This window comes from Vitis riparia, chromosome 4 (genome assembly GCF_004353265.1).
Source record: "Vitis riparia cultivar Riparia Gloire de Montpellier isolate 1030 chromosome 4, EGFV_Vit.rip_1.0, whole genome shotgun sequence".
In the NCBI taxonomy this organism is placed as follows: domain Eukaryota; kingdom Viridiplantae; phylum Streptophyta; class Magnoliopsida; order Vitales; family Vitaceae; genus Vitis; species Vitis riparia.
In genome coordinates, this window is record NC_048434.1 from 11,355,559 (window position 1) to 11,427,647 (window position 72,089).

Below are 72,089 nucleotides of genomic sequence, written 5' to 3' on the forward strand. Positions count from 1 at the left end.
CCTTGTGTGTACTTGATTCTCTGATCGAGCTAGTGGTTAGGTTTAGGGTCTAACGATGGCCTATATCAATGTTTGGGAGCATTATGGTGGAGGTGGACATACTAATGTTGATTGGAGTCCGATCTTTGAAGACCTGTATAGCCTAGAGCTAGGTTTCATGGATATTTGTGTGACCAATACGTTTCTTTTTCTACTTTAGCTTCATAGGTTTGTCAGATGCACCCACACCACTCATTGTGTACTTTAGTTGACTAATGAGTGCTGAGAGTTGCGAAAGCTTTCACCATAGGAAACCCTCTGGGATGTCAAGGTAGTGCATGTCTGGAGGTGATGACCACCTTGCCTGTCTCTTCTGAGGCATGCAGTGGATTGCCTACCATCGGAGAGTACAATCGCTTCTACTATGGATATTTTAAAGTCCCATTCCCATTTTAGAGTCACCTTGATCTTGTAGGTTAAGCCTTAGATATCTCTACTAGGACTTGTTTCCTACACGTGGGTGCATTTAAGGGCCTTTAGAGCCTCTTTAGTTATAGTTCGAATCTAGTGCTTTCTCATTTGGTCTCCAGTTGAGAGTGCTTAGAGATCAACACGAGTTTAAGTTATAGTTAGACCATCTTTCCACTTTGTGTTGACTTGTTTTTTCTAGTTTAGATTAACATTTTTTCCGTGTTTTCCCCATGCCATACCTTATCTCATGCTTCATGCTTTGTAGGGTTAGTTCTTCGTTCTTAGTCTAGATTCACCATCTTGGGTCAGAGTAGATGGTAGATTGGTTCGTACTTTCGTGAGATCAGACATGGATCAATAGTCCATTACAGTTGACCAGTTCACAGCCGCCATGGCTTCCATTTGGGAGGCCTTGACCAATCTCAGACAAGAGATGGGTAGTCAATAGTGCAGACAGTCTATAGCTCAAGACAAGGTACCTCATGATTCACTGCAGTCTCCACCACCACCACCACCACTCGATCAGATAGTGCCACAAACCTCGTCTTATCTATTACACGGTCAGTCTGAGGTCATCCCACCTACAACAGTACACACCATAGTCCCTGAGGACACTCACACACGCATAGATAGTATTAAGCAACATATCAGGCAGTTGAGGCTATTTGACAGTTCAACTATTTGGGATGATCTTGAGGGTATACTAGTTGTTAGTTTACTGACCAAGTTTAGGATGCCTGACATTGAGAGGTACACAAGTGTTGGTTGTCCTCGCATTCACCTTCGACTTTATAGTACAGTGATAAGGGCCCATGGGTTAGACGAGTCACAGATGATCACCATGTTCCCTTTATCTCTGAGTGGCATAGACTAGCGTTGGTTCGCATATTTGGAGTCCTCATGACGTAGGACATGGGATGACCTAGCTAAGGAGTTTTTGCAATAAGAGAGAGTTAGAGGCTTTGTGACAGAGATTAGATGAGTCAATTTCTTCTTTCATCTCCCGTTGGCGGGGAAAAATAGCAAAGATTGTTGATAGACCATCAGAGAGAGATCAGATACAGATGATTTTGAGGAGTTTACAACCCAGGATTGCTAGACATGTGGTCGGAGTACCTTTTATAGACTTTGAATATCTGATTTTAGCACTATATGATGTGGAGAATGGCATTTCGAGAGAGTTATGGTCTGATTCTTCCCCTGTTGATGTTAAGGAGAAGAAACCAGTTGGAAGACAGAGATCAAATGTGGACACTATTACTTCTACTAGTCAGAGGCCTCTTAGGCGTCATTAGCCAGTTCCACAGGGAATTACTCTTCTTATTTAGCTCACTAGTATAGTCTCCGCCATATGATTAGGCTTACTTGCCTTCTACACTAGCATTGTCTTGTTACACTGCACAGGGTGTAGAGAGACCTCTGGCTTCCTATCCTATCCTAGTACAACCATGCTATGCAGCATAGGTTACAGTGAGACCTCCAGCTTCATAGCCTAGACCTAAAGCTCCACAGGCATTTGTTCCTTTTGTTTTGAGGACACTTAGACAATTTTCATAATTGGGTATGCCATTAAGCCAGACTTTTCGAAGGCTCACAGATGCCGGATTATTGACACTTCTTGCTTCTAGGTCATTGCTTTAGCCTATTCCACCACCGTTTAGGATGGATCTACACTGTGCATATCATCAGGGGCCAGGACATGAAACCGATCGTTGTATTGCTTTGAGACACGCCATCCAGGACTTGATAGATCAGGGTTTGGTTCACTTGGGCTAGCCAAGTGTAACCATTAACCCTCTACCAGCTCATACTTCACATGTAGTCCCTTTGCCAACTGGAGGCATACATTTCATGGATTTCACTAAGCTTGATGATCACATTCACATGTTGAGTTGAGATGATTTTGAGCTAAAGCCTATAGTAGTGGATGAGAGCTATGAGGTTGATGAAGTGATCTCATATCCATAGGCATCCGCACTATTTAGATTGGTTCCTTACACACTACCAGTGCAGTTGACTATGGTTGGGTCGTTGATTCGCCCATGCTATAACATTCAGTCTCCGTTTATATTGAGTCGAGATCTTGATGAGAAATTACTCAAGATGTTCAGTATGTCATCCGTGGAGGTAGGGTAGTACGATAGCAATCTCCCAAAGTTGTTAGGTCTTTAGAGAGTGATGCCTCTTGAGAAGATATCAGATGAGAGAACGATGAGATTTTGAGGCAGCTCTAGAGCACTCAAACCCATATCTCCATTTGGAGTCTTTTGGCTTCATCTACATCTCATCGGGAGGCACTGGTCAAGGCGTTGAGTCAGATACGAGTTGAGACATCTACCTCTCCTGAGGGATTGATCCATATGTTGATAGCTGAAAGGGCCACATGCATTGTCTTTTCTATTGATGATTTACCCCCTAGGGGTTCTGACCATACTATACACCTCTACATTTTTGTTGGTTGTTCTGGGCATCGAGTTTCATATATCCTTTTGGACAATGGCTCTGCCTACGTTTGGCTGCTAGCTACAACAGTTGCTCTTGGCTTCAGACCTTCACACTTTGAGCCATCTTCTTAGATAGTTTGAGCCTATAATACACGTAGAGAGGTTTTGGGTATGTTGACATTGGACTTGCAGATAGGCCCAGTCACATTCCCTAATTTATTTCAGGTTTTGAGGATTTCCACATCCTTTGACCTGTTACTAGGTTGGCCTTGGATCCATATAGCAGAAACTATACCTTCTTCCCTTCATTAAAGATGAAGTTTATACATGAGGGTAGAGTCATTACTATATAGTTTTCTGGAGACATTTATTCTACTTTAGAGCCAGTATTGGAGATTAGTCATGGCGACAACAAACTATTTCTGACTAGCTTTACCTTTGATGAGATATAGACTGTGGAGGTTGAGTAGTTCTGTAGAGATCATGTGACACTTCCCTTTGATAAGCATGGTAGTATAGTGGTTTTAGACATGATGAGATCTATGTCTTTCTTACTTGGCTTGGGTTTAGGGCGTCGTTAGCATGGATCTGGAGAGTTCATTGCCACAATTGATCATGATACTCATTTCGGTCTTGGTTTTGTTCCTATAGAGGCTGATTATAGATACATGGTGCTTCTACGCAATGAGAGACTCAGAGCTCGTTTCCTCCATATTCCAATTGACTATCTTGTTCACCCATATAGGTTGAGCTTAGCAGATTATTTTGTGAGGGCACCAAAGGTATAGATGCATTTGGAGAGGATCACTAGTGGACTTAATGTTGATCAGGAGACTGAGCTTCAGTGTCTAGTTCATCAATTGCAATTGAGTGACAAAGCTCCTGGAACTTCCACTTCTATTTTGGTTATTCCTCTATCTTTAGACTGTACGAGCCTATTGACACTTTATTTTCTAGAGGAGACTGATAAGTATGGGACATCTATTGAGATTACAGATATGATAGATGATGTTATTCCACGTGACGAGTATAGTGATGAGATGCTCATGGTAGACATGAGTCAGATTATCGATGATGTTCATCTAGAGACTGCTTCTCCACTCGATCTATTTGGGGTACTTGCTATCGAGATGATTGAGGATGTTTAGCTTGTCCCTACTCCTGGGCTGCTTACTACTGTTGCTCATGATGATGATGTATGTGAGGGCATTATTAGCCTAATTATGGTAGAGTCCGAGTATATGGACCCACTACTTTCTTTTGATGTATTGTCGGGATTTTTCTCCTATTATGATAATGTACTAGCTCTTTCTTCCTATATGGATATGAGTCTTTTTTAGTATTTGCTTGTCTTTTGTGACATCACTTTATCTGCACCTTATTCACTTACAACATAGATATTTGATATAGATGATGAGATTGTACAGTATGATTCAGATGAGGACTTTTCTTTAGCTTCTGATTTGAGTCCCATTTTGATCAGAGAGTTTCACCTACCATAGGAGACATTGTGATAAGTGATTTCGGTACAATAGACTAGCCTAAGGAGCTAAGGATTGGATTAGAATTGTCTACAAATGAGAGAGATAACCTCGCTCAGTTACTCAGATCATATTTGGATGTTTTTGCATGGTCTTATGAGGATATGTCGGGCCATGAACCATCCATAGTCTAACATCACTTGCCACTTCTGCCTCATGTTAGACTGGTTAAGCAGAAGTTGAGACGGTTATATCCTCGTTGGAGTTTGCAAGTGAAAGAGAAGATTCAAAAGCAGCTCAGTATGAGATTCTTATCAGTGGTTGAGTATCCTGAGTGGTTGGCCAATGTCATCATTGTTCTTAAAAAGGACGACAAGGTAAGAGTCTATGTTGATTTTCGAGATCTCAACAAGGCCAGTCCCAAGGATGATTTTCATTTTCCTCACATCGACATGCTAGTTGATAGTACAATAGGTCATTCGATGTTGTCCTTTATAGATGGGTTTTCCAGGTATAATCACATTTTGATGGCTATAGAGGACATGGAGAAAACGCCTTTCATTACTGAGTGGGGTACTTATTATTATAGAGTCATGCTATTCGGGTTGAAGAATGTATGAGCCACTTATCAGATAGCAATGACTACCCTTTTCCATGACATGATGCATCAAGATGTCGAGGTTATTTAGATGATATGATAATGAAATCTCGAGATAGAGCATACCACCTGGTAGCTTTGGAGAGATTCTTTGAGAGGATTAGACAGTTTAGATTGAGATTGAATCTCAAGAAGTGCACTTTTGGACTGACTTTTGGGAAACTATTGGGATACATGGTTAGTGAGAGAGACATAGAGATAGATCCAAATAAGATCAAAACCATCCTTGACATGATTGTACTGAGGACTCAGAAAGAGATAAGAGGTTTCTTAGGTAGACTTCAATACATCAGTAGATTCATTGCCAGATTGAAAAATATTTATGAGCCCATTTTTTTACTCTTGAGGAAGAGTCAGCCTATTGTTTGGGATAATCAGTGCCAATGCCCATTTCGAGAGGATTAGAGAGTATTTGTTGTCGCTTCTAGTTCTGGTACTTCCTACACCAGGTCGTCTTTTACTCATATACCTGTTAGTCTCAAACATAGCCTTGGGATGCATGTTAGCTCAACTCGATGATTTGGGAAATGAGCAAGTTATTTGTTATTTGAGTAAGAGGATGCTTGATTATGAGATGAGATATGTCATGATTGAGCGTTTCTGCTTAGCAATGGTTTAGGCTACTCAGAGATTGAGACATTACATGACAAAGTATTCAGTTCACTTGATATCCCGTCTATATCTCCTGAGATATTTATTTGACAGGTCTACTTTGATTGGTCAACTCATGAGATGGTTGGTACTCTTGACTAACTTTGATATTCATTATGTTACTCAGAAGTCTATTAGATGGAGCGTTGTTGTGGATTACTTAGCATCATTACCAGTTTCTGATGGTAGAGCGATTAATGATGACTTTCCATATAAGGATATCGCTGTAGTGACTAGTTTTTTAGGTTGGCACATGTACTTTGATGGTACGACCAACCATTCTAGATACGAGATAGGTGTTTTGTTTATATCCCCTCATAGTGACCACTTTCCTAGATCTGTTCGTTTGGGGTTCTCTGATTGGCATCTTGCCATGAACAATATTGTTGAGTATGAGGCTTGTATTTTGGGATTGAAGACAACTCTTGAGCTCAAGATTAGATAGATGGAGGTGTTTGGTGAATTCAATCTGGTATTGAGACAGATTCAGGGCGAGCAAAAGACTAGAGATGTAGAGCTTAGGCCTTATCATGCATACTTGGAGCTACTGGTTAGGAGATTTGATGATTTGAGATATACACATCTACCTAGAGTGCAGAACCATTTTGCTGATGCCTTAGCTATTCTAGCTTCCATGATTGATATTCCTGCTAATACCATTGTTGAGTCGAGATTAGTTCCTACTTATTGTTGTTTGATTGATGAGGCAGAGTTGGATGATGGCTTGCCTTGGTACCATGACATATACCAGTTTCTAAGATTTGACACATATCCTGAGGTCACCACGACCAAGGATAAGAGAGCATTGAGATAGTTAGCCACCCAGTTTGTGATATGTGGGGAGACATTGTATAGACGATCCGCTGATGGGATGTTACTATTGTGCTTAGACCACATCTCTGTTGATCAAGTGATGAGAGATGATCATGTGAGAGTCCATGGATCCCATATGAGAGGACATATGTTAGCTCGTAAGATCATGAGAACTGGCTATTTTTGGTTGACCATGTAGACAAACTGTTGCCAGTTTGTTCAGAGATGTCTAGAGTGTTAGATACATAGGGACTTCATGCACGTGCCATTTTCAGAGTTACATGCACTAACTTCACCATGGCCATTTCCAATAAGGGGTATAGACATTATTGAGAAGATTTCACCGAAGTCTTCCAATGGTCATGAGTTCATCTTGGTCGCCTTTGATTACTTCACCAAGTAGGTAGAGGCTACCTCATATGCGAGATTAACATCAGCTAGGATCACTATTTCATCAGATCACATATTATCTATCGCTATGGAGTCCCTCATGAGTTGATTTCAGATAGGGGAGTACATTTAAGAGCGGATGTTGATACTTTATTATAAAGATACGGTATCTAACATCATAGATCGTCTGCATACATGCTGTAAACCAACGGAGTGGTAGAAGCTACAAATAAGAATATTAAGAGGATCTTATGGAGGATGATTAAGACTTCTTAGGATTGGTCAGAGAAGCTTCCATTTGCATTATAGGCTTATCAGACTTCTTTTTGCACCTCTACAGGAGTCACATCTTACTCCTTGGTGTATGGTATGGAGACAATGCTACCAATTGAGATAGAGATGGGTTCATTGAGGGTAGCATTAGAGTAGTAGATTTCAGAGGCAGATTGGGCTCAAGCTCGATTAGACCAACTCAATCTCCTAGATAAGATGAGATTGAGGGTAGTAGACCATGTTCATGCCTATCAGAGGAAGATAGCTCGTGCTTTCAAGAAACGGGTCAAGCCTAGACTGCTATAGAGATGTGACTTGGTTTTGAAAGTCATCAGAGGATTGATCAGAGATCCCAGAGGAAAGTTCAGACCCAATTGGAGAAAACCTTATTTCATTAGGGAGTTGACCCTAGAGGGCACTGCATGGTTGATGGATCTAGATGGAAACCAATTCTTAGAGCCAACCAATGTAGATTAGTTGAAGAAACATTCTGTTTGAGACTATGGTCATAAGATGTGTGGTCGTCATTTCGGTTAGCCACATACCTTATTATCCCCTTTTTGATATACAGACTGTTGCTAGCCCATTGAGCCTTGCATGTGTATCAAAGTCTTTCTTTCTTATTACCTTGCTCACATTTCTACATTGGGATAGGGTCCCTTTATTGTATGCATGCTTCATTTAGGAGTTTCATGAGCCTTGGGCCTACGGGCGTTTCTTTCACTCATTATTTTTCCTACCGTCACACTACTACATTCCATCATATCTCATTAGTTGTGTTCTTTATATATTTTTTTTTTGTCTCATTTGCTACTTGTTCTGCTTCATCTTTTCTCCATCGTGAATAGTGATCCTACTTAGTTCATTACATAGAGGATGATCACATCATTTCCATTATCTACCTCACGAAAATTGATTCGAAGACCCTTAGCTTGAGAAGTTCATATCATTGGAGAGAGTTTATGTTACTTTGAAGCTTGAGAGAACATCCATCCATTATTGATCTTATCCCTTTGGGGCCCATTTTTTTATGTTTAAGGTATGTGCATTTGTATATATGTAAAAAAAAAAAACTGAAAATGAAAAGAAAGAAAATAAGCACATGTGTGTATGTACATAGTATTCTCCATCATTGAGCATGTATATTGATAGCCGATGGTCATTTTATCAAGTATGTTTGTTGGTGAGAGTTTGCATGTGAGCTTTCCGATATCATTTTTTCTTTGTATTCACTTCGTCACATCTTTTGTTAGAGAGTGAGATGAGTGACCTTCTCCTAAGGGCTCTGGGTCATTGTTCCTTCATCATTACTTTCATTGTTGATGTGACTTCACTTCATATTTTGATTTGAGTTGATCATAATTCCTCTCTATATGTTTATTGTTTCGCCATTATCCTCATAATTGATTTTGATTCCTCCCCTTCACTTAACCCCCTTGTTCTTTTCTTACACTGACCTATTCAAGGTTTGATACTTTCTTTGCATCATTCTTACGCATCTCATTAGCAGTTCGATTTTTCATTGCCTTATTATTGTTTTCATAATCACATTAAGCGTCCTTAGGTCCTAGCTCACAAACTTTTCTATACATGTTACATTTTATACATGAGGGCATGGGTTTTAATAATTGGGTATTTGGGCCTAGTTTTCCTTCATTTCTATTACCTTATCACCCTAGCCTACGTTACGCCCTGTGTCTTAAGACCACCCTAAGGCCATTGGATTAGATATCGTCTTTGAAAGCCCCTACTTAAGACAAGTGTTTGAGATTTGGTTTATATTTATATATCATCATGCTTTTTTATTTTTATTTTTATTTTTTTCTGGGAGACGCCTCTTTGATGTTTGGATCTGATTCAGTTATGGATATGGATGACTGGGATTACATAATTGATAATGGATGATTTGATGTTGTTTGATTTTTTGATCTACCACACATTTGATGTTATATTAGGACATATTTCCTTTTTGGTTGAGATTTATAGATCTTCACGGATTTGCATAATCATCCCCATTTATGAGATACATGTTGAGATGATGATCTGTTTGATGATTCCCTATTGGAGCCTTTCTTGAGTCATTCAATTCAGCTCATACTTTCTAATATTTGATGGGGTTATCTTAGGCGCATAGACTTCCATATCATCATTTCAGTGGAGTACATTTAATATTTCCTAAACATCCCCATTGAGGTATTCTTGAGTCAGTGACAAATAGGCTCACGTTCATCGTCTCTAGTGGGATATCTTTGAGCTGATGACAGACTCGCACATCTTTCATCATTCTTAGTGGAGCATCCATGAGTCGATGACAAATTCCTCGTTCATTTCCTAGCAAATCATTCTCAAGCCTTTGATAGACTCGCTTACTTGCGTCATCCTTAGTGGAACATTTGGGTTGATGATTGATTTTATCTTGTTGGTTACCTTAATGGATCATTGTTGAGTCACCGGGGTCGACTGGATGTACTAGTTGCTATATTGAAGCATATTTTCCTTGGTTACTTGCATGACATGGATGCACTAGTTGCTATACTAGGGCATATTTTCCTTGGTTACTAGCATGGCTGGATGCGTTAGTTGCTATACTGGGGCTTATTTCCCATTTTCTATTATGGACATGATTGTTTTCTCATGGAACTATTATATTCTTTATTCGGCTGAGGAATACTTATTCGCATTATTGGTCACAGTTTGGGTGATTTTGTTTAGATAAGCCTTTAGAGGAGCATGACCTTTGATTTTTGACCGTCCTACTACCTTTAACTTCTCAGTAGATCGTTATGTTGAGGCGATGATAGTTTCTCTAGTGGACTATTTTGTTTGAGATATGCTAGTGGATCGTTCCTTTGAGACGACAACAAATTCCTCCAACAAGGTATCTCGAGTTAGAGACATCCAAATTATCATAACACTTCGTTAAGCCTTGTGATTTAGTAAGATGGGTTGTGAGACTTTATTTTATAGTTGATTTGACCATCCTGACTCGTCAACGGAGCATCTTTTGAGACTCATAGAGTCTCTTTTAGACCATTTCAGTGGATCAAGAGTTGTGGCGACACGTCACATTGAGGCATATTTCCCCTCATCATTTCCTCGTATCTTGGAGTCTAGAGTCACCATCTTTTCACAGTTTGGCATTCAGAGCCACCATATTTCTTTGGTTCAGCATTCAGAGCCATCATATCTTCAGTTTGGCGTTCAAAAGTATGTCTTCAGTTTGGAATCCAGAGCCACCATATTTCTTTGGTTCGACATTCAGAGCCATCATATCTTCAGTTTGGCGTTCAGAATTGTGTTTTCAGTTTGGTATTTAGAGCCATTAGTTAGCTTGGCATTCAAAGCCACCATATTTCTTCGGTTCGACATTCAAAGCCATCATATCTTCAGTTTGGCATTCAGAGTTGTGTCTTCAGTTTGGCACTCAGACCCATTGGTCAGCTTGGCATTCGAACCACCATATTTCTTCAGTTCAGTATTCAGAGCCATCATATCTTCAGTTTGGCGTTTAAAGCTATGTCTTTAGTTTGGCATTCAGAGCCATTAGTCAGCTCGGCATTCAAAGCCACCATATTTCTTTAGTTCAGCGTTCAGAACCACATTCCTAGCATTCAGAGCTATCAGTTTATAGTTAAGCGTTTAGAGTCGCATTCCCAACATTCAGATTTGTTAGTTTTTAGTTTGGTGTTCAGAGCCGCCTCCCTCAGTTTGCATTCAAAGCCGTTTTTTTTAGTTTAGTATTCATAACCACTATCTCTCAAAGGCATTCAGAGCCACCTTCTCCAGTTTAGGCATTCAGAGCCATCTTTCCCTCATCACTTCCTTTGGTTTAGGCGTTTAGAGTCACTTCCTCTGGTTTAGGCATTTAGAGCCACTTTCCTTAGCTTAGGCATACAAAGCCACCTTCATCAGTTTAGGCATTTAGAACCACTTTGCTCAATTTAGGCGTTCAGAGCCGATTTGCTCAATTCTACCTCTTCAGTTAGGCATTCAGAGCCACATTTTTCAGTTAAGGTGTTCAAAGCCACTTTGCTTAGCTTCACCTTACTTAGTTGAGGCAATCAGAGCCACCTTGCTCATTTCTTTCAATTCAAGCGTTCAGAGCCACTTCTCCAGCTTAGGCATTCAAAGCCACTTCTCTAGCTTAGGCATTTAGAGCCTATTCTCCAGTTTAGGCGTTCAGAACCACCACTTTCCTTCATAGGCGTTTAAAGCCACCATCGCTCTCACATTGGCGTTCAAAGTCATCACTTTCATAAGCGTTCAAAGCCATAAGCGTTCAAAGCCACCATGCTCAGTTTAGGCATTCAAAGCCACTTCTCTCACTTAGGCATTCAAAGCCACCTTACTCAGTTTAGGCGTTCAAAGCCACCTCTTTTAGTTTAGACATTTAGAGCCACTTCTCCAGCTTAGGTGTTCAAAGCCTTTGCTCCAGTTTAGGCGTTCACAACCACCACTTTCCTTCATAGGCATTCAGAGCAACCATCGCTTTCACATTGACGTTCAGAGTCATCACTTTCATAGGCGTTCAAAGCCATGGGCGTTCAGAGCCACCTTGCTCAGTTTAGGCATTCAAAGCCACTTCTCTCACTTAGGCATTCAAATCCACTTCTCTAGCTCAGGTGTTTAGAGCCACCTTGCTCAGTTTAGGTTTTTAGAGCCACCTTTTTCAGTTTAGGGTTTCAGAGCCACTTCTCCAGCTTAGGCGTTCAGAGCCTCTTCTCTAGTTTAGGCTTTCAGAGCCACCACTTTCCTTCATAGGCGTTCAGAGCCACCATCACTTTCACATTGGCATTCAGAGTCATCACTTTCATAGGCGTTCAAAGTCATAGGCATTCAGAGCCACTTTGCTCAGTTTAGGTGCTCAAAGCCACTTCTTTCACTTAGGTGTTTAGAGCCACATCTCCAGCTTAGGCGTTTAGAGCCATCTTGCTCAATTTAGGCATTTAGAGCCACCTCTTTTAGTTCAGGTGTTCAGAGCCACTTCTCCAGCTTAGGCGTTCAGAGCCTCTTCTCCAGTTTAGGTGTTTAAAGCCACCACTTTTCTTCATAGGCATTCAAAGCCACAATCGCTCTCACATTGCCGTTCAGATTCATCACTTTCATAGGCGTTCAAAGCCATAAGCATTTAGAGCCACCTTGCTCAATTTAAGCATTTAGAGCCACCTCTTTTAGTTCAAGCATTTAGAGCCATTTTTTCAGCTTAGACGTTCAAAGCCTCTTCTCTATTTTAGGCATTCAGAGCCACCATCGCTCTCACATTGACGTTCAAAGTCATCACTTTCATAGGCATTCAAAGCAATGGGTGTTTAGAGCCACCTTGCTTAGTTTAGGTGTTCAGAGCCACCTTTTTCAGTTTAGGCGTTCAGAGCCACTTCTCCAACTTAGTTGTTCGGAGCCTCTTCTCCAGTTTAGGCGTTCAAAGCCACCACTTTCCTTCATAGGCGTTTACAGCCACCATCACTCTCACATTGGCATTCAGAGTCATAACTTTCATAGCCATTCAAAACCATAGGCGTTCAGAGCCATAGTTTTAGGCGTTTGAAGCCACCTTCAACGATTCAGGTGTTCAGTGCCACCATTTTCTTTTATAAGCGTTCAAAGCCACAGGCGTTCAAAGCCACAGTCCTAGATAGGCGTTCAAAGCCATAATTTTAGGTGTTCCGAGCCACCATTTTCATAGATGTTCAGAGTCATTTCCTTTATAGGCATTAAGAGCCGCAAACATTCAGAGCCATAGTTTAGTTGTTCAAAAAAATTTTATCTCAGTCTTGGCATTCAAAGCCACATTTTAGCTTTCAAAGTTTTGATTTTCCAAAGCTTGTCCTCTTTCATTGTGTGTGATATAACTCTTTAAGCTTATAGCATGTGTCTTGATTGTATCATTGGTACCCCTCGCCTTGCACCCTTGTATAATGTATATGTAGTTTTCTTTTTATATGTGTTCATCTCTATGCTCTTAGGTGGTTTGAATGCTACTCAACTTTGACATCGATTTTCGAGTCACGTCTAAAGACATCTTGGAGGGAGTCTGGATCCATAGTGCAACTTTAGAGACCCCTGAGAGCTACATTTCTCTTAGGATTTTAGAGCGCCTTCTGTTCCTTTGTTGGTTTGAGCGAGTTTGTGTTCTATTTGTGTACTTTTAGGGGGTTTTCTTTTTCTTCAATAGAGTTCACTTTGTTCCACTCACTATTCACACTTCTTTTTCACTCTAATGTTCATATTCCTTGTACTCATGAACTCTACCGAAAAAGGAAATATTTGAAGACCTCTTTTTGGACTGGGAGGAGCTGGTTTTTTTTTTTTTTTTTTTCATTTGGAGGAGTAGGGGACGATCTCCACAAGTGTTCAGAGTTGTATGGGACATGTGGCAAAGACATGACCACCTTGCCATGGTGGTGGTTGAAAAAAAGACTTTTATACTGAACGGGGAGCAGTAGAGTTGGAGAGTGGTGAAGGCTTGAAGAAGAAAATTCAGAAAGGAGATCTAGCTGAGGAGGAGAAGTAGAAAAGGGAGCTGGAAGCAAGACAACTCTAGGGGTTATGAGTGAGCATTCCAGGTAAAGCCATTGCGAGCTTCTTAAGTAACTTGATCCTTATATTTAGACTTAGTTTTCATAGACATATCTTTTCTTTTTTTTAAAAAAAATCATATTAGGGTTTTATTTCTTATTTTAAAAATAAACAAAAATAAGTGGTGATTCTATTTTTTTAAAATAGTTTTCACAATGAAAAGCAAGTATTGCCATCAAACAGGATAAAGAAAGCCTGTCCACAAGCACCCTCTCTCTCATAATTATGAGAGGCTCCATTAAAGAACATTCAACATTGAGATAGAGTTTCAACTAAAATAACTTCTTTGTTGGGAAAATCTTCCGTTAGTTCCTAATCAACTAAGATAGGATAATTGGCTAAGAAATCAGCCAAGACTTACCCTTTTATAGCTCTTTGAGCAATATAAATTATCTCAAACTCTTGTAGTAGAAGTGACCAATTTGTTAATTGTCCTAATAGAATTTCAACTTAAATAAAATTTAGGGTCTATTTGATGAAAGAGTTAAACATCATAAGTGAAAAAAATGGTGGATCCCATTGATGACATAAATTTCATGCCACTACTAAGCACCACCCTAAAACCATTTAATTTATTTAGTAAAAGAGACTTAACTAATCACTTATGACAAAACTCAAAGTGAAATTTAAAATTTTATATTTATTTCATGTTCATCATTTTGTAAAGTAAATATTTTTATCATTTATACTTAAATATGTTTTCCTTTAAGTCAACTTTTTTATTATTAATTCATTCATGTAAAGAAATCAAAATTATATATATAAACTTATTTTACTTGATGTGTAGGCATTATATTAAATGACACTATTTTTAATTGATTTACATTAAAAATGAATTTCTTTTAAAATAAAATCTTTTCTTTTTAATTATTTAATATAATAAATTTCCAAATAAACTCTAATTAATTTATTTATGAGAAATAATTTTTCATTTAAAGGGCTAATGAAACAATTGAAAAAATAAAATTATATTTCCTTAACTGATTTTGATAAAAGAAAAAACTATTTATGCTATATAAGATTTTTCTTCTATTTTTTCCAATTTTTACTCTGTAATTTTTTTTTCATTTCTTATTATATATTACTTTATGCTATATAAGATTTTAGTTCATTATCTATAAAAAAAAATGAGAGAAATAAACTTAAATTTTTCATAAATGTAATTTCTCAAAATTTCCTAATTTTTTTATGAACATATTTTTAAAATTTCCATAATATTTTTCTCTTTTTCTTTTTCTTTTTATTTTTTCTAATCTTAGTTTCCTTGAAAATGATTTTCCTCAATATTTCCCTTTTACTAATATTTTTTAAGAACCCAACATACCCTAAATAATTTTTATTAAAAGAAAATTTTATGATGAATCAAATTAAATAATTCACTATTTTTTATTATTTACTATTTATAAGATATTTTTAAGGTAAAGTTAAATTATACTTAATCATGAATCTACATATAATTCATTTATGACTTATAATTAAACTAATTAAGCTAAAAAAAAAAAAAAAAACAAAAAACAAAATTGGTAGATTTATGACTGCCAAACGGGCTCTAAGCGTGTGATGTATCTTATTATGTTAATCAAATAATTACTTTAATTGCCCATTTGACTCATTTGACAGAGAGAAAACTCGTGGTTATTGACTTTTTTGTTTTATTCATATTATTTAATATGCATGGTCCATGTCATAAAAATATAGGCCACCTCCTCTTGTCATTTTTGTAGCAAAGAATTTAATGACAATGGTGAAAAGACAATTATTTATTTATTTATTTATATTTATATTTATATATATTTTTAAACTTCTTACTTTCCACGAAGGTTGGCATTTTCCTATTTGTATTTATACCACATAGCCTACGTATATAATCTATTTAAGAAGCTTATAAATGTGATACATGTTTTGTTATTCTTTCTTATGAGTGATCATATTGTATTAATGAATTGACTTACAAATAACATCATGATATCATAAATTTTGAATTTTTAATGACAATTATTGATGGTGGTTGATGGACTATTGTGATAATAAAGAAAATATCTAATTAATGGTGATTAACTTATTTTATGTATCAAAGCTTAATATAAAAACTTAATTGTTTTTATTACAAAATTATTATGATTTATTTAAACAATAGAGATCACTTCTAATAGTAGAAAATCTCAATTGTTTTCTATTTTTTTCATTTTATTTTGAACTAATGAATTATTTTCTTGGAGATTTTAAATTAATCATGAAGAATTTAATGCCTTTAAGAGTGGAATTATAAAAAAAAGAAAGCAATAATGCTTCATGGGTCAATTAAAGTGATTCTAGAAATTATTTTTAACTTTTTGTAATACTTAAAAAATAAAAATTTTGAAGTGTTAAAAATATTGAAAACGTTTCTTAAAATTACTAATAAACAGAATCTTAGAATCTAAAATTTTTAACTGAAAAAAAAAAAAGCAAAACAGAGTTACTTATTTTAAAGATTTCAGTCTATTAAAATTAAGTATACAATGATTATAGAAGTATAAAGAGCATGAAATTTTAGAATCCAATCATTTTAAATCAAATGATAAAATTCATTAAGTCTCTTCAATACAGGCCAATTAAACCAACAATGAAAAATGGGTATGGAAGGTGATTCATATTTTGGAAAATATGTCAAATTCCAGAATAACATGCGGACCTTCCAAATCAGCATTAATTGTATCATAAATGCCCTGACTCAGCAATATCGGGTAAGAATTTGTGGGTCCCAATGCCACTCAGTCGTCCCAAATGGTTTGTGAAAGACGCTTCTGAATTCTGATAGATAGGGCAAAAGTCGAAAAATGTCCCCCAAGTGCATGGATGAACGTGAGATATCATCAGACAGAAAGCCAAAAGCCTGTGTGCAGAAGAAGAAGAAAAGCTCCACAGCCCATTCGACAATGTATCTTATAGTATATATACCTCCCTTCTTCTTCTTTTTCCTTGTCTGATTTCTGGTTGGACTTCATGGGGAAAGCCGATACTGGGGTATGTACACGTAACCCTTTCATCTTACCATGTATGGTTGGTGGGTTCACACACAGTATATCTCATTACCCATGATTTTTGCCGAAATTCCCGATTCTATATCCGTTACATCGGGTGTTATAAATCAGAAATGATCGGAAACGATACAAGAGAGGCCAAAAAAAACATAAAAGAAGACGGAGATTTTACCCTAAAACCCCCCATTATTCTTTTTTGGGAAAAGGGTTTATAATCTTGAAGAAGGCAGAGAAGAAAGAAAAAAAAAAAAAAAAATCAAGGAACAGCAAAATATATCTTAAACATCAACTACACATTAGAATATTTATACATATCTTTTGCTGTCTCCCTGTGTAGAAGTGCAAGAAGTGTAGACCTTGTATATATCACAACTGGTTTGGGAGTTGGCACTGCTGCTTCTAGAAATGGAGTTTCGGAGCGGAGGAAATGGCTCAGGTGGTGATCAAGATGGTCCCAATCCTCGAAGAGGGAGGAAAGTGTACAATCGCCACACTCCTCAGCAGATTCAGCGCCTTGAAACGTAAGATCACTGCTTATTGAGGATAGTTTCAATTCGGTTTTTCCACTAGTTTTATTGTTCATAGTGACAACGACATTGCTGTATTTGTTTAGCTTTCTAGATGTGAGATATAGCCAAAAAAGGCCATTCCGTGAATGCTGCCTTCTACCCATTTTGATCCTTGATTGGTTCTTTGTTCATATACCATATCTTTTTATATCTGATATATATGCATTTCCTGCCCATTTCTTTCAATCTACCTCAGATTATGAGGGCTTTTCATTCTTTCTTTTTTGATGATATGTGATTTTGGTTAGTGAGAGAGAGGGAGTCTGTTCAGCTTTTCCTTTTTGTTTAGTCAAACCATCAATCCGCCACTGATGTACTTTTCTTTTAATATATATTTCTTTGAATTGTCTTTGATTGTATTGTTTGGCGTGTATGTCTTAACGAAGTTGTTAAAATTCATAGCAACTTTTCTATCTCTTGATTTCTTTGGATGGAATGAAGGTTTTTCAAGGACTGCCCCCATCCAGATGAAGCCCAGAGGCGTCAGTTGGGCAGGGAATTGGGGCTTGAGTCCCGCCAGATCAAGTTTTGGTTTCAGAACAAGCGTACTCAAACAAAGGTGCAGTAGTTTTTTCTTTATTAAATTCAAAGGAAGATTTGGTTTTCTCATTTGGACGCTTAATGGCGAGTGACCTTTTCTTGTGCGTTTCAGACTCAACATGAGCGCGCAGATAACACTGCCCTTCGGGCCGAGAATGAAAGGATCCAATGTGAAAACCTTGCAATCAGAGAGGCACTGAAGAATGTGATCTGCCCATCGTGTGGGGGTCCACCCTTCGGGGAAGAAGAACGGCAGCGTAACATAGAGAAGCTTCAGCTTGAAAACGCCCAATTGAAAGAAGAGGTTAGTTAAGATGCTTGGAACTTTGCTCAGGTCTCTCTTAATGTCACCATTTCTTTTTGCCATCTAAAGTTATTTATTTATTGCTAAACTGGTGTCTCCCACCAAATGTTTGTCAGCATGAAAAGGTATCAAATCTTCTTGCCAAGTACATAGGGAAACCCATTACACAAATGCATTTGCTGCCACCTGCCCTTGGATCTTCTTTGGATTTTTCACCAGGAAGTTTCCCAAGCCAAGAGACAGGAGGCCTTTCCATCCCCACAGTAGGCCCTGCCCTAGGCCTTGAACTTGCTCCCGTGGATATTTGCAATGCTTCAGTGATGTATCAATTTAAGGGATTCCCAGATATGGAAAAGACACTCATGACTGAGACTGCTGCCGGTGCCATGGATGAATTAATCAGGCTTGTGCGTATCAATGAGCCTTTGTGGGTCAAGTCCGCCACTAATGAAAAATATGTTCTTCACCATGACAGCTATGAAAGAATTTTCCCCAAGGCTACTCACTTCAAAAGTTCAAATGCTCGAATTGAATCATCAAAGGAATCAGTCGTGGTGGCCATGAATGGAATGCAGTTGGTCAACATGTTTCTGGATCCAGTTAGTTCTAATTAGTCTATCCCTTTCATCATCTTGCATCCTGTAAATTAAACTGAGGTTTGGTTCACTATCTTTTTAGAATTGTGTAGATTTCAAAAGTGATTTGGTTTTGCAGAATAAATATGTCGATCTCTTTCCCACAATCATTACCAAAGCAAGCACAATTCAAGTTCTTGAGGCTGGACTAATTGGAAGCCGGAGTGGTTCCTTGCAATTGGTAGATAGCAAGAGTCCATTTCTTTTTAATTTTTCCTTGAAAGTTTTGTCCAGGGAAGAAGTTTTCTAAGTCGAAGGTGTTGATGCAGATGTATGAACAGATGCATATTCTTTCACCTCTTGTAGCACCTAGAGAATTCTACTTTCTTCGTTATTGCCAGCAAATTGAGCTAGGCGTGTGGGCGATGGTGGATGTGTCCTATGATTACTCCAAAGATGGCCAACCAAACTCCTCTTTCCGATTTTGGAAACTTCCTTCTGGATGCATGATTCAAGACTTGCCTGATGGCTGCTCCAAGGTGCGTCAATCTGTGTATCATTACCAGGATCTACCATCATTTACAAATCTTCACTTTAGCAACTAGTAGTTAATATCATAACCAGTCTCTCCATAAATTAGTATGGAATGTTGTATATGGAGGATGAAACTTGTTATTTGGTTGAGAAAGTGTGAAACATTTGGTTGAAGGAATATGAAATTCCAATACACATAATTGAGCATATCATGATGGGACATGAACAGATTGGTAATTGAGCACTTTCAGGGATTTTCTTGAGAGAACTTGATTTCAATTATTGCTCCATAAGATGAATATATAAAAGATGCTTTTCTTTTTTCCTCGTTGTTTCTAATCCTTTCTTCTTCTTCCTTCCTTTCTGGCTGTTTATGCATGCCTAGTTTGCTATGCATTTTATTATGTAGTGAAGAGAATTGCTAGTTTGATTAACTTGAAAAACTGATTACAATGGGGGATCTACTAGGGATATATAGTGAAAGTAAAAAAACAAAAAAATTACACAATCTGAATAAAGGACAAGTATCAAACTGTTTGATCCTTATCTCACCTGAACACTAGAATCCTTATTAGTTCAAACTACTGATTCCTATCAATAGAACCCTTATCATCAGAAACAAGTTAATCCTTATCATGTAGTAATGTCTGAAATGTGGTCAAAATCATCAAGATACTGACTGAGATCTCTATTTTGTTATTGAATGGAGGAGGGTCCTTTTAGAACAGGAAGATCACAATTCTGGAGTTTGGTGTCAAATCATTCTCAAAAATGCTTTGGACAATATCTTCTATATTTTGGTTTATAGCAGCTGCCTTCAATGGTGGTTCTCCTGGTACATGGTGATTGACTACTATTGTTTTCCCCCTCTAAGGAACCTGAAAAAATTTTAAAAAATTCTAGACTTTTAGTGTTTTTTTTTTCTTTGAAGAAACCATAAAATTCTCAAATTGTTACTCCAAGTTAGTGGTTGACTTCTAGGATTTCATTTTAGGCCATATTTGGTAAGTGAGAATGAGAAGTGAGAACTGAATATTCCATTCATTTTTGCATCCATTCCTATAAGAATGATTTCAAAGTAAATGAAATCCTACTTATAATTGAGATTTCAATTCATCTATAAGAAGAGGTATTTTGATTCTTTAGTGCAAGTTATGTTTTGAAAAAACCAAATTTTTTTTTTTTTGGGATAAATTGTTTTTTAAATAAATTTTTTTTTATTTTGATTTTGTAAAAAGCAAATTGTAAATTCAATTTATATAATATAAAATAAATTTCATTGAGTCTTATTAAAAATAAAAATATTTTTTTAATTATTAATAAATTAAAATTTTTAATAAAATATGAATAGTAATATTATGATAAAATCATAAATTATATTTTCTTTATAAATATTATAAGATGTGGATATTAACATCTTATAAAAGTATAATTAAAATTTTTAAAATAAAAAATAATATTTTAAAATCAATAATTGCTAATACTATTTTTAAAATTATTAAACTTATAGTTTTTAAAAATTATTTCTCAAGAACAACAATCAAATAGTGGTATTAATTTTTAAAAGAAATTTTATTTTTAAATCAAAGCCCAAATAGATTTTTATTATTTAGAAAAAAAACTCTCAAAGATGTTTTTTTTTAAATGAAAATAAAAAAATATTTTAAAGTATGTAAAGTGTGAGACTTTTTTTAAATGAATATAAAATAATATTTTAAATTATATTTACAGATATTATTGTCAATTTATTTATTTATTTATTCATTTTCATTTTCATTTCTATTGCTACTAATTGAAATAGAAACAAATATTCATTCTAGCTCTACATTCCTATATGCATCCAAACAAAAGACTTAGAACACCAAATTCATTCCTATTCAAGGAGAAATAGGAATTGAAAGAAAATTTTCATTTTCATTCCTCATTCCTATGTACCAAACATGACCTTAATGCTTGAGATTAAATGACCTCCACTAAAAATCTAGACAATAATTCAAGGTAAAAACAAGTTGAGAGAGGTTTTTGGGTGGATATTTATGGCTCTATAAATGTTAGAAAAGATCATAGATAAAACAATAATGACTAGACTAATTGATAGCTTGTATTAAAGATTTATCTTTACTAAACATCATATCATCTTTGAAATAATGGCAAATAAATGTTGTATTAGTAGCAAGGGATCATTAATGTTGTTGAAATGTTTCTCAAATTCCTAATTAGTATAAATTGCTTTTTGTAAAGAATATTGTGCAGAATATTTCCTATATTCATATGTTATTGTAATGTTTGATTTTCTTATAGGATAAGGACAGTTATTATGAATATCTCTATAAGTATTTTAGGTCATGAAGGAAAAAGATTATGAGAAGGAGATGAACTTATAAAAACTATACGAGGTGGACAAAAAATTGAGGAAGAGTGGAAGTCACTTGGTGGAGTGATGGGCTCGTGGTTCATGATGTAGATACAAGAAGTAGGGAAACATAGGATGTTTTGGGAACTTAATAGTTGTATCAAGTTTTGTCCTCTATAATATTCCTTATGGTATAGTGAAATGATTCTCTCTCACACATGGATGTAGGCATGTTTGGTTGAACCATGTTAAATCACCGTGTACCTTTGTGTTCTTGAGCTAACATTCTTAAATTAACATTGTTTGCATTAAAACTTCCATTGGCACAACAAACTAGTATCGAAGCTCAAGTTGAAGATTTCTGGAAGAGTAAAAGAGAATCGAACACACAAGATAATGACAAGGAATTTTAGTTGAAGATGAAGTTAATTGTTCTATCATCGGGATGTGGTAAAAACAATGTGTATCATGGAGAGATGGAAGATTGAATTAATGGAATTTGATCAAAGGTAGAGATTGTTAACAAGTATTTCAAATTCTTAATTAGTATAGATTCTGTTTTGTAAAGAATATTATATAGAATATTTCATATATTCCTATGTCATTGAATATTAGATTTTCTTATAAAATAAAGAAACTTATTAGGAATATCTCTATAAGTATTCTAGGTCATAAGGGAAAATGGTTATGAGATAGAAATAACCTTGTAACGACTCTACGAGGTGGATAAAAATGTGAGGAACAATGGGACACACCTGGAGAAGCGAAGGGCTCATGGTTGAAGGTATAGATACAAGGAGTGTAGAAACAAGAAATTTTTTGAGAATTGTATCTAGTTCAATCTTTTGTAATATTCTCTGTTGTATAGTGGAAAGTTTATTTCTCATCTATGGATGTAACCATGTTTGACTGAACTACGTTAAAACTTTGTGTACCTTTGTGTAAATTGTTTTATCTTTGTGTTCTTGAAGTAATATTCTTGAACTAATATTGTCTGCATTAAAGCTTTCATTTGCACAATAAATTGGTATCAAAACTCGAGTTGAAGCTTTTTGGAAGGGCTAAAGAGAATAGAGCACACAAGATAATGACAAAGAATTTTAATTAAAGGTCTTGTTAGGATGTGATAAAAAAAACATGTATCAAGGAGAAATGAAAGATGGACTTAATGAAATTTGACCTAAGGTAGAGATTGTTGGAAAATGTCACAAATGCCTCATTTGTATGAATTCCTTTTTGTAAAGAATATTATATAGAATATTTTTTATATCCATATGTCATTGTAATCATATATTTTCTTATAAAATAAAAAGAATTATTCAGAATATCTCTTTAATATTTAAGGTCATGAGGGAAAAGGGTTATGAAATGAAAATGAACTTGAAAAGACTATACGAGGTAGATAGAGATATGAGGAACAATGGGAGACACTTATTGGAGCAAGTGGCTTGTGTTTCAGGGTGTAGATACAAGGAGCGGAGAAACATAGAATGGAAATAAGCTTATAAAAACTATACGAAGTGAATAGAGATGTGGGGAATAATGATAGACACCTAGTAGAGCGAAAGGCTCATGGTTTAGGATGTAGATACAAGAAGTGGGTAAACATGAGATATTTCAAGAATCCAATAGTTGTATCTAGTTCTATCCTTTGTCATATTTTTTATGGTATAATGAAATGATTCTCTCTCATCCATGAATGTAGTAGACATGTTTGGTTGAATCACGTTAAAATCTCATGAACCTTTGTGTGAATAATTTTATTTTTGTGTTCTTAAATTAACATTGTTTGGATTAAAGCTTCTGTTGACACAACAAATTGGTACTAAAGCTTGGGTTGAAGATTTCTGGAAGAGCAGAAAAGAATAAAGCACCAAAGATAATGACATGGAATTTTAGTTGAAGATATAATTAATTGTCCTCTCGTTGGGATGTGATAAGAAAACATCTATCATAGAGAGATGGAAAATTAACTTAATGGAATTTGATCCAAGGTAGAGATTATTGGAAAGTGTCTCAAATTCCTAACTAGTATAGATTCCTTTTTGTAAAATATATTGTATAGGATATTTCTTATATTCATATATCATTATAATATTTTATTTTCTTGTAGAATAAGAGAAGTTATTAGGAATATCTCTATAAGTATTCTAGGTAATGAGGGAAAAGAGGTTATGCATTGGAGATTATTTTATAAAGATTATACAAGGTGGATAGAGATATGGGGAAGAATGGAAGAGACCTAATGGAGAAAATGGCTTGTGGTTTAGGATATAGATACAAGGAGTGGGTAAACATGGGATGTTTCGATAATCCAATAGTGTTATCTGGTTCTAGCCCTAATAATATTCTCTATGGTATGGTGGAATGATTCTTTCTCATCCGTAGATATAAGCATGTTTGGTCGAACCTCGTAAAAAATCCTATACCTTTGTATGAATTGCTTTATCTTTGTGTATTTGAACTAACATTGTTTACATCAAAATTTCCTTTGACACAACAAGATTTACTTAATGGAATTTGATCCAAGGTAGAGATTGTTGGAAAATATCTCAAATTCCTAATTGGTATAGATTCCTTTCTATAAAGAATGTTGTATAGACTATTTTCTATATTCATATGACATTGTAATATTTTATTTTCTTATAAAATAAAGAAAGTTACTAGGAATATCTATATGAGTATTTTAAGTCATAAGGGAAAAAGGTTATAAAATAAAGATCAACTTATAAAGAATCTATGAGGTAGATATAAATGCGGGGAAGAATGGGAGACACTTGGTGGAGCGAGGGGTTCATGGTTTATAGGGTGTAAATACAAAGAGTAGGAAAACATGAGATGTTTTAGGAATCCAATAATCATATTTGGTTATATCATTTATAATATTCTCTATAGTGAAATGGTTCTCTCTCATCCGTCGATGTAGGCATGTTTGGCTAAACCACATTAAAACCCCATGTACCATTATATGGATTGTTTTATCTTTATGTTCTTGAATTAATGTTCTTGAACTAATATTATTTGTATTAAAGCTTTCATTGGCATAACAAACTTGTATCAAAGCTCAATTTGAAGATTTTTGGCAGAGTTGAAGAGAATAGAGCACACAAGATAGTGATAAGGAATTTTAGTTAAAGGTGGAGTTAATTGTTCTCTCGTCTGAATGTGATAAATAAATAAAAAACGTGTATCATAGAGAGATGAAAAGTTGATTTAATTGAATTTGATCCAAGTTAGAGATTGTTTGAAAGTTTATCAAATTTATAATTAGTACAAATTCTTTTTTGTAAAGAATATTGTATAGAATATTTCCTACATTCATATGTCATTGTAATATTAGATTTTCTTATAGAATAAGGAAAGTTATTATGAATATCCCTATAAGTATTCTAGGTCATGAGAGAAAAAGGTTACGAAAGGGAAATGAGCTTGAAAAGACTATATGAGGTGGATAGAGATATGAGGAAGAACGAAAGGCACTTGGTGTAGCAAGACGCCCGGCATAGTGAGGCATTTGTGGTTTAAGGTATAGATGCAAGGAGTGGGGAAACATGGATGTTTCGAGAATCCAATAATTGTATTTGGTTTTATCCTTTGTGATATTCTCTATGGTATAATGAAATTATTCTCTTTTATTTGTGGATGTAGGCATGTTTTACTGAACCACGTTAAAACCTCATGTATCTTTATATGATTTTTTTTTTATTTTTTTTATTTTTTTGTGTTCTTAAACTAACATTTTTTGTATTAAAAGTTCTATTGACACAAAAAAATGGTATTAGAGCTTGGGTTGAATATTTTTGGAAGAGCTGAAGAGAATAGGGCACCTAATAGTTATATTTTGGTTCTATCCTCCGTAATATTCTCTATGGTATGGTGAGATGATTTTTTTCTCATCCTTAGATGTAGACAAATTTGTCTGAATCATGTTAAAGTCTCGTATACCTTTATGTGTAAGGGTATAAGCAAAACCGAAAAAATTGACAAATTGATCCAAACCAACCAAAACTGAAAAATTGATCCAAATAAACCTAAACAGATCATATTGGTTCGGTTTTCAAAAATAAAAAAATTCGATATGGTTTGAGAATTTTGAAAACCGATCTTGTTAGTTTGTTTTTTTTTCTTTTTTTCTTTTTTTCATGTCTCATAATTGATAAAAACCGAACCAAACCGATATTTAAAACTTATATATAATTGTTTGGTATTTGATAAAAAAGATTATATTAAATTCTATTAAAGCAATTCATTGTTTTTATATTATGGTCAAATTAATTCTAAATATATTTAATATATTTTTAACATCAAATCCAAGTTAGTTTCAATTAATTTTTAAAAAAAGACCTAGGGCCTAATATAAACTCAAATTATTAGTATTTAAGTTCAAAACAAACACAAATCTACATCTAGGTTTAGGACTTAAAAAGTTTATTAAGTTGGGTCAAAACCGATCTACAAAAACCGAACCAAACAGGCCTCAAAAGGCTTGGTTTGGTTCAAATTTTTCACTTCAAATCTGGTCAGTTCAGTTTTTATCACATATAAAACCAATCATATTGATTTGGTTTATTTTTTAATCCAAAACCCAATCAAATCGACCTTATTTACACCCCTATTTATGTGAATTATTTTTATCTGTGTTCTTGAACTAACATTAGTTACATTGAAGTCTCCATGGGCACAATAGATGTTAATTATATACAAACTAGTGCTTGCTTTGTTTCACCTGTACATTTTCTACTTGCTATCATGCATTTTATTTGTAGTAATGTTAGTCTGAAATCCAAAATTCGACTGAAAATATACTTAATTATGTCATCCTAATTGCACTCATTTTTGTAATTCAATGTGCTTGTCTTGTTCATTTTATCTTATTTATTATCTTGGTACTTAGTGTTTTAAATCCTTAATATTTTTATAATGTTCATGCCTTATCAGGCATCATATCTCCTGATTCTGTTCTGTCCCAAGAAATGGTACCCTTCTATCTGAAGTTAGTTCATTTGTTTGAGAACCACCTTGTTGTTTGATAGATTACTTGGGTAGAACATGTTGAAGTGGATGATAAAAGTCTAACGCATCGGCTCTATAGAGATCTTGTCTCTGGTAGCTTAGCCTTCGGCGCAGAAAGAATGGTCGTTACTCTTCAAAGGATGTGTGAGAGGCTCGCTTACTTGGCAGATGAAAATACACCGACTCGTGATCTTGCAGGAGGTACTCTTTATCACCTTTATCTTTATGGCTTTATGCTTTTACTTCAATCCATTCCTAGTGGTCTGATGATGTTGTCCACTGTCCAGTGATTAGCTTGCCTGAAGGGAGGAGAAGTATAATGAAGCTTGGTCACAGGATGGTGAAAGATTTTTGTGGGGTTTTAAGCATGTCTGGAAAACTAGATTTTCCTCAGTTATCTGAAGTGGACAATAGTGGTGTCAGAGTCTCGGTTCGCAAGAGCACAGAACCCGGCCAACCTGGTGGCCTGATCGTCAGCGCTGCGACCTCCCTTTGGCTCCCCATGCAAAGTCAGACTATATTTGATTTCATCAGAGATGAGAAAATGCGACCTCAGGTTTCTATCTAAAAGTCTAAAGGTTTTTTTTTTTTTGAAACTCCTGGAAGGTCAGCTACATTAGTGAAAGTAACTGTTGGGATTCTCTTTTCTGTTTGCCAGTGGGACGTTCTGTCCAGTGGAAATCCAGTACATGAGATTGCACATATCGCAAATGGAATTAATCCAGGGAACTGTACAAGTATCATTCGGGTAAATGGTCTTTTTCATTCTTTTCTGTTTGTCATGTTCATTTCATGGAAACCAAAACCACATGCTATTGAAAAAATTATTGGCTTCATTCCATGTTGATATCCCAGGTCCTCGCTAAGGAGGGATAAAAAAAATGATATATGTTATCTGCTAATGTATCAATTTCCTACTTTTATTGCCCTGTAGCTTGTACTGGCATCAGAAGGGTAGATTACATAGATGGTTTCTTTGATGATTCCTCCCCCCATAAATTCCATTTTAGTTCAAAATAAATAAATAAATAAAAGTAGTAAATATGATGTGTACATTGAAAATAGACATAGGGATAAGTTCGAAATGTTGAAAACCTTGAGGCTTGGTTTGGATCAATTAAAATAATAGGAAAAAAAAACACTTCTAAGTCTTATCTGGTTTACTGCACAAAATAACAAAAATTATAAAAGAATATTGAAAAACCTAATTTCCACTTAGTAACACCCAGGAAGGTAAATGGGTATTTTTTTTTCCAAGATTTTAATACAAGAATTGAAAATTTTAATTCAATAAATCCCTTGAGAATGAAGAATAATTGAAAGCAATCAACCACAAACAAGACAAGGGATTTTTTAGATGGAAAACCCTCACACAAAGTACTCTAGTGGATCCTCAGCTCCTGAGAGGATGTAGGTATCCTTTAATAACCCATAATTAGTTCAATATCTTCTTTAAGAGCTTTTAGGGATGGGAAACCAAGTTAGCGTTTTACGAATGAGAACATCAAACTTTAAAATACATTAAAGGAAGGTATATATAGATTAAAAGACCTAGAGGATCATAAATTGAATTTTCTTTAAAAATAAAATCTTAATTTTTCAAATTGCAAACTACTAGAATCTAGCAATTTTAGGATCAAGCGCTCGAATAGACTAAACCACCTTGGCTAATGCTTGAGTGCTCTTAAAATTTTAAAAATACAGTTAAAATTTTTTTAGCTCAATTGTAAACATATGATCCAACCTCTACCCTTCTAAAACTAATTTGCCTTTACTTGGACCTTTTCAAGCTTAACTGTGATGTTTCAATTAATCAATCATCAATCTCAAATCTTCAATAGAGAGTAACTCACTATCTAGAAAGATCCTATACTAGAATGAAAGAAACAAATTTGCCAATAAACAAAACACAATGCATAAAGCACAAACAATCTCCCCTTTAACACTTTTATGATAAAACAAAGGTTATATAAACCCCCTAAAACTCTCAAATGGAGTTTACATAATACTTAATAACACTCATCCAAACTTATTTATTCTATCACATGTAGAGGACAATATAATGCAACCAAACGTGCAAAATATTCTAATCTTGTAACCTTCACACATCAAACACAAGTACCTAGGGTAAAGCAATGTGTGGGAAGAGATATAAGCAATAGAATCAAATCAAGATAATAGGAGAAAAAATAAACCAAGGATACAAGTCATGCATGCAAATGAATATCAATGAAATAAATATATCAATGAATAAGATGTTCTTTTTTTGTCTCAAAATATGAAAAGGATTAGAAAATATAGGCATGGGGAAAGAGAAGAACTGATATTCGTATGTAGTAAACATGATTCTGGATACAAGTAATAATGAAATGGAAAGCATACATCCAAACCTAACAAAAATAATGGACTAAAAAACTAAGCCAACTTGGATTTAGTGTACAAAACAAATAGATCAAAAAGAAAAAAGATGTCTAAGGGGCTTGATTTGATGGGGATTGATGAGTAGAGCTTGAGGGACCCTAGGACAAAAGCTATGAAGTAATAGTGTTGAGCTATTCCTTAATGCTTTGGAAACAAGCAACCATATCATGCTCTTGAACTTCTAGGTGAGTAGAAATCACAGAATGGTGATAGTTTACCTGAGTAGTCTAGGCATCCACCCAAAGATGGAGCTGATCCATGGAATCCATCACCCTTTGGAACTAGAAGGCATCTGAAGAAGGGGTAGGATGTGTAAATACATGAGAGGAGCCCCAACACCTTCTACCATGATACCCTATTGGAGTGGGCTCTTCTAAGGGAGGATCCTACTCCATAGCATGAGTCTCAAACTCCTCCTCAATAGCCTCTTAAGTAGAGGCCACTTGCAAAGTGACACCTTGAAAAGTAGCACCTGATGGAACAATGGGATCATACACATGACTATAATGCTTATATTAAGAGTTATTATCAATGAGCCACTAGGATATGGGAGATGATCAATGCAAAAGGGAGGCTACTAGTGCGAGCATGATCATGATAGAGTATCATAATATTAAGTATCACCTAGGGTATGTCAAACTATTGCCTCATAGAATGGAGTGAATAAAATGAGCAACGAGACATCTAATTTGGGTCATATGAGAGGTAGGATAGAAATAATAGGAAAAATACGTTGAAAAGACCTAAGCTAACTTGGTGAAGTCAGCAACAAAGACATACATTGGCATAGGGAAAGGCTCACCATAGAGAGAAGATAGTATAGAGGTGAGCTTAGCATAGATAAGGGCCTGCGCCTCAGAAAAGAAGGTAGGAAGTTGGCCAGAAACAACAAAACATGTAGAGGGCACGATGAATGTATCGAGTGATTGTGAAAGTTTTTTCACACATAGTAGCACAAAACATGACCCCACTAATAATAGAATGGATGTTCATGTAGAGCATCTAAATGTAAATAGGGATAATCCACCTACGAATAAAAGCAAGGGGTTTTCAATCCCAAGCTTGGAAGATGGCAAGAAATTCAATATCACGAAGGAAGCAAAGATAAATGTCTCTCTATCTCAACCGTACTACCACAGACTTAGGCATTTCCCAAGCTCACGTAAGACACCTAAACAAATCAAGCCACCTAATGTTACTAAGTCAGTCTTTCCCACATACTTAGTTATCTATGTTATGCAATGGGCACAACTCAGAAGCTAGGGACAAGAAAGAAGCAACACTTAGAGAGTTTTGGAAGAATGGAACTTTTATTGCACTAGAATGCTTTACAAGGCTAGATTTCTCTCAAGTGTTTAGCGTCTTGGCCAAATAAGGTCATTCCCTATTTATAGGCATCAAAGGAATGCTCTAGAACCTACAAAGGTTCTCCACTATTTTAGAATTATCTGGAATGCCCTATACAAAAGTTATATACATGATATGTATAAGAGATTTCTAAAGCTCTTTAGAATATCCCCACACATTTCCTTTGTTTTCCATCTTTTTGTAGGGATGTGTGGACACCTTTCCTTTACATATGTTGTAGAAGTCCTCATTATTCCTTCTACATGGAACCACTCAATCTTATTTTAGAACTACCATAGCGCATTTACAAGCTCCCACCTAGCATCACTCTCTGGTAGTACCTTCCACTTGACTAAGTAATCTATCGTAAGTGGCACATCTCATCTCTTGATGACTTGGTCTGCAATTGTGTATTCTACCTCTTTATCATATAAGGTTCAATGGTTGTAGTCACCATTTTTAATATCCCTAAGCTTGGATCATCCTTGTCATCATGATAAGGCTTTAAGTAGCTCACATGAAAGATAAGATAGATCTTCAAACTTAGAAGTAGCTCCACCATGTAGGATATCTTTCCAATTTTTCCAAGTATTAGGAAGGGGCCTTCATATCTTCTCATAAGGCTTTCTGTGCATCGGCCGTAGGGATTTGAACTTATGAGAAAGTAGCTTGAAAAGCACTAAGTCTCCAACCTGATAATCAGTGTGTCGCCTCTTCTTATTAGCATATTTTTTCATTTTCTTAGTTACCGTATCCAAGTATGAGCGAGTTATGTTATTTTACTCTTACTACCCCCTAGCAAACTTGAAAACCACTGGACTTCTCCTTGTGTAGCCCAATACTAGGGTGTGAAGAGTTCATGGTTGCTGCCCCTATAGCTAGCTCAAATAGGCTCTTGTTTGTTACATCACTCTTCACAAGTTGTAGGAGAACTAAGCAACATCCAACAACTTAACCTGATTCCTCTTATTAGCATTCACAAAGTGCCTTAAGTATAACTCCAACAAAGTGTTCACCCTTTCAGTTTGCCCATCCGTCTCTGGGTTAAAGCCAGTAGAGACGTGAAGCTCTTACCCTATCATTTTGAAAAGCTTCTTCCAAAACTTTCAATGAAGCATAGGTCACAATAACTCATGATATGTTTAGGCAACCCCTAATATTTTAACCACATGCTTCAAGAATAGGCTTGTCATCTCATTCGCTATGTAATTTGTAGGGGTTGTTGTGAAGTTAACATATTTAGAGAACCTATCCACTACCAAAATGATAGAATTGTAACCTTCAAACTTGGCAACCCGATGATCAATTTCATGGTGATGCTCTCCTATGGGCATTTTTCTATAGGTAGTGGCTCCAAGAGGCCTCTAGGCAATTGCTACCCCACTTTACTTTGTTAGCATGCAAGACAAGTCCTCACATAGACCTCAACTTCATCTCGTATCTAAGGCCAATAGTACGATGACTCTAATAGTGCTCTTATGCATCGCTGCCTAGGGTGCCTGACCTACCTAGTGTCATGGTACTACTTGATTAGATTTCTTCTCAAGTTACCCCACTTAGGCACGTAGAGCCAGTTTCCCTTAGTGCATAGTAGGTTGCCCTCCACCCAAAACTATTTAATTCTCCTCTTATGGGCTAAGGTGATGAGACTTTTAGCTAATAGATCATGTTGTAACCCCTTCTTCAGAAGATCCATCAACTCTCCTTAGGGTTGGCTAGTCATACATGCTAACTCTATTTTATGGCTTATGATGTCAACCATATGATTAACACTTCCTAGTTTATACTCCCATTGTAGTCAAACTTTGCTAGGAAGTCTTGCCATATTCCTTGCTTAGGGCTCAACTACTTTTGTGTTTAGAAGTAGTTATTGGTGATGTTATTGGTCTTCACTATGAAGTGAGACCCCAATGGGTATTGTCTTTATAGGTGCAAACAGTGTACTATAATAGTCATTTTTTTCTCTTGCATCGTGTAATGCACCTTGGTGTTATTGAGCTTGCAACTCTCAAATGTTATAAGATGGTTATCTTACATTAGAATCCCTTCAATGGTGCATCCAAAGGCATTTGTGTTTACCTTGAATTCCTTATTATGGTTTAGTAGTGCCAACATTGGTTCCTTTATCACGACTTTCTTTAGATCCTTAAAGGCTTGCTAACACTTATCATCCCAATCCCATGTCTTGTTCTTCTTATGAAGATTGATGAGAGGAGCTATACTAGATTAATAGCCCTTGATAAACCATTGATAGTAGTTAACTAGACCAAAGAAAGATCTTAGTCGAGGTACCTTTGTAGGAGGACCCCACTCTTGGATGGCCTTAACTTTGTTATCATCCATCATCAACTTGCCATCCTTGATGTGATGGCCTAGAAAACTCTCTTTTTCCTTAGCAAATGAGCATTTATTCTTTTTTACATATAACTCATTCTAGTTTTAGCAATTTGAAGACCTTTCTTAGATGTTCCATGTGCTCCTCTAAGGTGTTGTTATAGGCAACTATATCGTTTAAGTACACATTTTCAAGCATTAATAAGAACTTATCTAGATATGAATGAAAGGTCTTGTTCATCAATATACAAAACATGTTTGGAGATTAGTGAGTTTAAAAGGAATTAATAAGAACTCATAAGAGTCATATTGAGTCACAAAAGTAGTCTTTGGTTTGTCCTCTTTTGAGCATGAAGCTTTAGTCTCTTAGTCTTCTTCAGGGAGACAAAGTTGTGTGTGGCACCCATATCCACCATGGCCTTGGTAGGCTTACCATTCACAAGGGCCTCCACATACATAAGACATTTGCTTCTAAGCATCTTAGGCATCGACTTAGTCTTAAGACGCTTAAGAGTTGCATTGACCTGACATGAGCCTCATCATCTTTTTCCTTTATCATGGCTTTAAGGGTCTTCCTCTTAGGGCAGTCCTACACCTAATGTGGATCATTGCATAAGAAGCAGTTGGTCCTAGACATGAACTCTTTTCGCTTATCTTTGTCATTGGCTTCCTTGTCACTAGAAGTATTGTTGGATTCTTCCTTAGCTGCACTATAGCTCCTCGATCTCTTGTTTCCCTCACTTTTAATATGGTTATCCTTGGATGGGGGAATTGGCTTAAAGGAGTATCCCTTCTTATACTCCACCAAGGACTCCACTATAACCATGGTTGTGGCAAGGTCTTGGACACCACATTGCCTCAACTCTTACTCGACCCAACTTTGTAGGTTGTCCATGAAGTTTAATAATAGCTCTTTTTATGTCATGTTGGGAATCTCAAGCATAAGTGTAGAGAATTCTATGATGTACTCATGGATCAAGCCTATGTGCTTAAGAAGTTTCATGTTTTTCTTTACCAAGTAAGCCACATTTTGTAGGTAGAATTTCCTTTTAATCTCTCTCTTGAAGGAATCCCATTGGCCTATGGTACCAGTGTCTTTTTCTATGTCAGTAAACCTTCAACGCCCTCATAGAGTAGCAATTAGTGAGGTAGAGGGTTGTAGCACATACCTTAGTGGCTTCATCGGTGAGTGTGATAGCCTCAAAGTACCTCTCCATGTGCCATAGAAAATTATCTAGTTCCTTAGCATCACTCTTGCCATTAAACACATGTGGCTTTGGCACCTCCACCCTTGGTGCCTCATGAGTGGCCATGCCTCGAGTTGGCACTATGGTCTAGTAGATGGCCAACTCTTGGTTATTTTCTTAGTCGTGAGTCTTCATATGTGTCACCAAGGCCTCCACCCTAAACTTTAGGTCATCGAGCATGCTTATGACTCTATGTTAGAAGGACATGAACTCTTCATATGAGATGGATTGAATTTATGAGACTAGCGCCTCCTTTTAAAGGTCTTGGATTTGTTTCCTTTAGATCCTCCATGCTTTGCCATGGCTAGCTCCACCTTTGCTAGCCTTGCCTCCATGTTGGCAACAACAATTCCAAATTTCTCTTTCCTTCCCTCACCATGTGTGGCTGGTCCAGTCTCTCTCTTGAAGGTTTTCTTACTAGTCATCTCTTCAATGTTGGAGCTCAACATGCTTCCTTCTAAAGCCCACTTTGCAACCATGCTTTGATACCACTTGGCATGGACTTAGGCCTTTCCTAATCTCACATGTGGCACTTAGACAACTCAAGCCACTTGATTTTGCAAAGTTAAACTTCCCTATATACTTCACCATCTATGCTAAGCAATGTGCATAACTCGAAAGCTAAGGGCACAAAGGAACTAACTAAGCTAAAAAAACTAGCAGAAAAAAATGCGTTGGAAGGCTTAAATAATGGCTCAAAGTGCTCAAAGATGGAATAGAGCTCGAGCGCTTTGAGCACGAGAAGCATTGTTGGATGTGACTTAAGCACTGCTTGAGTGCTTCAAGCACATGAAACAACATTGGATGTAGGTTAAGAGTGCTTGAGCGCTAGTTTTGAGCACTTAAGTGTCGATAACTACGCTTGAGCAGTTATGTGAGTGCTTGAGCACTCAAAATTACCCCAATATTAGAAACAACAACCTCTTTAGTGCTTAAAATGTCTTAGTTAATGTAAAATCTCTAAAACATCAATATTTTAACTTCTAAATAGCTTGGAAAATAGTGATGTTCCAAAAACTTCCACTTAAGGCTCAATTAACCGAGTAAACTTGAAAAATTAGAAAGAAAAGAAATACATCAAGTAGAAAGATCCAAAGGAGTATTGTCCAATCAAACAAGACTGAGTTACTATAGCAAGATAATACATTAATTGCAATCTTAGTTTGGAAAGTAGATCAATACCAATCAAGGCATATTAAGATTAAAACAAACCAATGGTATTAATTATCAAGGAATCAACTTACAGTCTAAATCTATATTTCAAATTTGAATTCTTGGAAGATGCTAAACCATGCTAAAATCAAATTAATGCACATTTAGTCAATTTGAACAAAGTTTGTCAGGTTTCTACTTAACACGACAATCGTTGATTTACATACAACATAACTTTTCTCCCCCTCATTTTCATATCATTTTTTTTTTTTTTTTTTATATTGTATTTTGAAAAGTAGAGGCATTGTACACCATATATGGACATCATACTTTCACCCATGGTTGTCTTATTCCACTTGGAGGGTGTTTCTAAATTTTTTAAGAAATGACATGATATTCTTAGAAAGAATCTTGATTATATTTTAGCCAAGATGCCATATATCACTTCAAGAAACAAAAAATTGAACTAGGTCAAGCAATATATATGAATTAAATTTGACTAGGCATGGTGTTTGTTACTTGCAAAGAAAATAAGAACTACTTTAAGTTTAAGAAGATTCTTTATTAACCACTTACTAGAAATAAATTTAGATTTCCTACTACACCAGAATTTTTATTTACCTTGATTCACTACCTTAAAAGTGAATAAAGAGATTTTATGGAATAAAATCTAATCTTGTGGATCTAGTACATTAACCTCAAGTCTTAAACTTGAGATATTTAAGTATTTACTAATAAATCAAGTAAATAAGGTTTCTCAAGTTAATCTAAAATGAATTAAGGTAGGCTTAGGAAGAAGGAAAGAGACATTAAAAGTAAAGATCCTTAGGCCTACACCATTTGAACTTTGTCAATCAAGTATATATCTAAATATTTCCTAAGGAACTCAAACCTAAGTGAATTTAAGAGTTTTGTGAAGATGTCTACTAATTGATGCTCTATTGGGACAAACTCTAAAGAAATTACCTTGTCCTCTACAAGATCCCTAATGAAATAATGATGAATTTTAATATGCTTAGTTTGGGAATGAAGAACAAGATTTTTTTTAGATGTTAATTGCACTAGAGTTGTCATAAAAAAATATCCATAGTACCTTGCTCAATGTCATAGCCATTAAGCATTTGCTTCATCGAAAACAATTGAGTACAACAACTTCCTACAACTATATACTTTGCTTCCGCAATGGATGGATAGATCGAGTTTTGCTTCTTACTTAGCCAAGCAACTAAAAAACCGTTGAAAAAAAACCAAGCACTAGAAATGTTTTTCCTGTCCTCTATGTTTCTAGCCTAGTCAACATTGGAATAACCAGAGATCATAAGTGAAGTATCATAGGGATATCATAAACCATAGTCTAATGTCCCACTCACATAACTAATAATTCTTTTTACTAAATTTAAATCTGAGTCTTTGAGATTAGTTTGGTATCTAACACATGCTCACATACTATAAGAGATATTAGGATGACTCATAGTGAGATACAAGAGACTTCCTATCATACATACTCCTATAAAACTTTTCCTTAACATTTTTTCTAGATTTGTCCTTACAAAGCTTAGTAGTGGTACTCATAGGTGTCTTAAAGTGCTTAGTAGATGCTAGGCCAAACTTCTTCACTAATTCCCTTGCATATTTAAACTTAGATAAAAATACCATTCTTAAGTTGTCTAATCTACAATCTTAGGAAAAAGTTGAGTTCACCTACCATGCTCATTTCAAATTCCTTTTTCATTTTTTCAACAAAATAAAGGCATGAACGATTAAGGTGGCTCTAAAAATGATGTCATCAACATAAATTTGGGCCATTCGGAGTCTAGGTTTAGTTCTATGGATAAATAGAGTTCTATCAACTCCCCTTCTCTCAAATCCTTGTTCCAAAAACTAATTAGTAAACCTCTTGTACCAAGCTCAATGAGCTTGTTTGAGTCCATAGAAAGCTTTCCTTAACCTATATGCATGATCAAGGAGTTTAGGATCCTCAAAGCCCTTAGGTTACTCCACATGTACTTCTTTACTAAGTATATCATTCAAGAAAGCACTTTTTACATCAATTTGGAATAATTTCATTTTTAATGAGCATGTTATAGCTAGGAAAATTCTAATAGACTCTAACCTAGCTACAAAAGTGAATGTTTCCTTAAAATGAATTCCCTCTATTTGGGAGTATCCTTAAGTTACAAGCTTAGCCCTATTCCTCATAATTATCCCATTTTCATCTTTTTTGTTCTGGAAAATCCATTTTATACTTATCACATGTTTATCTTTAGGTCTAGGGACTAAATACCACACATCATTCTTAATAAACTAATTTAACTCTTCCTGTAGTGTTGTAGTCTAAGATTCATATCCTAAAGTTTCTTCTACATTTTTTTGCTTTAATTGGGAAGTATAGCAAAGACATTTATCTCATTATGTCTTGATTGTCTCCTTGTCACCATGGAGTCATTCATGTTTCCTATTACATTTGAGATAGGGTGATTTTTGGGTTAGGGTGTTAGGGTGAGATAAGGTGGTTCACTTGGCTTAGCAACTTCAAGTGGCTTTATATCTTTGTTAGGGTCAACCACATTTTCAAGGATGTTTTTAAGGGTATCTTTAGTCTCATCCATTGTTTTAGGGATACCTCTAATGGATTCTTCATGTAAAATATCATAATTAACCACTTCCTAAGTATACCTAGAATCATCAATGATCAAATTATATGATTTCCGAATAACTTTACTATGTTGATTACATACCCTATAGGCCTTGCTTTTGGAAAAATAACTTAGGAAAATACCTAAATTAGAATTGGGGTCAAATTTACCTAGATTTTCCCCATCTTTAAGAATGTAAGATTCATTGCTAAAGGTTTTAAAAGGTTTTAGGTTGGGTTTCTTTCCTGACCATAATTCATAGGAAGTTTTATCAGCCTCAAGCCTAAGAAATACTTTATCGGCAATGTAACATGTTGTGTTAATAGCTTTGGCCCAAAAATAGATGGGAATGTTATGAGTGTGAAGCATCACATGGGTCATTTCTTAAAGAACACAATTCTTTCTCTCAACCACTCCAGTTTGTTAAGGAGTTCTAGGGGTTGAAAATTCATGTTTTACCCCCTTAAAGTCACAAAAGTGATCAATTTCTACATTATAAAAATCTCTCCTTCTATTACTCCTAATTCTCACAATGGGATGTCCTTTCTCTACTTGAATTTTAGTGCAAAAAGATTCAATTGCTCAATATTCTCTAAGTTCTCTCTCAAAAAGTAGATGAATAAATATATAGAGAAATCATTAACTAAAACCAGAACATATTTCTTTCTACATTTGCCTTTGGTTTGCATAGGACCCATAAGGCCCATGTGGAGAAAATCTAAAGGCCTAGACGTGTATCCCCCTCAATCCTTTGATGTTACCCTCTAACTTGCCTACTTTTCATACATTCACCACAAGTGGCATTAAGTTGTCCACTTAACTTAGGGATACCTCTAACTAGGTCATTATTAGTTATATGAGCTAGATCCCTATAGTTAATGTGTCCTAACCTTCGATGTCATAACTCTATGACATCAAGCTTGGTCCTACTACATACTATAAATGTTTTAAAACTATAATTAATTGTATAACAATTATCCATAATTCTATGCCTAGTAAAAGTGATTTCTTTCTCCTTATTAAACACTTTTCACACATTTTGAGAGAATTTAACACTTGAATCACTATCATAAATTTGACTAATGCTTATTAGATTAGCCTTTAGTCCATTAACAAAGAGGACTCCATTCAAATCAAGGCATCCAAGGATAGATACACTAGCCCTACCTCTCACACGGGCTATATTTTCATCATTAAAGGTAACATTACCTCCATCGAAATCTTCAAAGGAGGTGAATAATGACTTTTCTCCTGTCATATGCCTAAAGCACCCATTATCAAAGTACCACTCACTAAGATCTCTAGCTCTAAGTGCAATAAAGATGCCATTGCACTTAGGCCTATTTTTTCTAAGGCAAATCTGTTTAACCTTAAGTGAAAAGCTAGAGGAGTTTTTTACAGTCCTAGGCTTAGAGTTGTCTTTCTTTTCCTTTTTTAATATTCAGAATATGATTTTTTTATATATATATATATATAAATTTTGACTCACTCATAAGCCTATCTAAATGGAATTCATACCTCTCAAAAAGTCTAATGAAACATTTAACCTTAGTGTGTCTTGATTTCTCGCAATAGCTGCAATGTGGAGTTGTACTAGGAGAGGCCACCTGGTTAAGAGTTTTCTCCTTACCCTTAACAAAGACCATTTCTCCACTAGTGGGAGTCTTAGTCTTGTTAATGTAGTCTAGGCCTTTCTTATCCCCATGGAACTTAACACTTATCAATTATATCATTTAAAATTTTTGTCCTAGGATGAAAGACCTTATTGTTTGAAGAAATAGATTTCTTATGGCATTCAATCTTTTGTGTTAGAGGATTGTTTCTTTCAAGTAGAGATTAATGCTTGGTTTTAAGAAATCAATTTTTTTCAATATAGTTTATATTTTCTTCATTTAAGATCCCAATCTTAGATTTTTATGATTCATAGGCAGTTGTGAGTTTAATGTGAATTTGAATAAAATGTTAATATTCATTAGTCATATTTTCAAGAAAAAAAAAATTATCATCATCATCAAATTCATACTCACTATTTATATCATGATCATAATCGATAGATGCAACAAAAGTAAGATAATCACACTAATCATACATGTGGTCCTTAAATGTTGTGGAATTGCTATCATTAGACTTTGTATCACTCTAAGTAGCCTGCATATATTTCTTAACATCCTTGGGACTCAGACGGAAAAAAGATACATGTCATAGTCCTTCACAAGTAAAACATTCAATCTTTTTATCTTAAAGAATCCCTTATCTTTTTCTTTAAAAGTTTTTTCAATTCTTTTGCCATTTCCTAAGTCTTGCTTGCTATCGGTCTTTTTATAAAATTTCATAACCTCTTTGATTCATTTTGAAATGAGGGAAAGTTCATCAAATCCTACTTTTTCAAAATTTTTAGGTCATTTCTCCTCATTTTTAGAAGCCTTAAAATCATACTCTCTAGGCTTTTGAGAATTAGGAAGAGTCATTTCATAGGTCTGTAGAGAATTAACAAGTTCATTAGCTCTCATTGTATCGACGTCCTGATTTGCTCTATGGTTATGACCTTAAGTCTAAAGCTCCCATAAAGAGACCTCAAATTTTTATAACCACTTTAGTCTCATGGATTCTTTCTCCTAGGATAAAAGATGAATTCACAATATCACCAGTTCTAAGTAGAATGTTGAGAAAGTTTGATCCTCTTACATTCTAATGCTCTCAAATTTTGAAGTAAGCATTTGAATCTTGAATAGCTTCGCTACATAATTGCCCTCATGAGCTACCAAGAGGATATCCCAAGCCTCCTTAGCACATTTATATGGGGCTATCCTATGAAACTCTTCAAGAATCATCCTATTAAAAATGTTATAGTTAAAGGGCTTAAGCATTGACCTCATTACCCATATTGTCTAATTTATTCCAATCTTATTTGAGCTTAAGTTCACTGATTGATCTTCCTATTACATCTAATTTTAATGGAGGTCCTTATCCAAATTCCAGTGCATTCTAAATCCTTTCATCTTGCATTTTTAGGGAAAAAAAATTCATTTGAGCCTTCTAGAGGGAATAGTTACTCCCATCAAAATATGGTGGATTATTAATGGAAGATCCCACATTTAGCTGTTCCATATTGGATGAGCCAAAAAGAAATGATTTTTAGTAATAAGCCTACTCTAATACCAATTGAAAAACCTAATATCCAATAGGGTAATACATAAAAAGGAGTGAATGGTTGTTTTTTCAAAGATTTTAATACAAAAGTTGAAATTTTCAATTCAATTTATCCTTTGAGAATGAAAAATAGTTAAAAGCAATCAACCTCAAACAAGATAAAGAATTCTTACGTAGAAAACCCCCATACAAAGTATCGAGATAAAAAACCAAGAGGTTTAGGACCTCGAATCAATAATCTACTATATAATATCGTAGTACACAAAATTACTTGGCATATGCTATCTTAAGACTTATTCTCTAGAACCTATACCATGATACACATCTACTATGCAACAGCTCGAGTGCTTTAATAGATCTCGCCTCGACTCCTAAGAGGATGCATGTCTCTTTCAATAACTCAAAATTAGTTCAATATCTTGTTTGAGGGCATTAAGGCATGTGAAGGTAAGTTAAGGTTTTCTGAATAAGAACATCAAACCTTAAAACACATTTAGGTACGATAAATATATATATATATATATAGGTCCAAAGACCTAGAGGATTGGACATGGAATATTCTTTAAAAATAAAATCTCAATTTTCCAAATTGTAGACTATTAGAATTTGGCAATTTCAGGATTGAGTGCTCAAATGGACTAAACCATCACTTAAGTGTTAGCTTTAGTGCTCGAGCACTTTGGCCAGTGCTTGAGTGCTCTTGCAATTTCAAAAATATAATTAAAAACATTTTAGCCCAATTTTAAAAATCTGATACAATCTTTATTGTTTCAAAACTATTTCATCTTTACCCAAACCTTTTCACACTTATTTGTGATGTTCTGGTTGATCAATCGACAACCTCAAATTTTCAATGGAGAATAAGTTACTATCGAAAAAAATTCTATGCCAAATGAAAGGAACAAAATTGTCAAAAAAACAAAACACAATGCATAATGCACTAACAATCATGCATTTTCTATATAAGATACGAAAAAAGAGAAATAAATTTTGACAAGCATATTGATGAAACTTATAGAGTTTAAACATTTATCATTTTCTTTATTTTATTTATTTATTTATTTTTGTTACCTTACAATTGTCCCTAAATTTTCTTTCTCTATCACTTTGCAAGATCCATGTGAGGCATAAATGAAAAGACTTCAAAAGTTGATTCCATTTTGGTGTTGCATGTAAAGCTCTCTTGTTTTCGACTAAACTATAATTAATTGATTGATTTTATATATTAGTTTAAGTTCACCTCAGTTCTCTCTTAAACAGCCTTTTGTCCCCACCGAGAACAACATGCTCATGCTTCAAGAGAGCTGCGTGGAGCCTCTGGGAGGCTTGGTGGTCTATGCCCCCATTGACATACCGGCCATCAACGTTGCAATAAGGGGAGAGGAGTCTGGAAACATACCCATTCTTCCATCTGGGTTCATAGTCTCTGGAGATGGCCGTTCCGACTCAGGAGCCGGATGTACATCTGACGGGAATATCATGGGTTCGGGTGGTTCCCTTCTTACAGTGGCTTTCCAAGTACTGGTTTGTGGCCCTGCGGCTCCGCAGCAGCAGCTGAACATGGAGTCGGTCGCCACTGTCAATACTCTTATTAGCTCCACCGTTCAAAAAATTAAGATTGCCTTGAATTGTTCTGGTTTGGATTGATGACCTGCTGTAGGTGCTCATGCAGGTATATGTATTTAAAGCTATCAAGGACTCATCAACTTCAAATATTGGAATTCAGTGGCTGTTATGCATTCCACACAGGGTTATATTTGCTGTGGAAAACATAAATTGCACCTTGTTTAGATGTTTAGTCAGGCTCTTGAGTTTTTTTTCTTTTTTGTGGATGTATCTTTCTTCTCCAATCTTCTTGGGTTCACATGAAATTTTACAAATTTCTGTTACACTTCTTTTTTCTTAACGTACTCTTTAATAAAATGATATTTTACATCATTTTGCTTGTTTCGATTGATCACAGAGCACTAGATTCTTTGATGATGTAATCATTGATTTGTTTTCATAATCAATATTGTGTTGTTTTTTATAATAATGTTTTATTGCTTAGACCAAGGGGCTTTGAGAAGTAGTTGTGCAGGGAGGAGGGGAGGTTTAAGAGGGGGGTCGACAGTGGTTGTGAGTTTATTGAAGTTTGCTTTCCATACCAGATGATGGAACAAAAGACAGTTGGTAGTTGGTGCAACCGGCAGGTAACGACAAGCTACGGCAAAAGAGAGGTGGCGAAAAGGGTTCTGCAGTTTTATTTCCAGTTTCCATACCAATGGTGATGGATTGGCAGCAGTCGACAGCAGGTTAGCTGGGTTGGCGGAAATGGCAAAGAATGGGATTTGATTTTGAGCAAAATGAGAGGAGTGAGAATTGGGAACCTTTTGTGAATTGAGGTCTGAGAGGGGAAAACGACATCGTTTTGCTACCATAAGGGGCAAAATAACATCCTTTTGGCCAACAAAAAATTAAAAAAATAAAATAAAATCTTTTGAACCATCTAGTTTAGTGTGGGTTCAATGCTCAAACGGTATAAAGGGTTAGATCAAACCAAAGAGGCAATTGGTCAACGGGATTGGTCGATCTAATTCGATTTTCAAAACATTAGTTTACAGCCTTTAGCCACCAATCTTGTTTAACATCTATCAACTTATCTTTTTGTTTTGTTTTGTTTTTCATCTTTGTTTTTTTTTTTTTTTTTTCCTTTTCTTTTCTTTTAGATATGTATATATATCCATCCTAGTATGATAACTTTTTTCCTTTTTTTCAAGATTATAATTTTTCCTTATTATTTCTATCTCCTCATCCATAGCATTTTTCCATCGATTATCTTGCATTGTTTTTTAAACATATTGATTCACAATTTTCAAAAACACAAAAGAGAGCCAGATTTTTTTATATTCCAATACCTTGTAAAGTTCCTATACACATCTTGAAATACAATGTCCTTACACTTCAACTTTTCAATGAAGATAATGTTAACTTTATCATGAGTCTATGGAGGTAGAGTCGTGACCTTTTGCAAGTCTTCTCTTGTTTTCTTTTTTCTTCAAAGAAAGGAAAAGTAGCATAGTTGCCTTCTTAGGTATTTTAATTCCATGTATTTCATTAAACTTGACATCTCTACTAATGATGACATCTTCACTATTTGGACGATAAACTTGTAACATTTGAAGCTTGGATTATAATATATTAAAATATATTTTCTTTTCTTATCATCTAACTTGGATTGCTTTTAATCTGGCGTGCACATAAGCTTATGTAATGCTTCTAAATACTAACAAGTATGAAATACCTTGATTTCTTCTATTCAAATCTTATTTTAGCATTCTATTCTATATACTTCAATTAGGAGAATGGTTTGAAAATTAAACTGCATAATCAACCACTTTGGCTCAATTTAAGTAAGCATAATTTACATAATTGATTCAAGTGTTTAAGGCAACCCTTTCAACGATTTTTTACTACTCAACAATTTCAATCCTAAAAAATTAAAATGCTCAAATCTAAAGTGCTAAGTCTGAGAGTGATTTTTAACATGATATTTTAAGTATTTAAAACATTATTTTGGATATTTAACAAGATCATTCTATTTCTTGTTATAAACACATTAGCTAAGAGTTGACCTCTTATTGAAAGACTTATATTTCATATGATATTAAGACTCATATTTCATATAAATACCATAACCTTTTTTTAAGAGTTCACGTACACATTTAATTTATTATTTTCCTTGTTTGGCACATACTAGATATTTCAAATCAATTAAATGATTTTTCAAAAGAATCAAGATTTTACCTACTTTGATTACCATAATTAGATGCATCTATGAAAGTAATATGACTACTTTTCAATTTCTTAAGCTCAATGAATGTACTCTTGAATCTACATGCAATTATTTGCTATAGTATCAAAATACCTCTTGTATTTTCTTTTCTCTTTTTTTCCTTTATATGCCAAAATAAAGTGAGTTCTTCTTATTCTTTTTTATTTCAACATAATTGATCTTGTCTTCCACATTATTGATAATACTTCTACACTCATACACATAATGATTGAATTTTGGATAATTATAATATTGAAGTTGATATTTATCATACCTTCCACTTTCATTTTATCTTGAATTGAACCCTCTTCCATGTCTTCTTGAAGAAGAATATTTTGACTTGTTCCTTAATTCTTTTATAAATTGAACCCACCTCTTCATCTATTTTTTGTCATAATCACATCCATGATTATTTTGGTTTCTTTGGATACTAGTATTTTCTTCAATCCTTTAATGTAAGTTTTGTATGAAGAACTTGTAATTTTTCTTGATTCTTTCTTTTTATTATCTCATAATAGACTTATTATAATCCCATAAATTGATAAATGGTCCAAAAATCCAAAGTAATAAAATCTAATATAATGCTTATCATATAATATACTAATTATTTATTTTCATATTCAAATGTTCTAGTTTCTATATACAACTAGAAACATATATATATTAGTCATATATATATATACACACACATTCACATTTCCAATTTAATTTTTTTTTTTTTCATTTAAGAGAATAGATAATATGGTCTAATAGGTTGAGAGTTTTTAGATACACCCTCTACATTGACTTAATTGTGCAAAAATTCCACTAAGTATGAGAAATAGGTCACACCTTTAAGGACTAAAAGAGGTCGGCACACCTTGTAGGGGAGTCCTAGCGCACCTTAAAATAGCACAACTTCAAATGGCACACTTAAGGAACCAAGTATGCACCTAGTGTATCCTTTTTCTAATGCACCTAGGAGTAGTTGGTGCACCATCCCAGCATACATTATTATAAAAAGTCTTTTGTTTTTTTTTCATTTTTCATATTGTTACTCATTTTCTACACTTGAAACTCTTGAAATTCATTCTTAAACTTCCATTGCAGAGTTTTAAACTTTAGAAACTTATTTATAACCGAAACTTGAATTCACATAATTAAAATCAAATTATATATATATATATATATATATATATATATATATATATAGGCACACACACACACACATAATAAATAAATAAATATATATATAGCTCATTAGTGCAACACCTAAAAATATATAAGAAACCCATTCTAAACATAGCCAACAAAAATATCCTCAATCTTCACATAATTCATCAAGTATTTTTCCCTTCATCTTGGTCTGGATTTTTTGTTTTTTTTTTCAAAAAAGAACATCTAAAGCTCAATAGAGAAGAGTTTGAGTATAATAAAAATATTTATAAAATAGTCTTTCAATATTCTTCAATAGAAACACACTAGAATTCATTCAATGACATTTTATTTTCCACTTTTCATATACTTTTCATAAGGCATTCCTATACCTTACTAAGTAATACTTCCTTTGTCTATAATCAAGGATACCTATATTTTTCTAGGGACCCTCATCCAAGGTTATATGTTTATGCTCCCTATTATATCCATGCATGGATCTTCCCGAGAATGTTTTGGATCTTTCACCATAGGTACTTTACCCTTCTTCCTTTAGGGGCTCTCATCCAAGCATGTTCCCCTCTTTTACTTTCCATAAGGTTGCCCATCATAGTGCCTTAATTCTAATGCCAACCATTCTCATTTCTAGTACATTGATGCCTCATCATAATGGGAGGGTTGTTATACAACCAAACCAATTCACATATTTGGGAGAGTCTTTCGAGGTCATTCCAAAGGAAAATGAGATTGAGCCCACATATTACGATGAAGTAATGAGGGTTATGGATGCACATCTTTGGCAAAAGGTTATGGAGTCAGAGTTAGAATATGTATTCTAACTAAGTTTGGGAGCTTGTAAAAGCACCTAAAAGGATAAAACCCATAGGTTAAAAGTTTATTTACAAAAAAAATAAAAACAAAAAGTAGATGGAAATGTTAAGACTTTTAAGGTTAGGTTTATAGTGAAAGGCTATAGTCAAAAACCTGGTTTCAACTATGAGGAGACCTTCTCACCAATAGTCATGCTCAAATCCATTTGAATACTCTTATTCATTACAATACATCTTGATTATGAAATATGACAAATGGATGTCAAGACTATATTCTTGAATGATAATCTTGACGATATATATATATATATATATATATATATATATATATGATACTATTAAACGGTTTTGTAGCAAAGGGCTAAGAGCATATGGCATGCAAGTTGTATAAATCCATTTATGGATTAAAGATATGGGCTCATGAAACAAACATTTTGATTAGGAATTCAAGTCTTTTAACTTTGATTAAAACAATGATAGGCCTTATGTGTACAAGAAGGTGTAAGAAAACATGGTGGTTTTTATGGTCTTATACCTTGATGGCATTATACTCATTGGTAATGTCGTAGATCTAGTGGTTATTATCATTAATCAAGATCTAGTGGTCTACTCAGTCATAGATGAAGGATCTGGGAGAAGCATAATATATTCTTAGGATCAAGGTCCTTAGAGACTACAAAAACAAGAAATTGTGTTTATCTCAAGCTACGTTACATAAATAAGCTTAAGATTCCAAGAAAGGTTTGCTACCTTTCGGGCATGGAATTCCTCTTTCTCAAGATCATTGTCCTAAGACACCTAAGGAGAAAGAACGCATGCAGGCAATACCTTATACCTCAAAATGGGTAGCCTTATGTATGTGATGCTATGTACTAGATTGGATATTTGCTTTGCAATAGGTATGGCGAGTAAATATCAGTCTAATCCAGGCTCAGAACACTAGATTCTTGTCAAACATATACTCAAGTAACTTAGAAGAATGAGAGATCATATGCTTGTGTTCCAAAGCGACAAGTTACTACCCAAAAGGTACACAGATTCAAACTTCTAATCTAATAAGGATTATTATCAGTTTTCCTCCAAGTTTGTTTTTACTTTTGGTGGTACAACTGTTAGTTAAAGTGTGAAACAATCTTACATTACTTACTCCACTATGGAAGTCAAATAAATTATAGCTTCTAAAGCAATAAAGGAAGTCATTTGGCTTAGAAAGTTTCTCATGGAACTTGGGGTCATATGCTTGGTTGTATAACCCATGATACTATTTTGTGACAGCAGTGGGACAGTGGCATAGTCTAAAGAACCAAGAAACCATTGGAAAAGTAAATATATTGAGAGAAAGTACCACTTGATTCGTGAGATAATACAAAAGGGTGATATATTGGTTGAGAAGATAGCTTATGTAGATAACCCAGCATTATCCCTTCACCAAGACATTGATAAGAAGATTCTTTTATGATCATAGGATAGCATGGGTTTCAAATGTGTACCTATTATGTTTTAGAGGCATGATGCTTTGAGGGCTAATGGGAGATTGTTAAGATAGAGCCTTTAAAAGCATCACATGATGTAATAAATATGTGGATTTTTATTATTTATTTAACAAAGTTCCAATTCACTTTTATCCATCCTATTTTCATGCATTATATCTTGTAAGAACTCTGGTCTGCATATTTTGCATTGTACGTGACTTGGATGCATTAGGAGTTGAACTAAAAATCCAAATCATGGGTTCCTTGCAAATAGATGATTTGTTTACAACTAGTTCATGAGTCTAGGCAACCCATTGGAGGTTGTTAATACACCACCTCCTAATTGGAGAATGGTTGGTTTTGGCTATCTGGATGGGTTTTCCATGGTGAGTGCACTAGTGTGTATGGTTACATTGGACAGGACATACGATTAGTCATGAATTAAGGTTATTAAGTAATCATGACCTCACCAAGTTACTTCATTGTGTTGTCTCTCAATCTCGAGAGAATATTGAGTTTATGTTAAAGTTAGTATTAGTTTTGACATATGGGTGAGATCGTAAGTTGGTCATATATTCCTTATGGATTGGGTCACTATTGATTGGGTTACTATTGATGGAAGCTGGTAGCAATAAGTATTCTTAATAAAGGCACCATGATATCTCATGGGATTGAGACAGAGTGTCCCCTTGGGTAATCCTAAAAAGGTGTGTTCATGTAAACTATGGTTAGAGTAGTTCCTTAAGTGGAACTTGACATTAGCTCTTTGAGAGCTAAGCATGTTAATTGAACACACAATAGGAGGATTTATAACTCAAAGATAGTAGAGGTAGTCTTGAACTCCCTTAACGGGTAGGGCTTCAATCTTGTTGCCTCTCATTTTAGTCCATAGAAAGGAAACCTTAGCCTCAAACCCTAAGATCTCCACCATCTCAGTGCTTAGACTCAAGAAAGAGTCATTGGGTGGAAGGCTACTGCGTTTACTAGATCTACTCCAACTTTGGACTATTCTACACCGATTGGAATCACATGTATGTGACATTTTTCTCTATATCTATGTTTTCTGTGGTATTTTGATTATTTTTTAATACCAAGTTTTCCACTACAATATATTTAGAGAGCTTGGGATAGATTTTCTTGTACCTTAACGATCCAGGGCATGAGAATGGAGCAATTCGGGGTTTGCCAACAACTGGTATCAAAGCCCTAGGTTAGGTTTTTTCATGTTAGATCCATTCTAGGTTATACTAGATTTGTTTTGTAGGGTATATTTGTTCGTCTCATGTCCTAGATGGATAAATGAACGTAATATAATGGTTATTTTGTGATTGATTGTTATTTGTTCCTATTAAATGCATATGAAAAATTATTTCTTTGTGTAGATTGGGTTGTAAGCTATGTGGATAGGAGCATAGGAATCTTTTTATTTGTAAAAGTTTTTACTTTTTGCATAGATGGGTTGTAAACTCTGGTTTGAAGGAGCATAGATTTGTTTTTCCTATGTAAAAAAGAAAAAAAAATGGTTTTTCCCATCTTTATGATTTAGAAAACAAAGAAAAAACAATCAATCACATCCATGGTAAAGATTCCCTAATGTGAAAAAAGTAAGTTTTTTATAGAGTGTTTAAGCATTAAGTTTTACTTTGACTCAAAATCAAGGCAAACTCGTATGGGATTTATGGGACAATCAACATGATTTTGAAGCTTAGGAAGTAAAAAATCCAACACTTCAAGTAGTTCATAAATTAGAGTGGAAACGAGGGAGATATGGCCAATTGAAGCAACAAGTACAAGTCGGTGCCCTTTTAGTGCTCCACAAGCGCTCAAGTGCCCTTTCAAGTGCCCAAAGTTGCATGAAGTACCCTAGGGCTCCACACAACTCCTATGGCTATTTTAGGGTTATAAGGGTATCTTAGGTTGTCTATAATGCTACTAACCTTAATTTTTGGTGCAAGTTTGATTTGGAAACATTGGATATTGGAAATCCAAGTATTTAGGTTACTAAATATTTAACAAGATCCCTAAAGGCCATGGGAAATATTTATTTATTTATTTTCTTGCTTTTTATTTTATACCTTTTATATATTGTATAAGTGCCCTAAAATAAAATATTTTGGTATTCTTAATTGGAAATAAATTTTCATATATTTTTCAAAATTGGAATACGCATTGTAAGGAAATTTTAATTTTAGAAAAGATAACTTGGAAAAGGATCAAAAGATCTCTTTCAAAAATATTTCTTACAGATTTTAATTTTAGTTAAAATTTTCTCAAATCTTTGAGATCTCTAAGAATAAAATTTTTCCTTTTAAGAGTTTTTTTTTTTTTCAAATCTTTATAAAATAATATTTTTCCTTTTTGCATAAGATCCGATTTAAAGAAAATAAGTTAATTTTAGAAAATTCATGATAGATAATTTATATTTAAGAAGGTTACCAAAATAAGAGTTATAAAACAAAGTATTTTGGTATTTTTATAAATTTTCATGAGAAATTTTTTACAATATTATTTATTTAAACTTGTTGTTGCTAGTAAAAATGTTGTTCCTTTGGGAACTATCCTTTTAGTTTTGATATGAGTGGTTCTCCAAGATCTCCCCTTTGAGATAAGGAAAACTATACCAATGATATGAGTGGTTCTCCAGGATTCCCCTTTGAGAAAAGGAAAACTATACCAATGGTGGTCCTCTAAGCTCCCCCCACCTAGAGAAGGAGGAAACCATACATTTTGAAAATGGATAGTTCAAGGATAAGGAATGAGAGAGCAATTATTTTAATACAAGAGTCCCAATTTAAAAGATAAATAGCAAATTTGAAAAATCTCATGATAGAGCATTTATGATCAGAATGGTTACCAAAATATTTTGAAAATACTTTCTAAAATGGATTGTTTAATTCCTTTTAGGAACTAAACAGTTTTTGAAGTTTTTCATAAATAATATTTTATCCATTAAGGGATTACTAAAGGTGGTATTTTTTATAACTTTAATGGAATAAATTATTCTGAAAATTAGATTCCATAAGAATATTTATTAAATTAGAAATGTGTAAAAATAAAGAAATTAAATTTATGAAGAATTTTGAATATGAGAACTAAAGTTCTTCTATTTGGATAGGGTGTTCTCAAAGTTTCAAACTTGGAAGTTTCCTTATAACACTAAAGTTTCAAATTTGGAAAATAAATATTATGGAAATTTTCATTAGAAATAATTTATTATTAAAGATTATTACCAAAAGAATTAGTAATTTCATGGAGATAAATTTCTTTGAAAATGTTTTCTAGATAAAATATTTATTAATTGGAATTATGTGAAGAAAGAGAATTTTTATGAAAATAAATTTAAAATTATAGAGTGATTATTTTATCAAAATTCATTTTTGGATAGAATAATCTCATGAAAAAATGAAATTTTCCATTTGGACATTCTCCTATAACACTAGCTTTCCAATTAAGAAATAAATATTTTTGAAATTTCTCAAAGAAGATAATTTTTTCTTCAAGATAATTACTAAAATTTTAAATTACTTTTAACTAGTTCAAAAGATTGCGTGGGAAAGGGGCATAGGCAAGCCCATAGCCTCTAAGATCGAGCTCATCTTGATTTTGGATACATAACCATCCTAAAGATGTGGTGTCCCAAGGAATAAAGGGATATGAACTATCCTTTATGGACGAGACTATACATGTTTGTAGTAGGAGTGGTCAATCCTAAATATGGAACTTACACATGAAGTAGTAAAATCAACTAAAAATGTGGTCTTATAGACCCTTCATTTTGTCCTCTTGGCACATGCCCTAATTAAGTACTCTTCCTAGTACTCCACAACAGTAGTTCTTGGTTGCCCATTGCTACTCATATGACTTATCTCTTTGAGCTATTCTAGACACCATGTACACTTTTATGACAGTTTACTCATACGTATTTAAGCTCATTAGGCACATCTAACTCATCTGGGTGCACCTAGTTCGCTTAGGCTTACCCCAATACCCTTAAGTCATTTGCATGGCTTATGTAGCTTGCATGGTTTGCATGGCTTACGTAGCTTGCATGGCTCGCATGGTTTACGTAATTTGCATGTGTTTTTTTTTATGAATATGTGTCACGTACTTTTATCTATTTATTTATTTATTCATTTTCTTATCTATTTTTTTTAATATATATATATATATAGTCATTGTTATTTCTGTTATTATTATTATTATTATTCTAAAATAATAATAATAATAATAATAATAATAATTGGTGGGAAAGTGAAAAAGAGACCATGGGGAAGGAGGCATAGGTTGAATTTTTAGGAAGGAAAGGCTGGTAGATTACAAGAGGAGATTCAAAAGTTTTGGGGAAGAGAGAGATAGGAAGGATATAAGGGGAGACATGGAGAAGCCTAGGGAAGGGGGTTCTGTTTTTAGGAAAAGCAATGGAAAAACAAGAAGAAAAAAAATACAAAAAAGAGAAAAAGAAAGGGGAAAAATGATTCTCTGAAGGGGAAAGAAGGAACGAGGAAGGGGAAAGATCAAAGGTGCACCTTCAGCAATACTCTAGGATTCAAGCCGACACAAACTGCCCATTGAAGAGAATAATATTAATGCAAGCTCCCATAAAGGGATTTCCAAGGAGCTTTCATATGTTGATTGCTATGTTCCTTCCATGGATGATTGAGGTTGCATGTAATACAAACTGTGATGGCGCACCATGATTCTGGCTTTGTGAGGGATTCAGCAAGACAAAACAGAGCACTCGGTGGGAAGGCTTTAACACAATGTTGGAAAGTCAATCTTCCTAAATCTTCCATATTAAGAATAGATGATCTATATATGTTAGTTTTCCTATTGTAATTCCTGACTTATAGATGAATAGTCTAGAATATGGTAAGCTGATTCCTGACTTGTAGAAAAAGATCTCAAACCTCCTTGTATAAATACACACTTCAACATCAATAATATTAATTTAGCCAATTATTCTTCTTTTCATGGTATCAGAGCAGGACTAAAATCCTGATTCATTGCTGCACTCTAATCTCTAGTGTAGCATCTCTTTTCTTCAATCATCATGGCAAAATCAGAGATTCCTACGGATTTCTCAAAGGCAGATCTCTCCAATCCCTATTTCACTCACCATTCAAATCACCCAAGTTTGGTTTTGATTTCCAAATCTTTGAATGGAGACAATTATTCAGCTTGGAAAAGGGCTATGATTCTAGCTTTAAATTCCAAGAACAAATTGGGTTTTGTTAATGGCTCGATCAAGGCTCCTTCAGAAGAAATTGATCCTGAAGGTTATGCGACTTGGTCGCGATGTAACGACATGGTTCACTCCTGGATCGTCAATACTCTCAAACCAGAAATTGCAGACAGTGTAATCTATTATTCTACTGCTCATGAAGTTTGGGAAGAACTTTGTGAGCGATTCTCTCAGAGCAATGCGCCTCACATCTTTGAAATTCATTGAGATATTGCTTGTCTTCGACAAGAGCAACTCTCTGTCTCTGCCTATTACACAAAATTGAAAGGCATGTGGGATGAACTGGCTTCCTACAACGCTGCAGCACATGGGGCACAACAAGATCAACAAAAATTGATGCAATTGCTGATGGGTTTGAATGAATCTTACAGTGCTATTCGCAGGCAAATCCTCCTGATGAATCCTCTCTCTTCTGTCCGCCAAGCATACTCCTCTGTCTCTCAAGAAGAAAAGCAACGCCTCCTCACTTCAACGAACGTAGCAGCGGAATCTGCTGCAAGTGCTGCTATGGCCGTGCGCAGCAACGGTAAGTCTTCGGCAACTTGGAAGGACGGAATAGATCGATCGAACACAGGAAGGATGGAACCGACTGATCGCCTCTCTGGTTCTTAAAATTTCCGGGTGAATCGGTCTTCTCAAGGACAAGATGGCAGACCATTTTTTGATCAAGATCGGCGCCGCATGGGTTCTGGAAAAGAACGCCCCCAATGCTTGTATTGTGGAGATATGGGTCATTGGGTCCAAAAGTGTTTTCAACTACATGGATACCCACCAGGCCATCCTAAAGCAAGAATGAACTTAAGCTCAAACTCAAATTGGAATAAAAGTTTTTCTGTGGCTAACCAAGTTTCTGAGGCAAATGAAGGGAAACCTGCAGTTGCATTGTCAGAAGCCCAACTCAAGCAACTTTTGTCACTTCTTAATAACCAAGATGAAAACTTAGTTCCAAAGTGAATGCGGTAACAAAGCCAGGTTTGTCCAAAGTCGTTTCCCGCAATTGGATTATTGATAGTAGGGCGACGGATCATATTACTTCATCCTCTAAGTTATTGCATAAAGATAAAAATTGCTCGTTACCGCCCGTATTGTTGCCTAGTGGAGAAAAAGAGAATATTGTTACTAAAGGGACTTTGCCTCTGAATTCCGTCTATTATCTGCATGATGTCTTATCTGTGCCTACATTCAAAGTTGATTTAATATCAGTTAGTCATTTGACAAGAGGTCTAAATTGTTCAGTGACGTTTTTCCCTTATTGGTGTATTTTGCAAGATATGGCTACGAGGAGGACGATTGGTTTGGGTAAACAACGTGACGGACTATACTATTTGGTGGCACTAGCGACGAAGAAATCTTTAACCAACCATTCCTCATCCAAAAACCAACCAACTTGCAATCTCACCATCTCTTCCACCGATCTCTGGCACAGTCGCTTAGGCCATGTATCACCTTCTCGTTTGAGTTTCATTGCCAAGAATTTTTTGAATTTTTCTGTTCAGTCCAATAATGCTTACCCTATATGTCCTTTGGCTAAGCAAAGTCACTTACCTTTTGGTACTAGTGCTATTTCTTCTACAAAACCTTTTGAGATTATTCATTGTGACATTTGGGGTCGTTATCGACACCCTTCTCTGTTTGGTGCCTATTACTTTCTCACTATTGTCGATGATTATACACGTTTCACTTGGATATTTTTAATGCGACATAAAGATGAAGCACAATCACTTTTAAAATGTTTCTTCAGCTATGTGTTCACACAATTTGAATTTCGCATTAAAACTTTTCGAAGTGACAATGGTAGAGAATTTACCTCACTTCGTTCTTTTTTTCAAGATAATGGTGTCACCTTTCAGCATTCTTGTGTTTACACGCCTCAACAAAATGGGGTTGTGGAACGCAAACATCGTCATATTTTACAAATAGCCCGAGCTTTGAAATTCCATGCTCAAGTTCCCACTCAATTTTGGGGGGAGTGTGCTCTCACTACCGTACACATCATCAATCGGTTACCTTCACCAGTATTGTCTTTCAAAACTCCTTTTGAATTGCTTTACTCAAAACCACCTTCTTACTCTCATCTCCGTGTTTTCGAATGTTTAGCCTATGCCACCAATGTTCACACCTCTCACAAGTTTGATTACCATGCCATGCCATCCATCTTCATCGGTTATCCTGTTGGTCAGAAAGCATACAAATTATTTGATTTATCAACCAAAAAGGTCTTTACTAGTCGAGATGTCAAATTTCATGAAGATATTTTTCCTTATGTCTCTCTCAAGCCCAACTCTACTCTCCCTTCGTTAACCCATAATTCTGGTCCAATCCCCTTGGTGGCCCACGACATCTCTTCCTCCCTTGACTTTACTTCTCATGCACTTTCCCCTTTTCTTTCCAACTACACAAGCACACCGTCTCCCACCACAGAAAATGACGACTTTTCCTCTCCTTCTCGACCTTCCGAATTCGCTATCGAACCTTCTTCTCAGATTGATCCAAACCCTTCACCACCGCCTTCTACAACTCTAGTATCGCCTTCTCCGGTGCCACCGTTTGCATCCATCCCGTCCGCTCCTCCAGCCGAGACACCCATCTTTTCACCAGAAACACACTCACCCAAACCAGCCACTCCGCTCCGTCGCTCCAGCCGCCATATCGCCCCACCAATCAAGCTCCACGATTATGTTTGCTCCCACGTTTCCTCCAATCAATCATCTTCCTTGATTCTAGGTCCAACTAAAGGTACACGATATCCACTGGCCAATTATGTTTTTTATCATAGATATAAGCCTGCATATAGATCTTTTGTTGCTCAACATAATGCTGTCACAGAACCTAGGTCTTATTCGGAAGCATCCGCTCATCCTGAGTGGCAGGAGGCAATGCGTTCTGAATTGCAGGCTCTCCAAGCTAATGACACTTGGTCTCTCACTCCACTTCCGGCCGACAAGACACCGATTGGCTGTCGATGGGTATATAAAATTAAACAGCGTCCAGATGGGTCTATTGAGCGTTACAAAGCATGATTGGTAGCGAAAGGCTTTACTCAATTAGAATGTGTCGATTATCAGGATACCTTTTCCCCCACCGCCAAGATCATATTTGTCCGCTACTTACTTGCATTGGCCGCAGCCCGTGGCTAGTCTCTTCATCAAATGGATGTTAACAACGCTTTTCTTCATGGCGACTTACATGAGGAAATATATATGTCTCCACCGCCAGGGCTTCAGCAACAAAGGGAGGAAAACTTGGTATGTCGCCTTCATAAATCACTCTACGGTCTGAAACAAGCTTCTCGCCGGTGGTTCGCCAAGTTCTCAGAAGTTATTCAATCCGCCAGTTATGCACAATCTCGAGTCGATTATTCTTTATTCACCAGAAAACAAGGCAAGTCCTTTACTGCCCTCTTGATATATGTTGATGATATTCTGATTACTGGAAATGATCCTGTGAGCATTGCTACAACAAAAAATTTTCTGCATAGTCATTTTCATCTCAAAGATCTGGGTGATTTAAAATACTTTCTTGGCATTGAGGTTTCTGCTTCTAAAAATGGGATTTTTATTTCCCAACGTAAGTATGCATTAGAGATTATTGAGAATGCAGGATTGTTGGGCGCTGCCCCTATTGATACACCTATGGAACGAGGATTGAAATTGTCTGATAAGAGCGATTTGCTCAAGGATCAAGGTCGTTATAGGAGATTGGTTGGAAGGTTAATATATCTAACTGTGTCGAGGCTAGATATCACTTATGCAATTCATGTGTTAAGCCGGTTTATGCATCAACCGAGAAAGGCTCATATGGAAGCAGCGTTCAGAGTTGTACGTTATCTCAAGAATGCACCTGGTCAGGGTCTGTTCTTCTCTTCGAATAATGATTTCAGATTGAGAGCCTATTGTGATTCTGATTGGGCAGGTTGTCCACTTACTAGAAGGTCCACTATAGGCTACTGTGTATTCCTTGGACCTTCACTGATTTCTTGGAGATCAAAGCGACAGAAAACAGTGTCACTCTCTTCAGCCGAAGCAGAGTATCGTGCAATGACAGGAGCTTGTTGTGAGTTGACATGGCTTCGGTACCTTTTGAAAGATTTGGGTGTTTTACATCAGGAACCTGCCTTACTGTATTGTGACAACAAGGCAGCGTTGCACATTACAGCTAACCCTGTTTTCCATGAGCGTACTAAACACATTGAGATGGATTGTCACTATATTAGGGACAAGATCCAAGATGGTTCCATTATTACAAGACATGTGAGCTCAGCGCACCAACTTGCAGACATTCTGACTAAACCATTGGGAAAGGAGATTTTTGCTCCTATGATTCGCAAGTTGGGAGTGCAGGATATCCACTCTCCAACTTGAGGGGGAGTGTTGGAAAGTCAATCTTCCTAAATCTTCCATATTAAGAATAGATGATCTATATATGTTAGTTTTCCTATTGTAATTCCTGACTTATAGATGGATAGTCTAGAATATGGTAAGCTGATTCCTGACTTGTAGAAAAAGATCTCAAACCTCCTTGTATAAATACACACTTCAACATCAATAATATTAATTCAGCCAATTCTTCTTCTTTTCACACACACTATCAGTCCACACTAATCGTTATCCATAAAGAAAAATCCATCATGACAGAAGGGATCACACAACCAGCAGGCAGTCTGGATACGCTCCATGGAGATTCGGAAGCAGGTTCTTCCACAAGAAAATCATAGAGGCACCGTCAATTTATTTTTAAGGGTCCACACTGTATTGGGAACGATCAGCTCTTTTGGAGATGAATACGGATCATATTTCTTACAGATGAGGGCAATAGATTTTCTAGGAAGTGCTGATGGTGTACATGGTTTCGTTATGGAGAACCTCATATTTTAGGAGTTGCATGAGTAGACGGTTTGTTGATGATGAGCATCTAAATGCTCTAGATGAAAGCTGATGCTGAATTGATGAGTACACACATGGTGAGGACAATTGGATATACAGAAACAACATATTGAATTTTTTTGGAGACTCGTGCATAAAAAAGGGTTGCCACTTTGAGAATATAGATCATGCACTTGGAGATTCAACCTGCGTGCATGGAGAGGCCATACTGCTTGATAAGAATTCTCCACCAAAGAGATGCTAGTTTGGATAGACACTTGAAATACACGTGCCACATGTGAGGGGGCATGGCTGCATATGAAAAATCAAGAGGTGGCACCCACTTTGAGGCATCTCCAGCACACACAAGAGCAGCAGACATACATTCTCACTAGCCTCAGGCACAACCATCATTAAATTGATAACATCATTACCAATTCTTTAAGGTATGTGATTGTCTTTTATATTATTATTATTATTATGTTATAAGATATTCCAAAGTTCATTAATTTTATTATTTTAAGAATTGTTGTTGCATAGTGGAATTTCATGTACGAGTAATATTATGATATGTATCAAGCAACAATGTACTTTGATCATGAATCATATTGTGTTACTATTCAATGGGGCTATTGTATTTTAGATTGAAAGCAACTATTTATTTATTTATTTATTATTTAAAGTGTTCATAGTTTGTTAGGTTTCATCCTGTGATAAAAAGTTTTACTTTATTCATTTACAAATTTATTTTAACATGAAATAAAAGAAATAATTATAAACATTCATTTTGGAAATTTTTTTAGAAAAAACAAATATGTCTGTTTAGTTTATTTTTTTGTAAAATCATTAGTTGGTTGTTTGTTTAAGAATTTTGATGATCTCAAGTTAGGAATTTCTTTTTAATATATATATATATATATATATATATATATATATATATATATATATATATATATATATATATATATATATAAGTCAAGTTTCAAGTGATTTTCTAATGTTAATTAATTTCTTTGGATCTCATGGTCTTGTTATTGATAATCTCTAGTTAGAATTTGTTTATATATGAATAATTTTTATCTTAGTTAATTTCTTTAAATAAATGATCTCAAGATAAAAATTTATATGTCATTTTTTAATAATAATTTTTTTATCTTAGTTATTTTCTTTGAATCTAATTCTTAGTATGAATGATACACTTTAATTTACATCGTTCTTTGAATTATTAGTTTTTAATTTTGATGATCTATGTCAGTTTATATTGCTCTTTGAATTATTAGATGTTGTTTTAATGATCCAACAAGATTTATTATTTCTTCAAATCTTAGTTGATAATTTGTGATAGTCCCACGTTATTAGTTTTGTTTTAAAAGTCATTGATACTAGCCCTTGATTGATTTTATCTCAATTCATGTGCTTCTTGAATTCTAGTTTTTAGTTCTTGATTAATATCTTTATTGGTTTGTTTGATCTAGAAGTCATTGTTACCTTGGTGATGTGTATTATTTGAATTCCCTTATTCTTAATTTAAGTTTTACATACATTATGTAGAATATGAGGTTTTGATTATATTAATTATTACTGTTTGAAATTTAACCCTCTTTTAGGTATGTAAGCTCATTGTAAGATATGCATGCTATCTAGGTACGTCTCTCACACCTTTTATCCCTTTAATTACACAAATATGAAAAACTTTAAGTAGGGAAATTTTGATATATGTTATTGCTTTGTATGCTTTGATTATTACTTGATTGTTTATATGAGATGACATGCATGTTGTATGCTTTATTGTCAAACTAACTTTGATGTCTTGTGATAGAATTTAAGTTGCGATTCAGGTACGCATACTATCCTTTCTTTATGATTGTGTTTTAAAATGATTGTTTAATATGCTTAATATGTTATTAGAATTTAGGTAAACACCTTAACCTTTCTTGGTACCCTTAGTCAATCGATTAATTGTCATACTTCCCTCAACTTAGCTAGTAGAGACCTTATTAGGGCTTAGAGGGTGTTACCTCTTTGGAGGTACCTTCCCGATAGGTAACCTAATCCCCAAACCCAAACTCAGGTTTTTCGTAGACAACTTTTCCAAAAGTCAGGGGTCATTTTAGGGGTTTTGTTCTTACTTGATTTCCCTTTAAAAAATAAATAAAAGTAAGTGGTGACTCTAATTTTTTTAGAAAAAATCATTTTTTTTTCACAAATGATAAACGAGTCTTGCCATCGAGTGGACGCATCACGTGAAAAATGTAGGTCCACAGGTCCCACTTGCAAGGTCTAAGGGCTAAACAAAAAGGTAAATGCCTTAGGATAACTTTTAAAGTTTAGGTAGGTTGATCAATTAGAGAAGGTCTCTACCATAGTTATAGGAGTCATAACCTACCTAAAGTAGGCTTGATTCTTGTGATATTAGGATACCTTGCAAAAGGACATGTCGTTTGAGAACACTATATTTTTACTAAATTAATTACCAACTTGCCTTGAATGTTCAGTTCTTTTTATTAAGGCATGGAATTTTTGTTATTTGTTAAATATGTCATGTCTTTAAATTGTTCAGCTCTATTCTCATTTATGTGTTGGATCTAGTTATAGACCGAAAGTAATTTGGACATAGTATGAGTTGCATATAAGCTAATTTAGGTAGATTTTTTTATTTCCTTTGAACAAACCTAATAGAAAGAAAGAAAAATATATCAAAGGTGGCATAAGACAAATCAAAAGACCAAGCGTCTCATACTTGGGTCTTTGGATAATGTGTTGCAAAAACAAAACATGTCTATTATCATGGTCAATTATAATCTCTTTAAAGTTGTTAGGGTTATTTGGTGATAAGGGTAAGTCAACTAGACAATTGTCCTTAGGACTATTAAGAACACTAAGATTCTTATGATCTTAGAGAACTTATCATATTCCTTTGGGATAAGTAAGAGGACTCTCAAAGATTGGAAAGATATTCATATGGGAGTCAAGGTTTTTAAGGCTATTCTTCTAAGAAGAAGAATGACAACACCAAATAAGGAAAGTTAAAGAAAAAAAAAATGAAAAAGCAAGCTTGAGGGAAAGGTAGTGATTCCTTTGTAACCCTTTGGGATACTAAGAAGCAATGTCGTATTTACCTAAGGAAAAATGAAAGTATATATGATTTTCTTTTTGTTGAATATCTAGTGGTGGATTTCACCAATTATAGTAGATAGATTCCAGGTCCACTATTTATAGCTCTCTACAAGGTTTTTAACTAGTGAGAAGGTTACATGATAGGATTATATTTACCATAGCTTCAATTGCAAAGTTAGTTGTGCAGGTTAGTGGGAGGTAATATCTTTATATGTTGATTCCATTAGTCTTTTGCCAAGAAATGAGAATAATAAGATCTTAAGAATGAACCTAGCACTAATCAAGCATTTGGTTTCTAATGCCTAGGTCATGCTAATATAAACAAGATCCAAAGACTAGTCAAGCCTAAACCTTTTTTATTTCAGAGGATCTTTTAGTTTGTAGATCATGTGTAGATGGTAAGATGACCAAGAGGCTCTTTTATTTCTAAAGAACAAGGAACAAAGGAATGTTTGGAGTTAGTGCATACTGACGTGTATGGAACTTTTTAAGTTCAAACATGGGGAAATTGGGAAGCATTTTCATAGCAAAGGGCCTTGTGTGTACAAGAAGGCATTAGGAAGCATGGTGGTACTCTAAGATCTTGTAGGTAGATGACAGTCAACTCATTATGAGTGATGTAAAGATATTCTCATCTATCAAGCTCAATTTGTTTACTCAATTCTAGATGAAAATCTAGAAGGGGCACAATATATTCTTAGGTTTAAAGTCTTTTGGGACTATAAGAATAGGGAAATTATATTATACCACCTATACTAATAAGCATATAGTTAAGTGCATGATGCAAGACTCTAAGAAAGATTTGCTATTTTTTAGGTTTGGAGTTATCCTTTCTCAGGATTGATATCTTTAGACATCTGAGGAGAAAATATCATGTTTAGGCGATATATTATGCCTTAGTAATAAGTAACCTTATGTATGTGATGCTATGTACTAAACCGGATATTTGCTTTACTTTAGGTATTATGAATAGATATCACCCAAATTCAAGTCTAAAACATTGTATACCTGTCAAGCATATACTTAAGTATCTTTAAAGAATGAGGGATTATGTGTTTGTGTTCTAGAGTGTTGAGATAGTTTAGAAGGGTGGCATGACAATTGGATAGATACCTTCTATGGAGAACCTAGCTAATCCCCTCACTAGGGCATTGACTAAGAGATTCTTTATTACCCACATGGATAGCATAGGTTTTCGATGAGTATCTAGTATGCTTTGATAACATAATGCTTTAAGGGCTAGTGAGAGAATGTTTGGATAAGGCCCTTGAAAGCATGACATGATGTAAGAAATTTGGAATACATTATTCATTTAATGATATTCCATCTTAACTTTTATCTATCCTTAATCAATGCATTATATTTTATGAGCATTCTAGCCTAGCATTTCTTGTATTGTACATGACTTAAATGCATTATAAGTTGCACAAAAGATCCAAGTCATGGGTTCTTTGCAAGTAAATGATTTGTTCATAGTCAATTTATGGAATTAGGTAATCCATTTAAGGCTATAATGCATTACCTCATAATTCGAGGGATGTTTGGTCTTGGCCATTGAGATGGGGTTCCTATGGTGATTGCACTAGTGTGTATGGTTACATATTGGACAGGACCTATGGTGAGTCATGACATAAGGCTATTAAGTAGTCATGACTTCACCAAGCTGTTATATTGTATAGTCTTTCAACCTTGAGAGAATATTGAGTTTGTGTAGAAGTTAGTAGTGGCTTTGACCTCTATGGGTAAGATCATAAGTTGATCATATATTCCCTATATATTGGGTCACTATTGTTGGAAATCAATAACAACATATATTCTTAATAGAGGCACTATGATATCTCATAGACTTTGAGATAGTGTGTCCCATTGGATGATCTTAAGGACATGTAAACATTAAATCTATGGGCCCATAGTTCCTTTGGTGGAATTTGACATATGCTTTTTATGAGGTAGAGTATGTCATTTGATTAAATAATAGGAGAATTTGTAACCCAATGATTGTAGAAGTAGTCTTTAAAGGCTAATAGTTTTCACCTTATTATATTACAGATGACCAGTTCATGAGGAGACTGTATATAGTAGATAGCAGGTCACGGACCCGAGCACTTAGTGTCTTGTTGTAATATACATAAGGTACTAGAGTACAATTGACTTTCTATAGTAGGATATTGAATCAACTTCAGGATTGGATTCTAAAGGAACCAATACTATTTTATGGGTCCTACTAGTTCTAGTGGTCCCCGCTCAAGCTCGTATTCCTTGATGGCACGATTTATGAGGGTTGGATAGGCTTTTAGTTTACTTATGTTCATAAGGGCATTTTGGTAATCATGCAAGGTTGCACAAGGATAAGTGAATGGTACCTTTGGATTAGGCTAATTGATTAATTGGAGCCAAGTTAAGTTAATTAATCAATTAGCAACCTTTTTAGGCTAAATTAAGTGAAGCCCATAGTGAACTTAATCACTTAAACCTAATAGAAGGCCTATAAATACCCTCTTAGGGGTTAGGACTTTAATCTTGCTACCTCTCCTTTCAATCCATAGAAAGGAAACCCTAGCCTCTAACCATGAGATCTCCACCATCTTAGTGCCTAAACTCAAGGAGGAATAATTGAGTAGAAGGCTACTGTGTTTACGAGATCCACTACAACTTTAAAGTATTCTACATCGATTAGAATCGATCCGAGAACATTCAGATCATAAGTATGTGACATTTTTCTCTAGAACTATATTTTTTTATGGTATTTTGATTATTTTTAATACTAAATTTTCCACTTCAATAGATTTAGAGAGCCTGGGATAGATTTTCTTATTCCCTAATGATCCAAGGCATGGGAATGAAGCAATCCCAGGTTTTCTAACAATACTCTAGCCCACTAAGAGTATGTGTCAAATTCCACTAAAGGAATTACTACGGGCCCACAAATTTCATGATCACACATCCTTAGGATCACACAAAGGGATATGCTATCTCAAAGTCCATGAGATATCACGATGTCGATATTAAGAATACTTGTTGCTACCAACTTCCATCAACAATGACCTAATCCATAAGGAATATATAATGACTTTAGGATCTCACCTGTAAGTTAAAGCCACTACTAACTTTGGCACAAGTTCAATATTCTCTCAAGGTTGAGAGACAGTGCAGTGTAGCAACTTATTAAAGTCATGACTACCTAATAACCTTATGTCATGACTCATCGTAGGTTCAATCCAATGTGTAATCGTACACACTAGTGCATTCACCATGGGAACACCATCCCGATGGTCAAGACCAGTCATCCCTCCAATTTTGTACTATATCCTCAAATGGGTTGCTTGAGTCCACAAACTGATTGTGAACAAACCATCTACTTGTAAGAAACCTATGACTTGGATTTTCTGTGCAACGCCTAATGCACCTAAGTCATGTACAATGCAAGAATGTTAAGCCAAAATGCTGATAAAGTATAATGCATGGAATAAGGACAAATAAAAGTGAAATTGTAGTATCATTAAATGAATAACAAATTATAAATCTATTACATCATGTCATACTTTTAAGGGCTCTATCCTAACAAACATATGTTTTTATGCTTGGCCCTTAGACTATGCAAGTAGGACAACTTTAAGTGATTCCACCACTTTATATTTAACTTAAGTGAATAACCAAAATCTTTGATATCAATGTTACCAAGGAGTTCCATCTTTAAGATTGGTCACTTGCACTATTAACATTTATGATCTAGTCCTAAAATGGAAAGTCCATACCCCTTAGCCCAACCCATCTTTAAGATGGTGATAAAGCAAAATAAAGATGGGCTTAGCTATGGGTTTGCCAAAGACCTTCTATTTCTTAATATTTTGAAGAAAAAAAGCATTGTGGACATTTTTAATAACTTTCTTAGTGATAAACTATCTATCATGAAATTTCTAAAATAATAGTTATTTTCTTACATTTGAATTTTGTAAGATAAGAAAAACACCATTTTTTTTAGAAAGATTTAGAAAATAAGGGTATCTTTCCTAAATAGAAAAAAATTGATCTAAGAATAGTTTTAGAAAAGGAAATTAAATTCTTTTAACCTTTTTCAAAAAAATGTTTCCAATAAAAAATTTCCTTATTTCATGCACTTTCCAACTTAAATAAATATTCTTATTTGGAAAATAAATTTATAAAAATTTATTTCCATAAGAAATACCAAAAAATACTATTTTATTTATTTTAGCCATAATTTTTTTCCTAAAGCATTCACCCATAAGAAAAAGAAATAAAAACTTGTATGGAAAAAATAAAATAGCCCTCATTGCCTTCATTGCCTTAGAGATCCTATCACACAATTTGATAAGAATAATAAAAGAGCCCTCATTGCAAATAAAAATCTAAAGAAAAGAATAATAAGCATTTTATTTGAACAATCATAGGAATATCATGCATCCATCCTTAAGGCTATACGATAAACAAGAAACCCTACAAAACAAAGGTGAGCACACCCTAGAAAGGATTTAAAAAAAAAAATTCCCTAACTTGGGGCTTTGATACCGATAGTTGGGATTTCTATGTTACTTCATTCCAAGCCTTGGATCATTAGGATGTCTACAACTAACTTCTTAAGGATATACTAGATCTTAAGCAATGAAAGCATTAAAAATAATGCCCCAAAAAACATTAACTATGATCTAGATATTCTAGATCAATTCCAATTGGTGAAGAGGATGTTATGGACCTTGAAAACCTTGCAATCTTCCACCTGATGTCTCTCTCCTAAACCTTGGCATGTGAGAGTGGTGGAATTATCTCTATAGAGATGGATGCTAAAGCTCTCTCTTTGGAAAATAGAATGGCTAAAATGCCTAACCCTAAATCCTGAGGGGATTTATATAGACTTTTTTGTGGGCTTAAGTGACTTGATCCCATTTTAGGCTTAAGTCACTTAATTTAGTCCACTGGATCCTAATTAATTAAGTAGCATTATTAGGCTTTAATTAATTAATTAGTTCAATCCAAAAAGACCGTTTATAAGCTCTTATGCACTCTTGTGTATTTACTAGAACACCTTTATGAACACATATAAATAAATAACCCATATATCCCTCAAACTATGAGCCACCAAGGAATATAAGTTTGAGTTTGTCCTATTATGACAAATAAGAAAACACTAGCTTTTTCAAAATTTAATTTTAAAGTTGATTCAACATCCCACTATAGAGAGTTATCAACACTTCAGTATCTTATGATATTAAATCAAAATATAAAACTCAAGTTTATGACCTACTAACCACTAAATGAAAGTTCCCCATAACCGATATTTGTAATCTAATATGGTGAATGTTATCAACCTCTCAAGATTACCTCTATAATATTTGAGTCTCAAATCCTCCTATTGTATAATCAACTTACATACTCTAATTCTCTAAGAGCATATGTCAAATTTCACTTAAGGAATTATTACAATCGTAAAGATCACCCAATGAGACATATGGTGTCAAACCCATGAGATATCATGGTAAGAATACCTATTGCCACTTACCTTAATCAACAATGACTCAATCCACAGGAAATATATAATCACCTTAGCAATCATAAGTCAAAGCCACAAAAAAAACCTCATCACTAACTCAATATTTTCTCAAGGTTGAGAGCTCATGCAACATAGTAGCTTGGTGAAGTCATGAATATTTGATAGCTAATGTCATAACTTACCATAAGTCTTATTCAATGTGTAACCATACATACTAGTGAACTCACCATGGGAACCTCATTCCAATGATGACTAAGACGAGTAATCTCTCCAATTGGGAGGTAGCATACTACAACCTCAAATGGATTGCCTAAGTCCATGAAACATCTATGAAAAACTCATCTACTTGCAAGAAATAATGACTCAGATCTTTCGTGCAACTTCTAATGTACCTAAGTAATTCACAATGCAAGTGATGTAGGCCTAAATTCTTAACTTAGTGATTACTACTCAAAAAGTGCTATTTGATAGCTTTTAATTAATCCTTTTAAACACTTTTGAGTAGTAGTTATTGCCTTTTAACCCAATTAACATGTTAAGGCCCCTTTCAATCAATTCTAATCAAATTGCCTTAAGTTTTGGTGTTTTGATAGCTTTTTGATCACCAAAGCAATATGAGATAGAGGAGAGTTATTTGGAATCCTTGTCAAAGCAATGGGAAGCTCAGAGGTATGAAGAACCAAAGCTTTGAAGTCCTTTTCCATAAGCAAAGTGGAAATGCAAGGAGGGGAAGCAAAGAGAATCCAGCCATGAAGCATTCTTGATGACAGTCATTTCAGCCACTTTTGGAGCACTTCCTGGAGTCCAAATTATGCATGCTATATGTCATTTGAAAGCTTAGGAAGTCAGAAATCCAATGCTTCAAACCGTGTTCGATTTGGAGCTGAAATGAGGAAGTTACAGCCTTTGGATGACAACTGCTCCAAGCTAAAGGAAGGATTCAGAAAAGTGCTGCGAAATCACCATTTTGTTACGGAATGATTTCGCAGCCTTTTTGCACAGTGCTATGGATTTTCCCTGAAGTTTCACGACGCGATGGAAGCCAAACACCATAAGATGAAAGCCAACTTTGCAGCAATGCGAAATCAACTGGTTGCTATGAAGAAATTTCGCAGCCCTTGTGGTTCATCTGCGAAATTTCGCAGACCTCATTTTTCACCTGCGAAATGGTCCTTAGTGCTTCCTGATATTTGTAACCGACACTTGGAGATATTTTTCATTAGATTTTTGTTGCCTAAATCCCCAAATTCTCCTTTTCAGCCACCAATTATAGGATTCCTTAGCTTTTAAGTTAGGAAAATGCCAAAATATCCATGTAATAGCTGTTAAAGTAATTTTGGTATAAATATAGCCCGAGGAGCTTGTTCTGAGGGTGTTGAACCTTTTGTAAGTTTGAAAGAAAGTAATATACAGAGCTTGAGCTCTGCTTTACCTTCTCACTTTGATTGTGCTTTTTATTTATTTACTAAGTTATGCACTCTCTGAGGAGTTTTCCCCAGAGAATGAGTAACTAAACCTTTTAGTTCCTTGGAGTTAAGGTTGCCGGGAAAGGTTCCAAGTGCAAGAATCAGAAGCTTTGTGGTTTCAGCTATGAATGAAGATAAGGTGTGTCCCATGAATGGTTTCTACGTTTTTAGTTAACTTAAAATGCCTTGGAGTCACCTGGGCCAACACTTGGTAAGGCAAGTGATCTCTAACCATGGAGATGCACTAGTTTACCCCTTGCGAGCCTCTGGTAGGTGACTTGAAGGTAGGATTTTCTAGAATTGCCAACACTTGGTAAGCTTTTGGACTCTAAGGAGACATCCATTAGTTATCTCTTGCGAGCTTGTGAAAGGAAGTCCAAGGTTAAAGATCACCTTGAATGGTAAAGGCTAGTGAGAGGCTCAAACCATTACAAGTTGCATCAGTGAGAGAATTAAAGCTGAAATCCAATTGAGGGATGCATTTGTGCAGCACCTGTTAGAGAATTGACTTTATGTTAATTCTCTAATGTGAGGAATTGAACCAACTGACCGGAGCTATGCTATTGCATGAGGAACCTCCCCTGTAAGCCTGAATCTCCAAGGAATGCTTTTCTTCTTAAGTAATTTTCATCACTTGTTGTGTTGTTAATCTAAGTCCAAACCTTTTTCAACCAAAGTTTGTGTTTTATTTCTTAAGCTACTCTTAAAATGAAACAGCACCAATTCACTTTGAATTGGTATCATTTTCAGCTTGGAAACCCTTCCCAGTGAACGATCCTAGAGCCACTATGTTATAGTAGTTTTTTCTTTGCTACCCTAGTTCATGGTGTTATAGGTTATAAATTTTGTTGATTACTCCCGCCATCAAGGAGCACCAGCTGGACACGAATCAGCTGAGACACCAATTAGGCATGAATCACTTAGATAATGCATAAATAGAATAGTGGTGAAAAACTAGAATCATAATATAAATAATAATGAAATCCATTTATTATTACATCATGTCATTCTTTTAAGGCTCTATCCTGACATAACTCTCAATCCTTGAGTCTCAAATCTACTTATGTTATGATCAACTAACATACTTTTGTCCACAAAGGACATATGTCAAATGACACTAAAGAAATTACTATGGTCATAGATTTCATAATCATAAATCATTATAATCATCTAAGAAGACATTTTATATGAAACCCATCAAATATCATGGTGTCTTTATTGAGAATATTTATTATCACTTGAAATCACCAGTCAGCTAATCCATAAGGAATGTGTGATCACTCTAAGATCTTACCTATAGGTCAATGTGATTGATGACCTCAAGTTTAATGCAATATTTTTTCAAAGTCAAAAACATATGCAACATAGTAGGTTAGAGTAGCCGTGACAACTCAATAGTCATTGTTTCACGAATCTTTGTAGGTTTTGTTCAATGTGTAATCATATAACCTAATACACTAAACATAGGAAACTCACAACGATGACCAACAAGTTATCTCACCAATTTAGGAGGTAGTACTCTATGACTTCTAAGTGGATTCCTAATTCAATGAACCAACCATAAACAAAATTATCAACTTGTAAAGAGCCTATAATTTAAATCTTCTATACAAATACTTGGGTTATGGCTCATCTAGAAGATTTAAATCTTCTTAAGTGCATTAGGATATAGCAAATTCTTGATAGCCCAAGGATTGCAATTGCAAGAACTAAAGTGGAAGCAACATTGGTGTAACAATGCAAGCTAGAAAAATTCTAGGAGTTTTTGGAATGATTTTTCTACATATATTAAAAAAATATCTAAATATTGTTTTCTCAATTACACCTTATAACCCACTATGCTCGCAGTTAATCAGTGTGTCAAAGCTAACTCTTCTAGATACCATAACAACTAAAAATAATACCTTGCATGTTGTATCTAGTAACTATATTGGAATGGAAAAAGAATGCAAAAGCCTCAAAATTTGGTAAACCAAAAGGTATTAATAATAATCCATTAGTGACCAAAAAAAATTTAAAATTGAAGTACTTATAAGGCTAATTGATTTTGTATTATGAGAAGCATTGTTGGGATGATGTGATAAGACATTCAGTTGTGTATGGCTCATAGTTTTTTTTTTTTCCATGTAAATAAATTATCCAAAATAAGAATAGAAAGGACATCATCATCCCACTAAGTCTCAAAGCAATTATTAGGGTTATGAAAAGTCAAGATTAGTAATTATTGCAAAACAAAAAAAAAAAAAAAATCAAAGTTTAAAATGAGCTTTACAATTATAAGGGGAGGATAACAAAAGAAGAAGCAGAAGAACGTCAACAACCAAGAGGATATCGATTTCATATTAAAACTAAAATCATAGTTCATCCAATATAAACATAAGAAAATATCATGAGATTACCGACATTAGCTATAAAGATATGGAAATTTCTCCTCTCTCTTTGTGGGACACAATAGTTGGATTTATATCTTCATAGTGGGCATATCATGCATATCCTACACTCAAATCCTTGTCAAGTTATATCCACTACAAGTATTTTACACACTTTAAAGAGAACATGTAGCATAAGAAACAACTAAATATTAAATAAACAATAAGATAAAGGCAGGCTTACAGTTGGAAAGCCCAATCCTGACCCAAATGGAGAGGATTTTGTAAATCCCAAGAAGCTTATTTTCAAGAACCTATAAGGAAATGGCTCTTAGTCTACATACTTTCACATAAACTAGTTTCTATAACTTGAATCCACCTAAAAGTAGTTTATCATTTTATCTTCACCTTATGTATTGGAGTCACAATCTAAAGCACAGAAAAATGTGCACAGGATGCAAGCCTCCTTGACATGAAAGATTTTACAACCAAAAGACATATCACATATCAACATCCATTCCATAACTACTTTCCTTCAAAAGAAACCAAGCATAAACACTTTTCTAGATAATTTGTTCCCAAAAATGTTTTATATCAATAAAATAGTAATATAAGAAAATGATGTAAATAAAAACAAAAATGTCTTGTTAGCTCTAGTTCTACCTTTGCTAATTAAATTATCATATCAACATACTAATATTACAAAAGTATTTATAAGAAGCGAATCTAAGTTTAACCTTTGGCAGTCTTGATTTGTGATCGTAAGTTGTCACCATTGCTTGAATTGACAATGTTTGTATCTTCTTCATCATATACTTCTTCTACAATGAACCTTGCTAACATTCAGGTTATGTCATTCATTTTATTAATCTTTGCGAGGAAAATTAATGACTTCTTATAAGAGTGGATACCTTTATAAAACAAACTATTCATTCCTTCTTGAAATACAAAGTTAATGACATTAGGTAAGAAGAGTTTTTTGTTTTTTCTAATCATGATCAAAATATTGCACCTATTTTTTGTTTCAAGTAACTTAGTTACAGGACATCCAATGATTTATTTTGTAGCACCAAATAAGGTGAAGGCAACATGGTGAGTTCCATCAGCAATTGTAAGTCTAAGCATATACCTATATTAATTCCATTAATCAATAAAATGAATAAAGATGAAAGAATTTTAGTAAGTATCTACATTGCTTGAATGTTTGATAATCAACATGAATGAGGGATATCACCATGGACAATAATTTGCATTGGTATCGCAACATTTTGGGCACTCCCCTATTTTGTCTTTCAACACCAATAAATAAAAAATAAATAAATTTTAAATAATGTGTACTATAT

At 34.8% G+C, this 72,089-nt stretch overlaps 2 protein-coding genes across 2 annotated transcripts; both read left to right on the plus strand.

The window, feature by feature from the left end:
- The first annotated feature begins 17,164 nt into the window (after positions 1-17,164).
- LOC117913238 (homeobox-leucine zipper protein HDG11-like) lies at positions 17,165-42,581 on the plus strand. Its single transcript, XM_034828197.1, has 10 exons — positions 17,165-17,280; positions 17,770-17,887; positions 17,981-18,172; positions 18,289-18,771; positions 18,887-18,988; positions 19,077-19,286; positions 26,668-26,848; positions 26,935-27,203; positions 27,306-27,395; positions 42,195-42,581. Exons 1-10 carry the CDS (start codon positions 17,165-17,167, stop codon positions 42,579-42,581), a joined length of 2,148 nt encoding a protein of 715 aa, XP_034684088.1.
- Positions 42,582-56,575: 13,994 nt separating this feature from the next.
- Positions 56,576-57,787, plus strand: LOC117913239 (uncharacterized mitochondrial protein AtMg00810-like). Its single transcript, XM_034828198.1, has one exon. It carries the CDS (start codon positions 56,576-56,578, stop codon positions 57,785-57,787), a length of 1,212 nt encoding a protein of 403 aa, XP_034684089.1.
- The last annotated feature ends 14,302 nt before the right edge of the window (positions 57,788-72,089 follow it).

Bases quoted from the DNA above. Each gene is read 5' to 3' on its own strand.
- LOC117913238 (XM_034828197.1), top strand. From the start codon at position 17,165: ATGGAGTTTCGGAGCGGAGGAAATGGCTCAGGTGGTGATCAAGATGGT. The intron at 18,772-18,886 runs GTTAGTTCTAAT...TTGGTTTTGCAG, and splicing joins TCAACATGTTTCTGGATCCA to AATAAATATGTCGATCTCTT. The intron at 27,396-42,194 runs GTAAATGGTCTT...TCTCTTAAACAG, and splicing joins ACTGTACAAGTATCATTCGG to CCTTTTGTCCCCACCGAGAA.
- LOC117913239 (XM_034828198.1), top strand. From the start codon at position 56,576: ATGGATGTTAACAACGCTTTTCTTCATGGCGACTTACATGAGGAAATA.